Consider the following 72,089-nt stretch of genomic DNA (forward strand, 5'->3'; position numbering starts at 1 on the left):
GGGGTACAGAGTTAAACAAAGAATTCTCACCTGAGGAACTTCGGATGGCGGAGAACCATCTTAAAAAATGCTCAACTTCATTAGTCATTAGGGAAATGCAAATCAAAACAACCCTGAGATTTCATCTTACACCAGTCAGAATGGCTAAGATTAAAAATTCAGGAGAAAGCAGGTGTTGGAGAGGGTGTGGAGAAAGAGGAACACTCCTCCACTGCTGGTGGGGTTGCAAATTGGTACAACCACTGTGGAAATCAGTCTGGTGGTTCCTCTGAAAACTGGGCACCTCACTTCCAGAAGATCCTGATATACCACTCCTGGGCATATACCCAGAGGATTCCCCACCATGTAATAAGGATACATGCTCTACTATGTTCATAGCAGCCCTATTTATAATTGCCAGATGCTGGAAAGAACCCAGGTATCCCTCAACAGAAGAGTGGATGCAAAAAATGTGGTATATCTACACAATGGAGTACTATTCAGCCATTAGAAACAATGAATTCATGAAATTCATAGGCAAATGGATGGAGCTAGAGAACATCATACTAAGTGAGGTAACCCAGACTCAAAAGGTGACTCATGGTATGCACTCACTAATAAGTGGATATTAACCTAGAAAACTGGAATACCCAAAACATAATCCACACATCAAATGAGGTACAAGAAGAAAAGAGGAGTGGGCCCTGGTTCTGGGAAGACTCGGTGAAGCAGTATTCGACAAAACCAGAACGGGGAAGTGGGAAGGGGTGGGTGGGTGGACCGGGGAAGAGAAGGGGGCTTATGGGGCTTTCAGGGAGTGGGGGGCTAGAAAAGGGGAAATCATTTGAAATGTAAATAAATTATATAGAATAAAAATATTAAAAAAATAAGCATTTGTTGCATTTTATCAGGAGTCATCTAGGCAATGCTAAAGCAAACAGTTGCCCTTACTGGATGTGGCCCATTGTTTTTGCATGGTCTATGATAGGTGAGCTCTATGAAGCATGGTCCTATTGAGACTTCATCTCAAGATTGCTTTTGTAGCTGGTATGCCTTTCCTGTCATTATTAAATTAATATAATCATGCTTGAGCATAAGCCCATCCTATTGATCAGATTTCCTGTAGATCCATATAAAGTTGAACTGTCATGAATTAATGCTATTTAGATGAATTAATAATTTTGTAGAATTCCTGATTTCATTCAAATAATTTCAGGAAAAACGTTTTAAGAGAGGGTCTTAGTTATTTTGCTTGAAAGTTTTAATAAAGTTAGAATCAAGAATAGAATGCATCCACTCATCATAATAGTAACTAAAGGCTTCATAACAAGAAATAAAATGAGCTCTCATAATTATTATTGTTTTAGTTTTTATTAGATATTTTCTTTGTTTACATTTCAAATATTATCCACTTTCCCCTTTTCTCCTCCGAAAACCCCCTATCCCATGCCCCCTCCCCCTGCTCACCAGCCCTCCTACTCCTTCTTCCCTGTCCTGGCATTCTCCTTCACTGGGGCACTGAGCCTTCACAGGACCAAGGGCTTCTCCTCTCACTGATATGCAACAAGGCCATGCTCTACTACATATGGAGCTGGAGCCATGGGTATCTGCATGGTACTCTTTGGTTGGTGGTTTAGTCCCTGGGAAATCTCTGGGTACTGGTTGGTTCATATTGTTGTTCCTCCTATCTAACAGGACTCTAAATGGAACATTCTTTGGTAGCTCTGAATAGCACCAGCAAGCCGAGGCTTCCAAGAATAGAGGCTGCCTACTAATCCCATTATCTACACAGCACTATGCTGTTTTCTGGATACAAATATATCAATAAACTACATGTGATATTAAAAAAATGATTCTTTCTTTCTTGATGGAATAATTATGTACATTTTCTAGTAAAATTGCTGTTTACTTGGGAAGTATTTCTGATAAACTTCAGGAATATGAAGAAAAGCATGTTAAATTTGACTATATCATAGAAAAGTATACAGATATATTGATAGGCATAAACTATTGCCAAATTGATTAAAACTGAAATTACAAACATTTCTGATATAGATAGCTGTCTCTGAATATGGATAATCTATCATATAGCCTCTCTGTGATCCTGGGAGCCCTGTTCTCTCCGTGTAGACAGGTATGTGCATACTCTTGCTAGACCAGTTCTGTTGTTGTTCTATTTGCCTATGTAGTTCTATGGCCCTATCAGGTCTGAGTATAGATGGAAATGGGAAGTCTCCTGTCCCAGGCTGCACCATGAATCTATGACCTCAGGCATTCATGCTGTTTCACTGAGTACTATGTGTAGTAACACATGTTTTATCTGGCCTCTCTGCACTCCTGAGTGGTTAGTTACCTCTGTGCACCATTTGGATATGGCCAACTCTAGAATAGGATATTAATAAGCCAGAGAGAGAAAGAAGCAATTATTCTGGGTTTAAATGATTTCAATTTGCCAGCTCCAATATAAATTTTCATGCCTCCATACACTGAATTAATATCTTAACATGCAACTATTTACTCTGTTAAACACCATTTAATTTCGGTCTAATATGTCCCTCCCAATTTCATGTCATCTTTCATATGTGATAATTCCCTAAGTTCAATTACTGCTGCCCATGTGAACTTGGATATGAGTCTATCCACTGGAACACAGAAAAGCTGCTCATTAGTTAGAACACACCTGCAAACAGCTTCCAACGGCCACTTTATCATCTTAAGAGGAGAAGTATGGAGAACACATCCCATTAAGAATTTGTCAAATTCGGGCTGACTGGTCTTATATGAATATCTATATAATCACAGTTGCTGTGAGTTCATGAACTAAGTGCTCATATTCCTGTATGGAAGTAAGCATTTCACAACATTGCTCATTTAGCATCCCTTATATTGTGCTTCCCTTGTCCTCTTTTGTGCATATCTCTGTGATTTGGACAGTGCGAAAAGTGGCATTGTGGTTTCCTTTGGGATTTCAATTATAGTAGGCTCTATGCTATAACATGTGAGCTTCCTATCCACAAGCCTTTAGGTCTAATTTTAGTACCAGATGTTAAAATCCCTCATGTTAACCAGGCCTCAAACCAACTAAGAGAGTGGATGTTTACATCATAGTGGCTGTATAACCATGGCAACATTGGAGTAGCTCTTGACTGTAAAGGCATTGTCAGAGCATGCTATTTTCATGACAGCGTAAGAACATGGGTAAGATTTTTTTCCTATAAAAAACAGAAGTACTCTCCTCTGACTTTGGAAAATCTAGCCAGGTGGAACAATTTTTTTTTTTATTAAATTTTGGATAGAGGTATTTTTTTGTCTTTAGTTAAAGGGTGTGGTGCTTTTATCATTAGTGTTTTCCATCTGGGTGACAGATAAACTGGTAGGAATAAAAATGTTTCTCTCTTTCTTGATGGAAGAATTATATACATTTTCTAATAAAATTGATGTTTACTTGGGAAGTATTTCTGATAAACTTCAGGAATATGGAGAAAAGCATGATAAATTTGACTATATCATAGAAAAGTATACAGATATATTGATAGGCAGAAACAATTGCCAAATTGATTAAAAGTGTAATTACAAACATTTCTGATATAGATAGCTGTCTCTGAATATGGATAATCAATCATATAGCCTCTCTGTGATCCTGGGAGCCCTGTCCACTCCGTGTAGACAGGTATGTGCATACTCTTGCTAGACCAGCTCTGTTGTTGTTCTATTTGCCTATGTAGTTCTATGGCCCTATCAGGTCTGAGTATAGAAGGAAATGGGAAGTCTCCTGTCCCAGGCTGCTCCAAGAATCTTATGACCTCAGGCATTCATGCTGTTTCACTGAGTAGTATGGGAGGTAACACATGTTTTATCTGGCCTCTCTGCACTCCTGAGTGGTTAGTTACCTCTGTGCACCATTTGGATATGGCCAACTCTGGAAGAGGGTATTAACAAGACAGAGAGAGAAAGAAAAGCAATGATTCTGGGTATAAAAGATTTCAATTTGCCAACTCCCATATAAATTTTCATGTCTCCATACACTAAAATAATATCTTAACATGCAACTATTTACTCTGTTAAACACCATTTAATTTCGGTCTAATATGTCCCTCCCAATTCATGTCATCTTTCATATGTGATAATTCCCTAAGTTCAATCACTGCTGCCCATGTGAACTTGGATATGAGTCTATCCACTGTAACACAGAAACGCTGCTCATTAGTTAGACCACACTGCAAACAGCTTCCAACATCCACTTTATCCTCTTAAGAGGAGAAGGATGGAGAACACATCCCATTAAATATTTGGAAATTTGGGCTGTCTGGTCGTATATGAATATCTATATAATCACAGTTGCTGTGAGTTCATGAACTAAGTGCTCAGATTCCTGTATGGAAGTAAGCATTTCACAACATTGCTCATTTAGCATCCCTTATATTGTGCTTCCCTTGTCCTCTTTTGTGCATATCTCTGTGATTTGGACAATGTGAAAAGTGGCATTGTGGTTTCCTTTGGGATTTCACTTCCACTGTCATTCAATCTCTAAACACTTGAAAGTTGATGGTCTTTACTAAAATTGATGTACCCTTCAAAACAGGCCTTTTGTAATAAGGTTCCTAAAATTCTTTGTCTATATAAATATTGAAGAAAATGTTACTCCATCACCATGAGAAAAATTATAGTGGGTTCAGTCCGATAACATATTATTACCATATCCATGTGACTTTAACAACAATGTCAGTATGAGACATTAAAAATCCTCATGTTAATCAGGTCTCAAACCCACTTGGAGTGTGCATGTTTACCTCATAATAGTTGTATAACCATGGCAACAGCAGAGAAGCTCTTGACTGTAAAGGCAGTGTCATAGAATGCTGTTTCCATCATAGAATGCATGTTTTCCATGTAAGAAAATGGATATGGTTTTTATTCTATTCTGACTATGTAAAGCTATCCAGATGAAACATAATTCCTAGAAACTTTGAGATTGAGTTTTCTGTGTCTTTAATTAAATGGTTTGGTGCCATTAACATTTCAATGAGGTTGAGTTTGTTAAACAAGGACAATGACCAAGTTGTGTTATTTTTGGAAAACACTTGGAAATTCAAAGTGTGGTGTCATATTCTGGTGACAATCATATTCTGGTGACAATCGTGTCTGTGTTCAGATGGAAATGGGAATTCTCCTGTCCCAGGCTTTTCCTAGCCCCTTATACCCTCAGTGCTTCAGTCTATTTTCTCTGATTAGTGCAAGTGGTCCTGCCTGTGTTATATGTCTTCTCTGCCCTCATGAGTGGTTTGATACCTCTTTGTACCATTTGATATGACCCACTTTGGGAAAGGATGTTTCAAAACCAGAGACAGAAAAAAGAAGCGATGGATATTCTTTTAAAGGTCTGAAATTATTAACAACCAAATAAATTCTCGTACTTCCAGACACTGAAAAACAATCTTAACTTGCTTCTGTTTACTATATTAAACACCGTTTATTTTCCCTCAAATTTACCCCACCTTATTTCATGTCGTATTTCATAGTTGGTAATTCACTAAGGTAAATTCGTGCTGCCCATGTGAACTTGGATATGAGTCTGTGCTCTAGAATATAGAAAAGCTGCTAATTTGTTAGAAGAGCCCTCCAAAGAGCTTCCACCTGAAACTTTATCCTCCTAAGAGGTAGAGTATGAGGAACACATCCGCTTAATTATTTGCATACTTCTGGGTGTCATGTCTTATATGGATAAATAGATAAACACAGTTGGTATGTGTTCATGAACTTAGTGCCCATATTTCTGTACTGAAGTGTGCATTTCAGAGCATTGCTCATTTTGTATCCCTTACACTGTTCTTCCCTTGTCCATTTTTTTTGCTGATCACTGAGATTTGCATGGAGGAAAGGTGTCATTGTGGTATCCATTTATATTACACTTTCACTGTCACTTAATCTCTAAACACTCAAAAGTTATATACTTCAAAAGAAACTTTTTGGACTAAGGTTCCTAGCAATCTATGTGTATAAACATAAGCATAAAAGGAAATGCTACACCATCCCCATGAGCAAAATTATACTAGGCTCTATGCTATAACCTGTGAACTTCCTATCCACAAGGCTTTACCTCCAATATCAGTACCAGATGTTAAAATCCCTCATGTTAACCAGGACTCAAACCAACTAAGGGTGTGGATGTTTACATCATAATGGCTGTATAACCATGGAAACATTGGAGTAGCTCTTGACTGTAAAGGCATTGTCAGAGCATGCTATTTTCATCACACTGTAAGAACATGGGTAAGATTTCATTCCTATAATGCCCAGAAGTACTCTCCTCTGACTTTGGAAAACCTAGCCCGGTGGAACAAATTATTTTTTTAATTAACTTTTAGATAGAGGTATTTTTTTTTCTTTAGTTAAAGGATGTGGTGCTTTTATCGTTAGTGTTTTCCGTCTGGGTGAGTTGGTAAACCAAGGACAATGGCCAAATTGTTTTCTTTTAGAATCTACCTGGAACATCAAGGTGTAGTATCTTCTTCTTAGCTTTGTAATTTTCATTATATAGCGATGGTTCTGTGGGTTCAAGTATTTATTCCTTCCTGCTAATTCAGAACAGACTTTAAACATTGTGAGTTTTCTTTTTCTTTATACAAAGGAAGTAAAGACATTTTATGGTAAAATTGAAGATTTACATTGAAAATATTTCCGATAAAATTGAAGAAATATATAGAAAAACATGTCCATTGTGAAAATATTTTTCGACTATTATTGAGAAAAATGGTAGACAAAAAATCGTTGCTTACTTGTTTTTAAAAGGAAGTAGCAATATGTTATGACAAGACTGAAAATTTACATGATAAATATATTTAATACAATTGTAGAAAAATACAGAATAACATTATAAACTTGAAGATTATCATGGAAAATTTTACAGATAATCTGGTAGGCATGAAAATGTTTCTCTTTCTTGATGGAAGAATTATATACATTTTCTAATAAAATTGATGTTTACTTGTGAAGTATTTCTGATAAACTTCAGGAATATGAAGAAAAGCATGTTAAATTTGATTATATCATAGAAAAGTATACAGATATATTGATAGGCATAAAATATTGCCAAATGGATTAAAAGTGAAATTACAAACATTTCTGATATAGATAGCTGTCTCTGAATATGGATAATCTATCATATAGCCTCTCTGTGATCCTGGGAGCCCTTTTCTCTCCATGTAGACAGGTATGTGCATACTCTTGCTAGACCAGCTTTGTTGTTGTTCAATTTCCTATGTAGTTCTATGGCCCTATCAGTCTGAGTATAGATGGAAAGGGGAAGTCTCCTGTCCCAGGCTGCTCCAAGAATCTTCTGACCTCAGGCATTCATGCTGTTTCACTGAGTAGTATGGGTGGTAACACATGTTTTATCTGGCCACTCTGCACTCCTGAGTGGTTAGTTACCTCTGTGCACCATTTGGATATGGCCAACTCTGGAAGAGGATATTAACAAGCCAGAGAGAGAAAGAAGAAGCAATGTTTCTGGGTTTAAATGATTACAACTTGCCAGCTCCCATATAAATTTTCTCACCTCCATACACTGAAATAATATCTTAACATGCAACTATTTACTCTGTTAAACACCATTTAATTTCGATCTAATATGTCCCTCCCAATTTCATGTCATCTTTCATATGTGATAATTCCCTAAGTTCAATTACTGCTGCCCATGTGAACTTGGATATGAGTCTATCCACTGGAACACAGAAAAGCTGCTCATTATTTAGAACACACCTGAAAACAGCTTCCAACGGCCAGTTAATCCTCTTAAGAGGAGAAGGATGGAGAACACATCCCATTAAGTATTTGTAAAATTCGGGCTGTCTGGTCTTATATGAATATCCATATAATCACAGTTGCTGTGAGTTCATGAACTAAGTGCTCAGATTCCTGTATGGAAGTAAGCATTTCACAACATTTCTCATTTAGCATCCCTTATATTCTGCTTCCCTTGTCCTCTTTTGTACATATCTCTGTGATTTGGACAATGTGAGAAGTGGCATTGTGGTTTCCTTTGGGATTTCACTTCCACTGTCATTCAATCTCTAAACACTTGAAAGTTGATGGTCTTTACTAAAATTGATGTACCCTTCAAAACAGGCCTTTTGTAATAAGGTTCCTAAAATTCTTTGTCTATATAAATATTGAAGAAAATGTTACTCCATCACCATGAGCAAAATTATAGTGGGTTCTGTCCGATAACATATTATTACCATATCCATGTGACTTTAACAACAATTTCAGTATTAGACATTAAAAATCCTCATGTTAATCAGGTCTCAAACCCACTAGGAGTGTGCATGTTTACCTCATAATAGTTGTATAACCATGGCAACAGCAGAGAAGCTCTTGACTGTAAAGGCAGTGTCATAGAATGCTGTTTCCATCATAGGATGCATGTTTTCCATGTAAGAAAATGGATATGGTTTTTATTCTATTCTGACTATGTAAAGCTATCCAGATGAAACATAATTCCTAGAAACTTTGAGATTGAGTTTTCTGTGTCTTTAATTAAATGGTTTGGTGCCATTAACATTAGGGCTTTCAATGAGGTTGAGTTTGTTAAACAAGGACAATGACCAAGTTGTGTTATTTTTGGAAAACACTTGGAAATTCAAAGTGTGGTGTCATATTCTGGTGACAATCATATTCTGGTGACAATCGTGTCTGTGTTCAGATGGAAATGGGAATTCTCCTGTCCTAGGCTTTTCCTAGCCCCTTATACCCTCAGTGCTTCAGTCTATTTTCTCTGATTAGTGCAAGTGGTCCTACCTGTGTTATATGTCCTCTCTGCCCTCATGAGTGGTTTGATACCTCTTTGTACCATTTGGATATGACCCACTTTGGTAAAGGATGTTTCAAACCAGAGACAGAAAAAAGAAGCAATGGATCTTCTTTTAAAGGTCTGAAATTATTAACAACCAAATAAATTCTCATACTTCCAAACACTGAAAAACAATCTTAACTTGCTTCTGTTTACTATATTAAACACCCTTTATTTTCCGTCAAATTTACCCCACCCTATTTCATGTCATATTTCATAGTTGGTAATTCACTAAGGTCAATTCGTGCTGCCCATGTGAACTTGGATATGAGTCTATGCTCTAGAATATAGAAAAGCTGCTAATTTGTTAGAAGAGCCCTCCAAAGAGATTCCACCTGAAACTTTATCCTCCTAAGAGGTACAGTATGAGGAACACATCTGCTTAATTATTTGCATACTTCTGGGTGTCTTGTCTTATATGGATAAATAGATAAACACAGTTGGTATGTGTTCATGAACTTAGTGCCCATATTTCTGTACTGAAGTGTGCATTTCAGAGCATTGCTCATTTTGTATCCCTTACACTGTTCTTCCCTTGTACATTTTTTTTTTTTTGCTGATCACTGAGATTTGTTGGAGGAAACGTGTCATTGTGGTATCCTTTTGTATTTCACTTTCACTGTCACTTAATCTCTAAACACTGAAAAGTTATACACTTCAAAAGAAACTTTTTGGACAAAGGTTCCTAGCAATCTATGTGTATAAACATAAGCATAAAAGGAAATGCTACACCATCGCCATGAGCAAAATTATAGTAGGCTCTATGCTATAACCTGTGAACTTCCTATCCACAAGCCTTTACCTCCAATATCAGTACCAGATGTTAAAATCCCTCATGTTAACCAGGCCTCAAACCAACTAAGAGAGTGGATGTTTACATCATAATGGTTGTATACTCATGGCAAAATTGGAGTAGCTCTTGACTGTAAAGGCATTGTCATAGCAGGCTATTTTCATCACACTGTAAGAACATGGGTAAGATTTCATTCTTATAATGCCCAGAAGTACTCAACTCTGACTTTGCAAAACCTAGCCAGGGGGAACAATTTTTTTTTAAATTAACTTTTAGATAGAGGTATATTTTTTTCTTTAGTTAACGGATGTGGTGCTTTTACCCTTAGTGTTTTCCATCTGGGTGAGTTAGTAAACCAAGGACAATGGCCAAGTTGTTTTCTTTTAGAATCTACCTGGAACTTCAAGGTGTAGTATCTTCTTCATAGCTTTGTAATTTTCATTATATAGCGATGGTTCTGTGGGTTCAAGTATTTATTCCTTCCTGCTAATTCAGAACAGACTTTAAACATTGTGTGTTTTCTTTTTCTTTATACAAAGGAAGTAAAAACATTTTATGGTAAAATTGAAGAATTACATTGAAAATATTTCTGATAATATTGAAGAAATATATAGAAAAACATGTCCATTGTGAAAATATTTTTAGAATATTATTGAGAAAAATGGTAGACAAAAAATCGTTGCTTACTTGTTTTTAAAAGGAAGTAGCAATATGTTATGACAAGACTGAAAATTTACATGATAAATATATTTAATACAATTGTAGAAAAATACAGAATAACATGTTAAACTTGAAGATTATCATGGAAAATTTTACAGATAATCTGGTAGGCATGAAAATGTTTCTCTCTTTCTTGATGGAAGAATTATATACATTTTCTAATAAAATTGATGTTTACTTGTGAAGTATTTCTGATAAACTTCAGGAATATGAAGAAAAGCATGTTAAATTTGACTATATCATAGAAAAGTATACAGATATATTGATAGGCATAAACTATTGCCAAATTGAATAAAAGTGAAATTACAAACATTTCTGATATAGATAGCTGTCTCTGAATATTGATAATCTATCATATAGCCTCTCTGTGATCCTGGGAGCCCTGTTCTCTCCGTGTAGACAGATATGTGGATACTCTTGCTAGACCAGCTCTGTTGTTGTTCTATTTGCCTATGTAGTTCTATGGCCCTATCAGTCTGAGTATAGATATAAATGGGAAGGCTCCTGTCCCAGGCTGCTCTAAGAATCTTATGACCTCAGGCATTCATGCTGTTTCACTGAGTAGTATGGGTGGTAACACATGTTTTGTCTGGCCACTCTGCACTCCTGAGTGGTTAGTTACCTCTGTGCACCATTTGGATATGGCCAACTCTGGAAGAGGATATTAACCAGCCAGAGAGAGAAAGAAGAAGCCATGTTTCTGGGTTTAAATGATTACAATTTGCCAGATCCCATATAAATTTTCTCGCCTCCATACACTGAAATAATATCTTAACATGCAACTATTTACTCTGTTAAACACCATTTAATTTCGATCTAATATGTCCCTCCCAATTTCATGTCATCTTTCATATGTGATAATTCCCTAAGTTCAATTACTGCTGCCCATGTGAACTTGGATATGAGTCTATCCACTGGAACACAGACAAGCTGCTCATTAGTTAGAACACACCTGCAAAGAGCTTCCAACGGTCACTTTATCCTCTTAAGAGGAGAAGGATGGAGAACACATCCCATTAAGTATTTTTAAAATTCGGACTGTCTGGTCTTATATGAATATCCATATAATCACAGTTGCTGTGAGTTCATGAACTAAGTGCTCAGATTCCTGTATGGAAGTAAGCATTTCACAACATTGCTCATTTAGCATCCCTTATATTCTGCTTCCCTTGTCCTCTTTTGTGCATATCTCTGTGATTTGGACAATGTGAAAAGTGGCATTGTGGTTTCCTTTGGGATTTCACTTCCACTGTCATTCAATCTCTAAACACTTGAAAGTTGATGGTCTTTACTAAAATTGATGTACCCTTCAAAACAGGCCTTTTGTAATAAGGTTCCTAAAATTCTTTGTCTATATAAATATTGAAGAAAATGTTACTCCATCACCATGAGCAAAATTATAGTGGGTTCAGTCCGATAACATATTATCACCATATCCACGTGACATTAACAACAATGTCAGTATCAGATTTTAAAAATCCTCATGTTAATCAGGTCTCAAACCCAGTAGGAGTGTGCATGTTTACCTCATAATAGTTGTATAACCATGGCAACAGCAGAGAAGCTCTTGACTGTAAAGGCAGTGTCATAGAATGCGGTTTCCATCATAGAATGCATGTTTTCCATGTAAGAAAATGGATATGGTTTTTATTCTATTCTGACTGTGTAAAGCTCTCCAGATGAAACATAATTCCTAGAAACTTTTGAGTGTTCTTTTTTTTTAATTTTTTTTATTCGATATAATTTATTTACATTTCAAATGATTTCCCCTTTTCTAGCCCCCCCACTCCCCGAAAGTCCTGTAAGCCCCCTTCTCTTCCCCTGTCCTCCCACCCACCCCTTCCCTCTTCCCCGTTCTGGTTTTTCTGAATACTGTTTCACTGAGTCTTTCCAGAACCAGGGGCCACTCCTCCTTTCTTCTTGTACCTCATTTGATGTGTGGATTATGTTTTGGGTATTCCAGTTTTCTAGGTTAATATCCACTTATTAGTGAGTGCATACCATGATTCACCTTTTGAGTCTGGGTTACCTCACTGAGTATGATATTCTCTAGCTCCATCCATTTGCCTAAGAATTTCATGAATTCGTTGTTTCTAATGGCTGAATAGTACTCCATTGTGTAGATATACCACATTTTTTGCATCCACTCTTCTGTTGAGGGATACCTGGGTTCTTTCCAGCATCTGGCAATTATAAATAGGGCTGCTATGAACATAGTAGAACATGTATCCTTATTACATGGTGGGGAGTCTTCTGGGTATATGCCCAGGAGTGGTATAGCAGGATCTTCTGGAAGTGAGGTGCCCAGTTTTCGGAGGAAACGCCAGACTGCTTTCCAGAGTGGTTGTACCAATTTGCAACCCCACCAGCAGTGGAGGAGTGTTCCTCTTTCTCCACACCCTCTCCAACACCTGCTGTCTCCTGAATTTTTAATCTTAGCCATTCTGACTGGTGTAAGATGAAATCTTAGGGTTGTTTTGATTTGCATTTCCCTAATGACTAATGAAGTTGAGCATTTTTTAAGATGGTTCTCCGCCATCCTAAGTTCTTCTGGTGAGAATTTTTTGTTTAACTCTGTACCCCATTTTTTAATAGGGTTGTTTGGTTTTCTGGAGTCTAACTTCTTGAGTTCTTTATATATATTGGATATTAGCCCTCTATCTGATGTAGGATTGGTGAAGATCTTTTCCCAATTTGTTGGTTGCCGATTTGTCCTCTTGATGGTGTCCTTTGCCTTACAGAAACTTTGTAATTTTATGAGGTCCCATTTGTCAATTCTTGCTCTTAGAGCATACACTATTGGTGTTCTGTTCAGAAACTTTCTCCCTGTACCGATGTCCTCAAGGGTCTTCCCCAGTTTCTTTTCTATTAGCTTCAGAGTGTCTGGCTTTATGTGGAGGTCCTTGATCCATTTGGATTTGAGCTTAGTACAATGAGACAAGGATGGATCAATTCGCATTCTTCTGCATGCTGACCTCCAGTTGAACCAGCACCATTTGTTGAAAAGGCTATCTTTTTTCCATTGGATGTTTTCAGCCTCTTTGTCGAGGATCAAGTGGCCATAGGTGTGTGGGTTCATTTCTGGATCTTCAATCCTGTTCCATTGATCCTCCTGTCTGTCAGTGTACCAATACCATGCAGTTTTTAACACTATTGCTCTGTAGTATTGCTTGAGGTCAGGGATACTGATTCCCCCAGATTTTCTTTTGTTGCTGAGAATAGTTTTAGCTATCCTGGGTTTTTTGTTGTTCCAGATGAATTTGATAATTGCTCTTTCTAACTCTGTGAAGAATTGAGTTGGGATTTTGATGGGTATTGCATTGAATCTGTATAGTGCTTTAGGCAAAAGGGCCATTTTAACTATATTGATTCTACCGATCCATGAGCATGGGAGGTTTTCCCATTTTTTGAGGTCTTCTTCCATTTCCTTCTTCAGAGTCTTGAAGTTCTTGTCATACAGATCTTTCACATGTTTGGTAAGAGTCACCCCAAGATACTTTATACTGTTTGAGGCTATTGTGAAGGGGGTCATTTCCCTAATTTCTTTCTCAGCCTGCTTATCCTTTGAGTATAGGAAGGCCACTGATTTGCTTGAGTTGATTTTATAACCTGCCACTTTGCTGAAGTTGTTTATCAGCTGTAGGAGCTCTCTAGTAGAGTTCTTTGGGTCACTTAGGTAGACGATCATGTCGTCTGCAAATAATGATAGTTTGACTTCTTCCTTTCCAATTTGTATCCCTTTGACCTCCTTATGTTGTCGAATTGCCCGAGCTAGTACCTCAAGTACAATATTGAAAAGATAAGGAGAAAGGGGGCAGCCTTGTCTGGTCCCTGATTTCAGTGGGATTGCTTCAAGTTTCTCTCCATTTAGTTTGATGCTGGCTACCGGTTTGCTGTATATTGCTTTTACTATGTTTAGGTATGGGCCTTGAATTCCTGTTCTCTCCAAGACTTTAAGCATGAAGGGATGCTGAATTTTGTCAAATGCTTTTTCAGCATCCAATGAAATGACCATGTGGTTTTGTTCTTTGAGTTTGTTTATGTAGTGGATTGTATTGATGGATTTCCGTATATTGAACCAACCCTGCATTCCCGGGATAAAGCCTACTTGATCATGGTGGATGATCGTTTTGATGTGTTCTTGGATTCGGTGGGCAAGAATTTTATTGAGTATTTTTGCATCGATGTTCATAAGGGAAATTGTTCTGAAGTTCTCTTTCTTTGTTGGATCTTTTTGTGGCTTTGGTATCAGCGTAATTGTGGTTTCATAGAAGGAATTGGGTAGTGTTCCTTCTGTTTCTATTTTGTGGAATAGTTTGAAGAGTATTGGTATTAACTCTTCTTTGAAGGTCTGGTAGAATTCTGCACTGAAGCCATCAGGTCCTGTGCTTTTTTTGGTTGGAAGACTTTCTATGACTTCTTCTATTTCTTTAGGCATTATGGGACTGTTTAGATGGTCTAGTTGGTCCTGATTTAATTTTGGTATCTGGTATCTGTCAAGGAAATTGTCCATTTCCTCCAGATTCTCCAGTTGTGTTGAGTACAGGCTCTTGTAGTAGGATCTGATGATTTTTTGGATTTCCTCAGTTTCCGTTGTTATATCTCCCTTTTCATTTCTAAGTTTGTTAATTTGGATACTTTCTCTGTGCCCTTTGGTCAGTCTGGCTAAGGGTTTATCTATCTTGTTCATTTTCTCAAAGAACTAGCTCCTGGTTTTGTTGATTTTTTGTATGGTTCTCTTTGTTTCTACTTGATTGATTTCGGCCCTGAGTTTGATGATTTCCTGCCTTCTACTCCTCCTGGGCGAAGTAGCTTCTTTTTGTTCTAGGGCTTTCAGGTGTGTCATTAAGCTGGTAATGTATGCTCTCTCCATTTTCTTTTTGGAGGCACTCAGGGCTATGAGTTTTCCTCTTAGCACTGCTTTCATTGTGTCCCATAGATTTGGGTATGTTGTGTTTTCATTTTCATTGTGTTCTAAAAAGTCTTTAATTTCTTTCTTTATTTCTTCCTTGACCAAGGTATCATTGAGTAGAGTATTCTTAAGTTTCCACGTGTATGTGGGTTTTCTGTTGTTTCTGTTGCTATTGAAGACCACTTTTACTCCATAGTGATCAGATAGGAGGCATGGGATTAGTTCTATCTTCTTATATTTGTTGAGGTCTGTCTTGTGACCAATTATATGGTCGATTTTGGAGAAGGTACCATGAGGTGCTGAGAAAAAGGTATATTCTTTTGTTTTAGGATAGAATGTTCTATACATATCTGTTAAATCTAATTGGTCCAAAGCTTCAATTAGTTTCATTGTGTCCCTGTTTAGTTTCTGTTTTCCTGATCGGTCCATTGAGGAAAGTGCAGTGTTGAAGTCACCCACAATTATTGTGTTAGGTGCAATGTGTGCTTTTAGTTTTAATAAAGTATCTTTTACGAAAGAGGGTGCCCTTGCATTTGGGGCATAGATGTTCAGGATTGACAGTTCTTCTTTTTGTATTATTCCTTTGACCAGCAAGAAGTGTCCCTCAGGGTCTCTTTTGATGACTTTGGGTTGAAAGTCAATTTTATCTGATATTAAAATGGCTACTCCAGCTTGTTTCCTGAGACCATTTGCTTGTAAAATTGTCTTCCAGCCTTTTACTCTAAGGTAGTGTTTGTCTTTGACCCTGAGGTGTGTTTCCTGTAAGCAGCAAAATGTAGGGTTCTGTTCACGTATCCATTCAGTTAGTCTGTGTCTTTTTATTGGGGCATCAAGTCCATTGATGTTAAGAGATATTAAGGAATAGTGATTGTTACTTCCTATCATTTTTGACGTTATTTTTTAAATTTGAATGCTTAACTTCTTTTGGGTTTGATGAAAGGTTACTATCTTGCTTTTTCCAGGGTGAAGTTTCCCTCCTTGTATTGGTGTTGTCCTCCTATTATCCTTTTTAGGGCCGGGTTTGTGGATAGATATTGGGTAAACTTGGTTTTGTCATGAAATATCTTAGTTTCTCCATCTATGGTGATTGAGAGTTTTGCTGGATATAGTAGTTTTGGTTGGCATTTGTGTTCTCTTAGAGTCTGCATGAGATCTGCCCAGGACCTTCTAGCCTTCATAGTCTCAGGTGAAAAGTCTGCTGTGATTCTGATAGGTCTTCCTTTATATGTTACTTGGCCTTTTTCTCTTACTGCCTTTAGTATTCTTTCTTTGTTTAGAACATTTGGTGTTTTGATTATTATGTGACGGGAAGTATTTCTGTTCTGGTCCAGTCTGTTTGGAGTTCGGTAGGCTTCTTGTATATTCATGGGCATCTCTCTCTTTAGGTTAGGGAAGTTTTCTTCCATAATTTTATTGAAGATATTTGCTGGCCCTTTAAGTTGTAAATCTTCACTCTCATCTATGCCTATAATCCTTAGGTTTGGTCTTCTCATTGTGTCCTGGATTTCCTGGATATTTTGGGTTACAAGCTTTTTGCATTTTGCATTTTCTTTAATTGTTGAGTCCATGGTTTCTATGGAATCTTCAGCATCTGAGATTCTTTCTTCTATATCTTGTATTCTGTTGTTGATATTTGTATCTCTGTCCCCTGATTTCTTCCCAAGGCTTTCTATCTCCAAAGTTGTCTCCCTTTGAGTTTTCTTAGTTGTTTCTACTTCTGATTTTAGATCCTGGATGGTTTTGCTTAGCTCCTTCACTTGCATGTTTGTGTTTTCCTGTAATTCTTTAAGAGATTTTTGTGTTTCCTCTTTCATGAGCTCAGCCTGTTGACCAAAGTTCTCCTGTATTTCTTTAAGAGATTTTTGTGTTTCGTCTTTCATGACCTCAGCCTGTTGAGCAAAGTTCTCCTGTATTTCTTTAAGTGTTTTTTGCATTTCCTCCTTGTTGGCTTTTGTATTCTCCTGGATTTCCTTCAATGATTTTTGTGTTTCCCTTGCAAGGGCTTTAACTTTTGATCCATTTTTTCCTGATTTTCTTTAAGTGTGTCCTTCATGTGTTCCTGTACCAGCATCATGACCAGTGATTTTAAATCCAAATCTTGTTTTACTGGTGTGATGGGGTATCCAGGACATGTTGGTAGAGGAGAATTGGGTTCAGATGTTGCCATATTGCCTTGATTTCTCTTAGTGACGTTCCTGCGTTTGCCTTTTGCCATCTAGTTCTCACTGGTGTTAGTTTTTCTTGTCAGTGCTGGACTCACCAGTGCAAGCTGCCCCTTCCCAGTTGGCCTCTGGTGCACAGCTTACCTCCTGCGCTGCTTGTAGACAGGGTGCTGCTGCCCAGGCTGTTCAGATCCCAAAGCAGGCACTCAAAGGCTCCCGCTGGGGCCTGCTTGATTCACTGGAGCACACTGACTTCTCCCAGCTGGCCGCCCGGAAACCCAGCTAGCCACTTGCAGGACTTGGAGATGTGGTGCTGCCGCCCAGGCAGATCTGGGCAGCAGAACTCCCAACCGGGTTGGTGCACACAAGGCTAGCCTAGCTGCTCAGGCCCTGAGTCTAGGCAAAAGCCTGGCAGGCCAATGTTGGTGCAAAGCTCCCCTCAGCTGTGGGTGTTAATTGGGTGTGTCAGGTGGCTAGGATGGTGGCATGCGCGAGTTCCCTGAGAGTGCTGGGAGAGTCTGCTGGGCTAACAACCTTCTGGCTGGGTCAGCACACAGATGGCCCAACGAGCAGCCCAGGGCCTGGGGGCAGTCCAGGGCCTGACCGTCTGAGACCCCTGCTATGTCCTCCTTGGGCTATGCCTGTTAGCTGGTTTGGTTTTGCCTGCTAGGTCTCTCTGGCTTCCCGTAGTCAAAATGGCGGTGGTGCGCAAACTGGCCCGGATAAACAACCTCCTGGCCGGGTTGGCACACAGATGGCCCACCGAGCAGCCCAGGGCCTGGGGGCAGTCCAGGGCCTGACCGTCTGAGACCCCTGCTATGTCCGCCTTGGGCTATGCCTGTTAGCTGGTTTGGTTTTGTCTGCTAGTCTCTCTGGCTTCCCATAGGCAAAATGGCGGCGGTGCGCGCAGGCCCGGGCAAACAAGCTCCTGGCTGGGTCGGCACACAGATGGCCCATCGAGCAGCCCAGGACCTGGGGGCAGTCCAGGGCCTGACCGTATGAGACCCCTGCTATGTCCGCCTCGGGCTATGCCTGTTAGCTGGTTTGGTTTTGCCTGCTAGGTCTCTCTGGCTTCCCGTAGGCAAAATGGCGGTGGTACGCAAACAGCCCCGATAAACAACCTCCTGGCTGGGTCAGCACACAGATGGCCCACCGAGCAGTCCTGGGCCTGGGGGCAGTCCAGGGCCTGACCGTCTGAGACCCCTGCTATGTCCGCCTTGGGCTATGCCTGTTAGCTGGTTTGGTTTTGCCTGCTAGGTCTCTCTGGCTTCCCGTAGGCAAAATGGCGGTGGTGCGCGCCGGCCCAGGCAAACAAGCTCCTGGCTGGGTCAGCACACAGATGGCCTGCCGAGCAGCCCAGGACCTGGGGGCAGTCCGGGGCCTGGCCGTCTGAGACCCCTGCTATGTCCGCCTCGGGCTATGCCTGTTAGCTGGTTTGGTTTTGCCTGCTAGGTCTCCCTGGCTTCCCTTAGGCAAAATGGCGGTGGTGCGCGCACTGGCCCGGGAGGAAAAAAACCTCCTGGCCGGGTTTGCACCCCGGTGGACCTCCGATCAGCCCAGGGCCTGGGTGCAGGCCAACGCCCGTCGGGCTTAGACCCCCGTGATGTTGGTCTCGGGTTATATTTGCGTACCTCAGTCTGATTTCTCTGGCGACTGAGAACCAATATGGAGCCCTGGTAACTGACTGGCGGGAGGCAGAGTTCTGATGTGGCTTCTGTGTGGTGAAAGGCACCTTAAATCCGCCGCTGCTTGCAGCCTGGCTGGCCAGCGATGGCCAGTGGTCATGGGCGCCGGGTCTGCCTGGACCCTGTCCGCTTGGTTCTACTGCTGATGGCCCTTCCTCTGGACCAGCCGCTGCTGCTGCTGCTGCTGCTGCCGCCGCTGCCCCCAATTCCTACAAACTTTGAGACTGAGTTTTCTGTGTCTTTAGTTAAAGGGTGTGGTGCCATTAACATTAGGGCTTTCAATGAGGTTGAGTTTGTTAAACAAGGACAATGACCAAGTTGTGTTATTTTTGGAAAACACTTGGAAATTCAAAGTGTGCTGTCATATTCTGGTGACAATCATATTCTGGTGACAATCATGTCTGTGTTCAGATGGAAATGGGAATTCTCCTGTCTCAGGCTTTTCCTGGCCTCTTATACCTTCAGTGTTTCAGTCTATTTTCTCTGATTAGTGCAAGTGGTCCTGCCTGTGTTATATGTCCTCTCTGCCCTCATGAGTGGTTTGATGCCTCTTTGTACCATTTGGATATGACCCACTTTGGCAAAGGATGTTTCAAAACCAGAGACAGAAAAAAGAAGCGATGGATCTTCTTTTAAAGGTCTGAAATTATTAACAACCAAATAAATTCTCGTACTTCCAAACACTGAAAAACAATCTTAACTTGCTTCTGTTTACTATATTAAACACCCTTTATTTTCCCGCAAATTTACCCCACCCTATTTCATGTCGTATTTCATAGTTGGTAATTCACTAAGGTCAATTCGTGCTTCCCATGTGAACTTGGATATGAGTCTATCCTCTAGAATATAGAAAAGCTGCTAATTTGTTGGAAGAGCCCTCCAAAGAGCTTCCACCTGAAGCGTTATCCTCCTAAGAAGTAGAGTATGAGGAACATATCCGCTTAATTATCTGAATACTTCTGGGTGTCTTGTCTTATATGGATAAATAGATAAACACAGTTGGTATGTGTTCATGAACTTAGTGCCCATAATTCTGTACTGAAGTGTGCATTTCAGAGCATTACTCCTTTTGTATCCCTTACACTGTTCTTCCCTTGTAAATTTTTTTTTGCTGATCACTGAGATTTGGTGGAGGAAAGGTGTCATTGTGGTATCCTTTTGTATTTCACTTTCACTAACACTTAATCTCTAAACACTGAAAAGTTATACACTTCAAAAGAAACTTTTTGGACTAAGGTTCCTAGCAATCTATGTGTATAAACATAAGCATAAAAGGAAATGCTACACCATCCCCATGAGCAAAATTATAGTAGGCTCTATGCTATAACCTGTGAACTTCCTATCCACAAGCCTTTACCTCCAATATCAGTACCAGATGTTAAAATCCATCATGTTACCAGGCCTCAAACAAACTAAGAGTGTGGATGTTTACATCATAATTGCTGTATAACCATGACAACATTGGAGTAGCTCTTGACTGTAAAGGCATTGTCAGAGCATGCTATTTTCATCACACTGTAAGAACATGGGTAAGATTTCATTCCTATAATGCCCAGAAGTACTCTCCTCTGACTTTGGAAAACCTAGCCACGTGGAACAATTTTTTTTATTTAATTAACTTTTAGATAGAGGTATTTTTTTTCTTTAGTTAAAGGATGTGGTGCTTTTATCCTTAGTTTTTTCCATCTGGGTGAGTTAGTAAACCAAGGACAATGGCCAAGTTGTTTTCTTTTAGAATCTACCTGGAACATCAAGGTGTAGTATCTTCTTCTTAGCTTTGTAATTTTCATTATATAGCGATGGTTATGTGGGTTCAAGTATTTATTCCTTCCTGCTAATTCAGACAGACTTTAAACATTGTGTGTTTTCTTTTTCTTTATACAAAGAAAGTAAAAACATTTTATGGTAAAATTGAAGAATTACATTGAAAATATTTCTGATAATATTGAAGAAATATTTAGAAAAACATGTCCATTGTGAAAATATTTTTCGACTATTATTGAAAAAAATGGTAGACAAAAAATCGTTGCTTACTTGTTTTTAAAAGGAAGTAGCAATATGTTATGACATGATAAATACATTTAATACAATTGTAGAAAAATACAGAATAACATGATAAACTTGAAGATTATCATGGAAAATTTTACAGATAATCTGGTAGGCATGAAAATGTTTCTCTCTTTCTTGATGGAAGAATTATATACATTTTCTAATAAAATTGATGTTTACTTGTGAAGTATTTCTGATAAACTTCAGGAATATGAAGAAAAGCATGTTAATTTTGACTGTATCATAGAAAAGTATACAGATGTATTGATAGGCATAAACTATTGCCAAATTGATCAAAAGTGAATTTACAAACATTTCTGATATAGATAGCTGTCTCTGAATATGGATAATCTATCATATAGCCTCTCTGTGATCCTGGGAGCCCTGTTCTCTCCGTGTAGACAGGTATGTGCATACTCTTGCTAGACCAGCTCTCTTGTTGTTCTATTTGCCTATGTAGTTCTATGGCCCTATCTGTCTGAGTATAGATGGAAATGGGAAGGCTCCTGTCCCAGGCTGCTCCAAGAATCTTATGACCTCAGGCATTCATGTTGTTTCACTGAGTAGTATGGGTGGTAACACATGTTTTATCTGGCCATTCTGCACTCCTGAGTGGTTAGTTACCTCTGTGCACCATTTGGATATGGCCAACTCTGGAAGAGGATATTAACAAGCCAGAGAGAGAAAGAAGAAGCAATGATTCTGGGTTTAAATGATTACAATTTGCCATCTCCCATATAAATTTTCTCGCCTCCATACACTGAAATAATATCTTAATATGCAACTATTTACTCTGTTAAACACCATTTAATTTCGGTCTAATATGTCCCTCCCAATTTCATGTCATCTTTCATATGTGATAATTCCCTAAGTTCAATTACTGCTGCTCATGTGAACTTGGATATGAGTCTATCCACTGGAACACAGAAAAGCTGCTCATTAGTTAGAACACACCTGCAAACAGCTTCCAAGGTCCACTTTATCCTCTTAAGAGGAGAAGGATGGAGAACACATCCCATTAAGTATTTGTAAAATTCGGGCTGTCTGGTTTTATATGAACATACATATAATCACAGTTGCTGTGAGTTCATGAACTAAGTGCTCATATTCCTGTATGGAAGTAAGCATTTCACAACATTGCTCATTTAGCATCCCTTATATTGTGCTTCCCTTGTCCTCTTTTGTTCATATCTCTGTGATTTGGACAATGTGAAAAGTGGCATTGTGGTTTCCTTTGGGATTTCACTTCCACTGTCATTCAATCTCTAAACACTTGAAAGTTGATGGTCTTTACTAAAATTGATGTACCCTTCAAAAACGCCTTTTGAAATAAGATTCCTAAAATTCTTTGTGTATATAAATATAGAAGAAAATGTTACTCCATCACCATGAGCAAAACTATAGTGGGTTCTGTCCTATAACTTATTATCACCATATCCATGTGACTTTAACAACAATTTCAGTATCAAACAATAAAAATCCTCATGTTAATGAGGTCTCAACCACAACAGGAGTGTGCACGTTTACCTCATAATAGTTGTATAACCATGGCAACAGCAGGGAAGCTCTTGACTGTAAAGGCAGTGTCATAGAATGCCGTTTCCATCATAGAATGCATGTTTTCCATGTAAGAAAATGGATAAGGTTTTTATTCTATTCTGACTATGTAAAGCTACCCAGATAAAACATAATTCCTAGAATATTTGAGATTGAGTTTTCTGTGTCTTTAGTTAAAGGGTGTGGTGCCATTAACATTAGGGCTTTCAATGAGGTTGAGTTTGTTAAACAAGGACAATGACCAGGTTGTGTTATTTTGGAAAATACTTGGAAATTCAAAGTATGGTATCATATTCTGGTGACAATCATATTCTGGTGACAATCATGTCTGTGTTCAGATGGAAATGGGAATTCTCCTGTCCCAGGCATTTCCTAGCCTCTTAAACCCTCAGTGCTTCAGTCTATTTTCTCTGATTAGTGCAAGTGGTCCTGCCTGTGTTATATGTCCTCTCTGCCCTCATGAGTGGTTTGATACCTCTTTGTACCACTTGGATATGACCCACTTTGGCAAAGGATGTTTCCAACCAGAGACAGAAAAAAGAAGTGATGGATCTTGTTTTAAAAGTCTGAAATTATTAACAACCAAATAAATTCTCGTACTTCCAAACACTGAAAAACAATCTTAACTTGCTTCTGTTTACTATATTAAACACCCTTTATTTTCCCTCAAATTTACCCCAACCTATTTCATGTCGTATTTCATAGTTGGTAATTCACTAAGGTCAATTCGTGATGCCCATGTGAACTTGGATATGAGTCTATAATCTATAATATAGAAAAGCTGCTAATTTGTTAGAACAGCCCTCCAAAGAGCTTCCACCTGAAACTTTATCCTCCTAAGAGGTAGAGTATGAGGAACACATCCGCTTAATCATTTGCATAGTGCTGGGTGTCTTGTCTTATATGGATAAATAGATAAACACAGTTGGTATGTGTTCATGAACTAAGTGCCCATATTTCTGTACTGAAGTGTGCATTTCAGAGCATTGCTCATTTTGTATCCCTTACACTGTTCTTCCCTTGTCCATTTTTTTTTTTTTTTTTTTTTTGCTGATCAATGAGACTTGGATGGAGGAAAGGTGTCATTGTGGTATCCTTTTGTATTTCACTTTCACTGTCACTTAATCTCTAAACACTGAAAAGTTATACACTTCAAAAGAAACTTTTTGGACTAAGGTTGCTAGCTATCTATGTGTATAATCATAAGCATAAAAGGAAATGCTACACCATCCCCATGAGCAAAATTATAGTAGGCTCTATGCTATAACCTGTGAACTTCCTATCCACAAGCCTTTAGGTCCAATTTTAGTACCAGATGTTAAAATCCCTCATGTTAACCAGGCCTCAAACCAACTAAGAGTATGGATGTTTACATCATAATGGCTGTATAACCATGGCAACATTGGAGTAGCTCTTGACTGTAAAGGCATTGTCAGAGCATGCTATTTTCCTCACACTGTAAGAACATGGGTAAAATTTCGTTCCTATAATGCCCAGAAATACTCTTCTCTGATTTGGAAAACCTAGCCAGGTGGAACAATTTTTTTTTTAAATAAATTTTAGATAGAGGTATTTTTTTTTCTTTAGTTAATGGATGTGATGCTTTTACCATTAGTGTTTTCCATCTGGGTGAGTTAGTAAACCAAGGACAATGGCCAAGTTGTTTTCGTTTAGAATCTACCTGGAACATCAAGGTGTAGTATCTTCTTCTTAGCTTTGTAATTTTCATTATACAGCGATGGTTCTGTGGGTTCAAGTATTTATTCCTTCCTGCTAATTCAGAACAGACTTTAAACATTGTGTGTTTTCTTTTTCTTTATACAAAGAGGTAAAAACATTTTATGGTAAAATTGAAGATTTACATTGAAAATATTTCCGATAATATTGAAGAAATATATAGAAAAACATGTCCATTGTGAAAATATTTTAGAATATTGTTGAGAAAAATGGTAGACAAAAAATCATTGCTTACATGTTTTTAAAAGGAAGTACCAATATATTATGACAAGACTGAAAATTTACATTATAAATACAGTTAATACAATTGTAGAAAAGTACAGAATAACATGATAAACTTGAAGATTATCATGGAAAATTTTACAGATAATCTGGTAGGCATGAAAATGTTTCTCTTTTCTTGATGGAAGAATTATATACATTTTCCAATAAAATTGATGTTTACTTGGGAAGTATTTCTGATAAACTTCAGGAATATGAAGAAAAGCATGTTAAATTTGACTATATCATAGAAAAGTATGCAGATATATCGATAGGCATAAACTATTGCCAAATTGATTAAAAGTGAAATTACAAACATTTCTGATATAGATAGCTGTCTCTGAAAATGGATAATCTATCATATAGCCTCTCTGTGATCCTGGGAGCCCTGTTTTCTCCGTATAGACAGGTATGTGCATACTCTTGCTAGACCAGCTCTGTTGTTGTTCTATTTGCCTATGTAGTTCTCTGGCCCTATCAGGTCTGAGTATAGATGGAAATGGGAAGGCTCCTGTCCCAGGCTGCTCCAAGAATCTTATGACCTCAGGCATTCATGCTGTTTCACTGAGTAGTATGGGCGGTAACACATGTTTTATATGGACACTCTGCACTCCTGAGTGGTTAGTTACCTCTGTGCACCATTTGGATATGGCCAACTCTGGAAGAGGATATTAACAAGCCAGAGAGAGAAAGAAGAAGCAATGATTCTGGGTTTAAATGATTACAATTTGAAAGCTCCCATATAAATTTTCATGCCTCCATACACTGAAAAAAAATCTTAACATGCAACTATTTACTCTGTTAAACACCATTTAATTTCGGTCTAATATGTCCCTCCCAATTTCATGTCATCTTTCATATGTGATAATTCCCTAAGTTCAATTACTGCTGTCCATGTTAACGTGGATATGAGTCTATCCACTGGAACACAGAAAAGCTGCTCATTAGTTACAACACACCTGCAAACAGCTTCCAACGGCCACTTTATCCTCTTAAGAGGAGAAGGATGGAGAACACATCCCATTAAGTATTTGTAAAATTAGGGCTGTCTGGTCTTATATGAATATCCATATTATCACAGTTGCTGTGAGTTCATGAACTAAGTGCTCATATTCCTGTATGGAAGTAAGCATTTCACAACATTGCTCATTTAGCATCCCTTATATTATGCTTCCCTTGTCCTCTTTTGTGCATATCTCTGTGATTTGGACAATGTGAAAAGTGGCATTGTGGTTTCCTATGGGATTTCACTTCCACTGTCATTCAATCTCTAAACACTTGAAAGTTGATGGTCTTTACTAAAATTGATGTACCCTTTCAAAACAGGCCTTTTGTAATAAGGTTCCTAAAATTCTTTGTGTATATAAATATTGAAGAAAATGTTACTCCATCACCATGAGCAAAATTATAGTGGGTTCTGTCCTATAACCTATTATCACAATATGCACGTGACTTTAACAACAATGTCAGTATCAGACATTAAAAATCCTCATGTTAATCAGGTCTCAAACCCACTAGGAGTGTGCATGTTTACCTCATAATAGTAGTATAACCATGGCAACAGCAGAGAAGCTCTTCACTGTAAAGGCAGTGTCATAGAATGCTGTTTCCATCATAGAATGCATGTTTTCCATGTAAGAAAATGGATATGGTTTTTATTCTATTCTGACTATGTAAAGCTACCCAGATGAAACATAAGTCCTAGAAACTTTGAGATTGAGGTTTCTGTGTCTTTAATTAAAGGGTGTGGTGCCATTAACATTAGGGCTTTCAATGAGGTTGAGTTTGTTAAACAAGGACAATGACCAAGTTGTGTTATTTTGGAAAATACTTGGGAATTCAAAGTGTGGTATCACATTCTGGTGACAATCATATTCTGGTGACAACCGTGTCTGTGTTCAGATGGAAATGGGAATTCTCCTGTCCCAGGCATTTCCTAGCCTCTTATACCCTCAGTGCTTCAGTCTATTTTCTCTGATTAGTGCAAGTGGTCCTGCCTGTGTTATATGTCCTCTCTGCCCTCATGAGTGGTTTGATACCTCTTTGTACCACTTGGATATGACCCACTTTGGCAAAGGATGTTTCAAAACCAGATACAGAAAAAAGAAGCGATGGTTCTTGTTTTAAAGGTCCGAAATTATTAACAACCAAATAAATTGTTGTCCTTCAAAACACTGAAAAACAATCTTAACTTGCTTTTGTTTACTATATTAAAGACCCTTTATTTTCCCTCTAATTTACCCCACCCTACTTCATGTCGTATTTCATAGTTGGTAATTCACTAAGGTCAATTCGTGCTGCTCATGTGAACTTGGATATGAGTCTATACTCTAGAATATAGAAAAGCTGCTAATTTGTTAGAACAGCCCTCCAAAGAGCTTCCACCTGAAACTTTATCCTCCAAAGAAGTAGAGTATGAGGAAGACATCCGCTTAATTATTTGCATAGTTCTGGGAGTCTTGTCTTATATGGATAAATAGATAAACACAGTTGGTATGTGTTCATGAACTAAGTGCCCATATTTCTGTACTGAAGTGTGCATTTCAGAGTATTGCTCATTTTGTATCCCTTACACTGTTCTTCCCTTGTCCATTTTTTTTTTTTTTTTTTTGCTGATCCCTGAGATTTGGATGGAGGAAAGGTGTCATTGTGGTCTCCTTTTGTATTTCACTTTCACTGTCACTTAATCTCTAAAAACTGAAAAGATATACACCTCAAAATAAACTTTTTGGACTAAGGTTCCTAGCAATCTATGTGTATAAACATAAGCATAAAAGGAAATGCTACACCATCCCCATGAGCAAAATTATGGTAGGCTCTATGCTATAACCTGTGAACTTCCTATTCACAAGCCTTTACCTCCAATATCAGTACCAGATGTTAAAATCCCTCATGTTAACCAGGCCTCAAACCAACTAAGAGTGTGGATGTTTACATCATAATGGCTGTATAACCATGGCAACATTGGAGTAGCTCTTGACTGCAAAGGCATTGTCAGAGCATGCTATTTTCATCACACTCTAAGAACATGGGTAAAATTTCATTCCTATAATGCCCAGAAATACTCTCCTCTGACTTTGGAAAACCTAGCCAGGTGGAACAATTTTTTTTTTAATTAACTTTTAGATAGAGGTATTTTTTTTCTTTAGTTAAAGGATGTGGTGCTTTTATTGTTAGTGTTTTCCATCTGGGTGAGTTAGTAAACCAAGGACAATGGCCAAGTTGTTTTCTTTTAGAATCTCCCTGGAACATCAAGGTGTAGTATCTTCTTCTTAGCTTTGTAATTTTCATTATATTGCGATGGTTCTGTGGGTTCAAGTATTTATTCCTTCCTGCTAATTCAGAACAGACTTTAAACATTGTATGATTTCTTTTTCTTTATACAAAGGAAGTAAAAACATTTTATGGTAAAATTGAAGAGTTACCTTGAAAATATTTCCGATAATATTGAAGAAATATATAGAAAAACATGTCCATTGTGAAAATATTTTTAGAATATTATTGAGAAAAATGGTAGACAAAAAATCATTGCTTACTTGTTTTTAAAAGGAAGTAGCAATATGTTATGACAAGACTGAAAATTTACATGATAAATACATTTGATACAATTGTAGAATAATACAGAATAACATGATAAACTTGAAGATTATTATGGAAAATTTTACAGATAATCTGGTAGGCATGAAAATGTTTCTCACTTTCTTGATGGAAGAATTATATACATTTTCTAATAAAATTGATGTTTACTTGGGAAGTATTTCTGATAAACTTCAGGAATATGAAGAAAAGCATGTTAAATTTGACTATATCATAGAAAAGTATACAGATATATTGATAGGCATAAACTATTGCCAAATTGATTAAAAGTGAAATTACAAACATTTCTGATATAGATAGCTGTCTCTGAATATGGAAAATCTATCATATAGCCTCTCTGTGATCCTGGGAGCCCTGTTCTCTCCATGTAGACAGGTATGTGCATACTCTTCCTACACCAGCTCTGTTGTTTTTCTATTTGCCTATGTAGTTCTATGGCCCTATCAGGTCTGAGTATAGATGGAAATGTGAAGGCTTCTGTCCCAGGCTGCTCCAAGAATCTTATGTCCTCAGGCATTCATGCTGTTTCACTGAGTAGTATGGGTGGTAACACATATTTTATCTGGACTCTCTGCACTCCTGAGGGGTTAGTTCCCTCTGCGCACCATTTGGATATGGCCAACTCTGGAAGAGGATATTAACACGCCAGAGAGAGAAAGAAAAAGCACTGGTTCTGGGTTTAAATGATTACAATTTGTCATCCCCCATATAAATTTTCACGCCTCTATACACTGAAATAATATCTTAACATGCAACTATTTACTCTGTTAAACACCATTTAATTTCGGTCTAATATGTCCCTCCCAATTTCATGTCATCTTTCATATGTGATAATTCCCTAAGTTCAATTACTGCTGCCCATGTGAACTTCGATATGAGTCTATCCACTGGAACACAGAAAAGCTGCTCTTTAGTTAGAAAACACCTGCAAACAAATTCCAACGTCCACTTTATCCTCTTAAGAGGAGAAAAATGGAGAACATATCCCATTAAGTATTTGTAAAATTCGGGCTGTCTGGTCTTATATGAATATCCATATAATCACAGTTGCTGTGAGTTCATGAACTAAGTGCTCATATTTCTGTATGGAAGTAAGCATTTCACAACATTGCTCATTTAGCATCCCTTATATTGTGCTTCCCTTGTCCTCTTTTGTGCATATCTCTGTGAATTGGACAATGTGAAAAGTGGCATTGTGGTTTCCTTTGGGATTAAACTTCCACTGTCATTCAATCTCTAAACACTTGAAAGTTGATGGTCTTTACTAAAATTGATGTACCCTTCAAAACAGGCCTTTCGTAATAAGGTTCCTAAAATTCTTTGTGTATATAAATATTGAAGAAAATGTTACTCCATCACCATGAGCAAAATTATAGTGTGTTCTGTCCTATAACCTATTATCACCATATCCACGTGATTTAACAACAATGTCATTATCAGACATTAAAAATCCTCATGTTAATCAGGTCTCAAACCCACTAGGAGTGTGCATGTTTACCTTATAATAGTTGTATAACCAGGGCAACAGCAGAGAAGCGCTTGACTCTAAAGGCAGTGTCATAGATTGCGGTTTCCATCATAGAATGCATGTTTTCCATGTAAGAAATTGGATATGGTTTTTATTCTATTCTGACTATGCAAAGCTATCCAGATGAAACATAATTCCTAGAAACTTTGAGATTGAGTTTTCTGTGTCTTTAATTAAAGGGTGTGGTGCCATTAACATTAGGGCTTTCAATAAGGTTGACTTTGTTAAAAAAGGACAAAGATCAAGTTGTGTTATTTTGGAAAATACTTGGAAATTAAAAGGGTGGTGTCATATTCTGGTGACAATCATATTCTGGGGACAATCGTGTCTGTGTTCAGATGGAAATGGGAATTCTCCTGTCCCAGGCTTTTCCTAGCCTCTTATACCCTCAGTGTTTCAGTCTATTTTCTCTGATCAGTGCAAGTGGTCCTGCCTGTGTTATATGTCCTCTCTGCCCTCATGAGTGGTTTGATACCTCTTTGTACCACTTGGATATGACCCACTTTGGCAAAGGATGTTTCAAAACCAGAGACAGAAAAAAGAAGCAACGGTTCTTGTTTTAAAGGTCTGAAATTATTAACAACCAAATAAATTCTCGTACTTCCAAACACTGAAAAACAATCTTAACTTGCTTCTCTTTACTATATTAAACACCCTTTACTTTCCCTCAAATTTACCCCACCCTATTTCATGTCGTATTTCATAGTTGGTAATTCACTAAGGTCAATTCGTGCTGTACATGTGATCTTGGATATGAGTCTATACTCTAGAATATAGAAAAGCTGCCAATTTGTTAGAACAGCCCTCCAAAGTGCTTCCACGTGAAACTTTATCCTCCTAAGAGGTAGAGTATGAGGAACACATCCGCTTAATTATTTGCATACTTCTGGGTGTCTTGTCTTATATGGGTAAATAGATAAACACAGTTGGTATGTGTTCATGAACTTAGTGCCCATATTTCTGTACTGAAGTGTGCATTTCAGAGCATTGCTCATTTTGTATCCTTACACTGTTCTTCCCTTGTCCATTTTTTTGCTGATCCCTGAGATTTGGATGGAGGAAAGGTGTCATTGTGGTCTCCTTTTGTATTTCACTTTCACTGTCACTTAATCTCTAAACACTGAAAAGTTATTCACTTCAAAAGAAACTTTTTCGACTAAGGTTCCTAGCAATCTATGTGTATAAACATAAGCATAAAAGGAAATGCTACACCATCCCCAGGAGCAAAATTATAGTAGGCTCTATGTTATAACCTGTGAACTACCTATCCACAAGCCTTTACCTCCAATATCAATACCAGATGTTAAAATCACTCATGTTAACCAGGTCTCAAACCAACAAAGAGTGTGGATGTTTACATCATAATGGCTGTATAACCATGACAACATTGGAGTAGCTCTTGACTGTAAAGGCATTGTCAGAGCATGCTATTTTCATCACACTGTAAGAACATGGGTAAGATTTCTTTCCTATAATGCCCAGAAGTACTCTCCTCTGACTTTGAAAACCTAGCCAGGCAGAACAAATTTTTTTTAATTAACTTTTAGATAGAGGTATTTTTTTTCTTTAGTTAAAGGATGTGGTGCTTTTATCGTTAGTGTTTTCCATCTGGGTGAATTAGTAAACCAAGGACAATGGCCAAGTTGTTTTCTTTTAGAATCTACCTGGAACATCAAGGTGTACTATCATCTTCTTAGCTTTGTAATTTTCATTATATAGTGATGGTTCTGTGGTTCAAGTATTTATTCCTTCCTGCTAATTCAGAACAGACTTAAACTTTGAGTGTTTTCTTTTTCTTTATACAAAGGAAGTAAAAACATTTTATGGTAAAATTGAAGATTTACATTGAAAATATTACCGATAATATTGATGAAATATATAGAAAAACATGTCCGTTGTGAAAATATTTTTAGAATATTATTGAGAAAAATGGTAGACAAAAAATCGTTGCTTACTTGTTTTTAAAAGGAAGTAGCAATATGTTATGACAAGACTGAAAATTTACCTGATAAATACATTTAATACAATTGTATAAAAATACAGAATAACATGATAAACTTGAAGATTATCATGGAAAATTTTACAGATAATCTGGTAGGCATGAAAATGTTTCTCTCTTTCTTGATGGAAGAATTATATACATTTTCTAATAAAATTGATGTTTCCTTGGGAAGTATTTCTGATAAACTTCAGGAATATGAAGAAAAGCATGTTAAACTTGACTATATCATAGAAAAGTATACAGATATATTGATAGGCATAAACTATTGCCAAATTGATTAAAAGTGAAATTACAAACATTTCTGATATAGATAGTTGTCTATGAATATGGATAATCTATCATATAGCCTCTCTGTGATCCTGGAAGCCCTGTTCTCTCCGTGTAGACAGGTATGTGCATACTCTTGCTAGACCAGCTCTATTGTTGTTCTATTTGCCTATGTAGTTCTATGACCCTATCAGGTCTGAGTATAGATGGAAATGGGAAGGCTCCTGTCCCAGGCTGCTCCAAGAATCTTATGACCTCAGGCATTCCTGCTGTTTCACTGAGTAGTATGGGTGGTAACACATGTTTTATCTGGCCACTCTGCACTCCTGAGTGGTTAGCTACCTCTGTGCACCATTTGGATATGGCCAACTCTGGAAGAGGATATTAACAAGCCAGAGAGAGAAAGAAGAAGCACTGGTTCTGGGTTTAAATGATTACAATTTGTCAGCCCCCATATAAATTTTCACGCCTCTATACACTGAAATACTATCTTAACATGCAACGATTTACTCTGTTAAACACCATTTAATTTCGGTCTAATATGTCCCTCCCAATTTCATGTCATCTTTCATATGTGATAATTCCCTAAGTTCAATTACTGCTGCCCATGTGAACTTGGATATGAGTCTATCCACTGGAACACAGAAAAGCTGCTCATTAGTTAGAACACACCTGCAAACAGCTTCCAACGTCCACTTTATGTTATGACAAGACTGAAAATTTTCATGATAAATACATTTAATACAATTGTAGAAAAATACAGAATAACATGATAAACTTGAAGATTATCATGGAAAATTTACAGTTAATATGGTAGTCATAAAAATGTTTCTCTCAGGCAGTTCCGCAGTGGCTCGTCCAGCCGAACGGCCATCAGCAGTGGAACCAAGGCGACACAGGGTCCTGTAGGGCCCTGTGCCCAAGACCACTGACCTTCGCTGACCAGCCGGGCTACAAGCAGCTGCGGTTTTGTGGAGCCTTTTGCTACAAGGAAGCCACTTCAGAACTCGGCCTCCTGCCAGACAGGAGATGCTCACCTCCCTCTTGGTTTCAGACTCCAGACAGATCAGACAGACTGAGGTACACAAACATAATCCAAGGCCAACACCGCAGGGGTCTGAGATTGACGGGCGTTGGCCTGCACCCAGGCCTTGGGCTGTTCGGGGGGCCATCTTGGTGCCAACCCAGTCAGGAGGTTTTTTTGCACAGGCTGGCGTGCGCGCCGCCATTTTGCCTACAGGACCCAGAGTGCTCAGGAGGGCAGAGACGGCTAACAAGCATAGCCTGAGGCTAACAACACGGTGGTCTGGACCCCAACAGGCCCTGGACTGACCCCAAGAATTGGGCGGCTTGGTGGGCCATCTGTGTGTCAACCCGCCCAGGAGGTTGTTAGCACAGCAGACTCTCCCGGCACTTTCCTGGAGCGCGAGCAAGCATGCCCCCCCATCCTGGTCACCTGGCAGACACAATTAACAGTCATAGCCCTAGGGGAACTTTGCTCGGACCTTGGATTCCCATGCTTTTGCCTGGACTCAGGGCCTGGGAGGCCAGGCTAATCTTGTGTGCGCCAGCCTGGTTGGGGGATCAGAACACAGGGGAGGTCCCAGCAGCATACAATGTCTGGGCTCCCTGGGGGTGCACACGGGCTCCATCTGGTCCACAGACACAATTTGGGACAAGGCCTCATGCGGGAGCCCTCAGCTCAACTCTCTCCGCTTCTGGATCCAGATCAGCCTGGGCAGCGGCCCCACATCCACAGGTCCTGCAAGAGGCTAGAGGGGCTTCCGGGCAGCCAGCAGGGAGAAGTTGGTGTGCTCAGGTGAATCCAGCAGGCCCCAGAGGAAGCCTTCGGGTGCATGCTTCGGGATCTGAACAGCCTGAGCAGCACCACCCTGTCTACAGGCAGTGGAGGAGGTAAGCTGTGCACCAGAGGCCAACTGGGAAGGGTTAGCTTGCTCTGGTGAGTCCAGCACTGACAAGACAAACTAACACCAGTGATAACTAGAGGGCAAAAGGCAAATGCAGGAACGTCACTAACAGAAATCAAGGCAATATGGCAACATCTGAACCCAATTCTCCTCTACCAACATGTCCCGGATACCCAATCACACCAGTAAAACAAGATTTGGATTTAAAATCACTGGTCATAATGCTGGTACAGGAACGCATGAAGGACATACTTAAAGAAATTCAGGAGAAAATGGATCAAAAGTTAGAAGCCCTTGCAAAGGAAACAGAAAAATCCTTGAAAGAAATCCAGGACAATACAAAAGCCAACAATGAGGAAACGCAAAAAACACTTAAAGAAATACAGGAGAACTTTGGTCAACATGCTGAGGTCATGAAAGAGGAAACACAAAAATCTCTTAAAGAATTACAAGAAAGCACAAACAAGCAAGTGAAGGAGCTAAGCAAAACCATCCAGGATCTAAAATCAGAAGTAGAAACAACTAAGAAAACTCAAAGGGAGATAACTTTGGAGATACAAAGCCTTGGGGAGAAATCAAGGGACAGAGATGCAAATATCAACAACAGAATACAAGAGATAGAAGAAAGAATCTCAGATGCTGAAGATTCCATAGAAACCATGGACCCAACAGTTAAAGAAAATGCAAAATACAAAAAGCTTGTAACTCAAAATGTCCAGGAAATCCAGGACACAATGAGAAGACCAAACCTAAGGATTATAGGCATAGATGAGAGTGAAGATTTACAACTTAAAGGGCCAGCAAATATCTTCAATAAAATTATGGAAGAAAACGTCCCTAACCTAAAGAGAGAGATGCCCATGAATATACAAGAAGCCTACAGATCTCCAAACAGACTGGACCAGAAGAGAAATACTTCCCATCACATAATAATCAAAACACCAAATGTTCTAAACAAAGAAAGAATATTAAAGGCAGTAAGAGAAAAAGGCCAAGTAACATATAAAGGAAGACCTATCAGAATCACAGCAGACTTTTCACCTGAGACTATGAAGGCTAGAAGGTCCTGGGCAGATCTCATGCAGACTCTAAGAGAACACAAATGCCAGCCAAAACTACTATATCCAGCAAAATTCTCAATCACCGTAGATGGAGAAACTAAGATATTTCATGACAAAACCAAGTTTACCCAATATCTATCCACAAACCCAGCCATACAAATGATAATAGGAGGACAACACCAATACAAGGAGGGAAACTTCACCCTGAAAAAAGCAAGATAGTAACCTTTCATCAAACCCAAAAGAAGTTAAGCAATCAAATTTTAAAAATAACGTCAAAAATGATAGGAAGTAACAATCACTATTCCTTAATATCTCTTAACATCAATGGACTTAATGCCCCAATAAAAAGACACATACTAACTGACTGGATACATAAACAGGACCCTACATTTGGCTGCTTACAGGAAACACATCTCAGGGTCAAAGATATACACTACCTTAGAGTAAAACGCTGGAAGACAATTTTACAAGCAAATGGTCTCAGGAAACAAGCTGGAGTAGCCATTTAATATCAGATAAAATTGACTTTCAACCCAAAGTCATCAAAAGAGACTCTGAGGGACACTTCTTGCTGGTCAAAGGAAAAATACAAGAAGAACTCTCAATCCTGAACATCTATGCTCCAAATGCAAGGGCACCCTCTTTCGTAAAAGAAACTTTACTAAAACTCAAAGCACACATTGCAACTAACACAATAATTGTGGGTGACTTCAACACTGCACTTTCCTCACTGGACCGATCAGGAAAACAGAAACTAAACAGGGACACAATGAAACTAATTGAGGCTTTGGACCAATTAGATTTAACAGATATATATATAACATTCTATCCTAAAACAAAAGAATATACCTTTTTCTCAGCACCTCATGGCACCTTCTCCAAAATCGACCATATAATTGGTCAAAAGACAGACCTCAACAAATATAAGAAGATCGAACTAATCCCATGCCTCCTATCAGATCACTATGGAGTAAAAGTGGTCTTCAATAGCAACAAAAACAACAGAAAACCCACATACACGTGGAAACTGAACAATATTCTACTCAATGATACCTTGGTCAAGGAAGAAATAAAGAAAGAAATTAAAGACTTTTTAGAACACAATGAAAATGAAAACACAACATACCCAAATCTATGGGACACAATGAAAGCAGTGCTAAGAGGAAAACTCATAGCCCTGATTGCCTCCAAAAAGAAAATGGAGAGAGCATACATTACCATCTTAATGACACACCTGAAAGCCCTGGAACAAAAAGAAGCTATTTCACCAGGAGTAGTAGAAGGCAGGAAATCATCAAACTCGGGGCCAAAATCAATCAAGTAGAAACAAAGAGAACCATACAAAAAGTCAACAAAACCAGGAGCTGTTTCTTTGAGAAAATCAACAAGATAGATAAACCCTTAGCCAGACTGACCAAAGGGCACAGAGAAAGTATCCAAATTAACAAACTTAGAAATGAAAAGGGAGATATAACAACGGAAACTGAGGAAATCCAAAAAATCATCAGAACCTATAACAAGAGACTGTACTCAACACAACTGGAGAATCTGGAGGAAATGAACAATTTTCTTGACAGATACCAAATACCAAAATTAAATCAGGACCAACTAGACCATCTAAACAGTCCCATAACGCCCAAAGAAATAGAAGGAGTCATAGAAAGTCTTCCAACCAAAAAAAAAGCACAGGACCAGATGGTTTCAGTGCAGAATTCTATCACACCTTCAAACAAGATTTAACACCAATACTCTTCAAACTTTTCCACAAAATAGAACACAGAAGGAACACTACCCAATTCCTTCTATGAAGCCACAATTACACTGATACCAAAGCCACACAAAGATCAAACAAAGAAAGAGAACTTCAGACCAAATTCCCTTATGAACATCGATGCAAAAATACTCAATAAAATTCTTGCCCACCGAATCCAAGAACACATCAAAACGATCATCCACCATGATCAAGTAGACTTTATCCTGGGAATGCAGGGTTGGTTCAATATAAGGAAATCCATCAATGCAATCCACTACATAAACAAACTCAAAGAACAAAACCACATGGTCATTTCATTGGATGCTGAAAAAGCATTTGACAAAATTCAGCATCCTTTCATGCTTAAAGTCTTGGAGAGAACAGGAATTTAAAGCCCATACATAAACATAGTAATAGCAATATACAGCAAACCGGTAGCCAGCATCAAACTAAATGGAGAGAAACTTGAAGCAATCCCACTGAAATCAGGGACCAGACAAGGCTGCCCCCTTTCTCCTTACATTTTCAATATTGTACTTGAGGTACTAGCTCGGGCAATTCGACAACATAAGGAGGTCAAAGGGATACAAATTGGAAAGGAAGAAGTCAAACTATCATTATTTGCAGACGACATGATCGTCTACCTAAGTGACCCAAAAAACTCCACTAGAGAGCTCCTACAGCTGATAAACAACTTCAGCAAAGTGGCAGGTTATAAAATCAACACAAGCAAATCAGTGGCCTTCCTTTATTCAAAGGATAAGCAGGCTGAGAAAAAATTGGGGAAATGACCCCCTTCACAATAGCCACAAACAGTATAAAGTATTTTGGGGTGACTCTTACCAAACATGTGAAAGATCTGTATGACAAGAACTTCAAGACTCCGAAGAAGGAAGTAGAAGAAGATCTCAAAAAATGGGAAAATCTCCCATGCTCATGGATCGGTAGAATCAATATAGTTAAAATGGCCATTTTGCCAAAAGCAATATACAGATTCAATGCAAGACCCATGAAAATCCCAACTCAATTCTTCACAGAGTTAGAAAGAGCAATTATCAAATTCATCTGGAACAACAAAAAACCCAGGATAGCTAAAACTATTCTCAGCAACAAAAGAAAATCTGGGGGAATCAGTATCCCTGACCTCAAGCAATACTACAGATTAATAGTGTTAAAAACTGCATGGTATAGTTACAGTGACAGGCAGGAGGATCAATGGAACAGGATTGAAGATCCAGAAATGAACCCACACACCTATGGCCACTTGATCCTTGACAAAGAGGCTGAAAACATCCAATGGAAAAAAGATAGCCTTTTCACCAAATGGTGCTGGTTCAACTGGAGGTCAGCATGCAGAAGAATGCGAATTGATCCATCCTTGTCTCCTTGTACTAAGCTCAAATCCAAATGGATCAAGGACCTCCACATAAAGCCAGACACTCTGAAGCTAATAGAAAAGAAACTGGGGTGGACCCTTGAGGACATCGGTACAGGGAGAAAGTTTCTGAACAGAACACCAATAGCTTATGCTCTAAGAGCAAGAATTGACAAATGGGACTTCATAAAATTACAAAGTTTCTGTAAGGCGAAGGACACCATCACGAGGACAAATCGGCAACCAACAAATTGGGAAAAGATCTTCACTAATCCTACATCAGATAGAGGGCTAATATCCAATATATATAAAGAACTCAAGAAGTTAGACTCCAGAAAACCGAACAACCCTATTAAAAAATGGGGTACAGAGTTAAACAAAGAATTCTCACCAGAAGAACTTAGGATGGCGGAGAATCATCTTAAAAAATGCTCAACTTCATTAGTCATTAGGGAAATGCAAATCAAAAGAACCCTGAGATTTCACCTTACACCAGTCAGAATGGCTAAGATTAAAAATTCAGGAGACAGCAGGTGTTGGAGAGGGTGTGGAGAAAGAGGAACACTCCTCCACTGCTGGTGGGGTTGCAAATTGGTACAACCACTCTGGAAATCAGTCTGGCGGTTCCTCTGAAAACTGGGCACCTCACTTCCAGAAGATCCTGCTATACCACTCCTGGGCATATACCCAGAGGATTCCCCACCATGTAATAAGGATACATGCTCTACTATGTTCATAGCAGCCCTATTTATAATTTCCAGATGTTGGAAAGAACCCAGGTATCCCTCAACAGAAGAGTGGATGCAAAAAATGTGGTATATCTACACAATGGAGTACTATTCAGCCATTAGAAACAATGAATTCGTGAAATTCTTAGGCAAATGGATAGAGCTAGAGAACATCATACTAGGTAAGGTAACCCAGACTCAAAAGGTGAATCATGGTATGCACTCACTAATAAGTGGATATTAACCTAGAAAACTGAAATACCCAAAATATAATCCACACATCAAATGAGGTACAAGAAGAAAGGAGGAGTGGCCCCTGGTTCTGGGAAGACTCAGTGAAGCAGTATTCGGCAAAACCAGAACGGGGAAGTGGGAAGGGTTGGGTGGGGGGACAGGGGAAGAGAAGGGGACTTACGGGACTTTCGGGGAGTGGGGGGCTAGAAAAGGGGAAATCATTTGAAATGTAAATAAATTATATCGAATAAAAAATTAAAAAAAAATAAAAGCATTTGTTGCATTTTGTCAGGAGTCATCTAGGCAAGGCTAAAGCAAACAGGTGCCCTTACTGGATGTGGCCCATTGTTTTTGCATGGTCTATGATAGGTGAGCTCTGTGAAGCATGGTCCCATTGAGACTTCATCTCAAGATTGCTTTTGTAGCTGGTATGCTTTTCCTGTCATTATTAAATTTATATAATAATTCTTGAGCATAAGCCCACCTTATTGATCAGATTTCCTATAGATCCATATAAAATTGAACTGTCATGAATTAATGCTGTTTAGATGAATTAATAATTTTGTAGAATTTCTGATTTCATTCAAATAATTTTAGGAAAAATGTTTTAAGAGAGGGTCTTAGTTATTTTGCTAGAAAGTTTTAATAAAGTTTGAATCAAGAATAGAATGCATCCACTCATCATAATAGTAACTAAAGGCTACATAACAAGAAATCAAATGAGCTTTCATAATTATTATTGTTTTAGTTTTTATGAAATATTTTCTTTGTTTTCATTTCAAATATTATCCCCTTTCCTCATTTCTCCTCCGAAAACCCCCTATCCTATTACCCCTCCCCCTGCTCACCAGCCCTCCTACTCCTTCTTCCCTGTCCTGGCATTCCCCTTCACTGGGGCACTGAGCCTTCACAGGACCAAGGGCTTCTCCTCTCACTGATATGCAACAAGGCCATGCTCTACTACATATGCAGCTGGAGCCATGGGTTTCTGCATGTGTACTCTTTGGTTGGTGATTTAGTCCCTGGGAACACTGTGGGTACTGGTTGGTTCATATTGTTATTCCTCCTATCTAACAGGACTCTAAATGGAAATTTCATTGGTAGCTCTGAATAGTACCAGCAAGCCGAGGCTTCCAAGAATACAGGCTGCCTACTAATCCCGTTATCTACAGTGCAATATGCTGTTTTCAGGATAGAAATATTTCAATAAACTACCAGTGATATTAAAAAAAAAGTTTCTCTCTTTCTTGATGGAAGAATTATATACATTTTCTAATAAAATTGATGTTTACTTAGGAAGTAATTCTGATAAAGTTCAAGAATATGAAGAAAAGCATGTTAAATTTGACTATATCATAGAAAATTATACAGATATATTGATAGGCATAAACTATTGCCAAATTGATTAAAAGTGTACTTACAAATATTTCTGATATAGATAGCTGTCTCTGAATATGGATAATCTATCATATAGCCTCTCTGTGATCCTGGGAGCCCTGTTCTCTCTGTGTAGACAGGTATGTGCATACTCTTGCTAGACCAGCTCTGTTGTTGTTCTATTTGCCTATGTAGTTCTATGGCCCTGTCAGGTCTGAGTATAGATGGAAATGGGAAGTATCCTGTCCAAGGCTGCTCCAAGAATCTTATGACCTCAGGCATTCATGCTGTTTCACTGAGTAGTATGGGTGGTAACATGTTTTATCTGGCCTTTCTGCACTCCTGAGTGGTTAGATACCTCTGTGCACCATTTGGATATGGCCAACTCTGGAAGAGGATATTAACAAACCAGAGAGAGAAAGAAGAAGGAATGATGCTGGGTTTAAATGATTTCAATTTGAAAGCTCGCATATAAATTTTCATGCCTCCATACACTGAAATCATATCTTAACATGCAACTATTTACTCTGTTAAACACCATTTAATTTCGGTCTAATATGTCCCTCCCAATTTCATGTCATCTTTCATATGTGATAATTCCCTAAGTTCAATTACTTCTGCCCATGTGAACTCAGATATGAGTCTATCCACTGGAACACCGAAATGCTGCTCATTAGTTAGAACACACCTGCAAACAGCTTCCAATGCCCACTTTATCCTCTTAAGAGGAGAAGAATGGAGAACACATCCCATTAAGTATTTGTAAAATTCGGGCTGTTTGGTCATATATGAATATCTATATGATCACAGTTGCTGTGAGTTCATGAACTAAGTGCTCAGATTCCTGTATGAAAGTAAGCATTTCACAACATTGCTCATTTAGCATCCCTTATATTGTGCTTCCCTTGTCCTCTTTTGTGCATATCTCTGTGATTTGGACAGTGTGAAAAGTGGCATTGTGGTTTCCTTTGGGATTTCACTTCCACTGTCATTCAATCTCTAAACACTTGAAAGTTGATGGTCTTTACTAAAATAGATGTACCCTTCAAAACAGGCCTTTTGTAATAAGGTTCCTAAAATTCTTTGTGTATATAAATATAGAAGAAAATGTTACTCTATCACCATGACAAAATTATAGTGGGTTCTGTCCTATAGCCTATTATCACAATATCCATGTGACTTTAACAACAATGTCAGTATCAGACATTAAAAATCCTCATGTTAATCAGGTCTCAAACCCATTAGGAATGTGCATGTTTACATCATAATAGTTGTATAACCATGGCATCAGCAGAGAAGCTCTTGACTGTAAAGGCAGTGTCATAGAATGCTGTTTCCCTCATAGAATGCATGTTTTCCATGTAAGAGAATAGATAAGGTTTTTATTCTATTCTGACTATGTAAAGCTATCCAGATGAAATATAATTCCTAAAAACTTTTAGATTGCGTTTTCTGTGTCTTTAGTTAAAGGGTGTGGTGCCATTAACATTAGGGCTTTCAATGAGGTTGAGTTTGTTAAACAAGGACAATGACCAAGTTGTGTTATTTTGGAAAAATACTTGGAAATTCAAAGTGTGGTATCATATTCTGGTGGCAATCATATTCTGGTGACAATCGTGTCTGTGTTCAGATGGAAATAAGAATTCAACTGTCCCAGGCTTTTCCTAGCCTCTTATATCCTCAGTGCTTCAGTCTATTTTCTCTGATTAGAGCAAGTGATCCTGCCTGTGTTATGTGTCCTCTATGCCCTCATGAGTGGTTTGATACCTCTATGTACCACTTGGATATGACCCACATTGGCAAAGGATGTTTCAAAACCAGATTCAGAAAGAAGAAGTGATGGTTCTTGTTTTAAAGGTCTGAAATTATTAACAACCAAATAAATTCTCGTACTTCCAAACACTGAAAAACAATCTTAACTTGCTTCTCTTTACTATTTTAAACACCCTTGATTTTCCCTCAAATTTATCCCACCCTATTTCATGTCATATTTCATAGTTGGTAATTCACTAAGGTCAATTCGTGCCGCCCATGTGAACTTGGATATGAGTCTATACTCTAGAATATAGAAAAGCTGCTAATTTGTTAGAACAGCCCTCAAAACAGCTTCCACCTGAAACTTTATCCTCCTAAGAGGTAGAGTATGAGGAACACATCCGCTTAATTATTTGCATAGTTCTGGGTGTCTTGTCTTATATGGATAAATAGATAAACACAGTTGGTATGTGTTCATGTACTAAGTGCCGATATTTCTGTACTGAATTGTCATTTCAGAGCATTGCTCATTTTGTATCCCTTACACTGTTCTTCCCTTGTCCATTTTTTTTTTTTTTTTTTGCTGATCCCTGAGATTTGGATGGAGGAAAGGTGGCATTGTGATATCCTTTTGTATTTCACTTTCACTGTCACTTAATTTCTAAACACTGAAAAGTTATACACTTCGAATGTAACTTTTTGGACTAAGGTTCCTAGCAATCTATGTGTATAAACATAAGCATAAAAGGAAATGCTACACCATCCCCATGAGCTAAATTATAGTAGGCTCTATGCCATAACCTGTGAACTTCCTATCCACAAGACTTTACCTCAAATATCAGTACCAGATGTTAAAATCCCTCATGTTAACCAGGCCTCAAACCAACTAAGAGTGTGGATGTTTACATCATAAGGGCTGTATAACCATGGCAACATTGGAGTAGCTCTTGACTGTAAAGGCATTGTCAGAGCATGCTATTTTCATCACACTGTAAGAACATGGGTAAGATTTCATTCCTACAATGCCCAGAAGTACTCTCCTCTGACATTTGAAAACCTAGTCAGGTGGAACAATTTTTTTAAATTAACTTTTAGATAGAGATATTTTTTTTTCTTTAGTTTAAGGATGTGGTGCTTTTATCGTTAGGGTTTTCCATCTGGGTGTGTTAGTAAACTAAGGACAATCGCCAAGTTGTTTTCTTTTAGAATCAACCTGGAACATCAAGGTGTAGTATCTTCCTCTCAGCTTTGTAATTTTCATTATATAGCAATGATTCTGTGGGTTCAAGTATTTATTCCTTCCTGCTAATTCAGAACAGACTTTAAACATTGTGTGTTTTCTTTTTCTTTATACAAAGGAGGTAAAAACATTTTATGGTAAAATTGAAGATTTACATTGAAAATATTTCCTATAATATTGAAGAAATATATAGAAAAACATGTCCATTGTGAAAATATTTTTAGAATATTATTGAGAAAAATGTTAGACAAAAAATCGTTGCTTACTTGTTTTTAAAAGGAAGTAGCAATATGTTATGACAAGACTGAAAATTTACATGATAAATACATTTAATACAATTGTAGAAAAATACAGAATAACATGATAAACTTGAAGATTATCATGGAAAATTTTACAGATAATCTGGTAGGCATGAAAATGTTTCTCTCTTTCTTGATGGAAGAATTATATACATGTTCTATTAAAATTGATGTTTACTTGGGAAGTATTTCTGATAAACTTCAGGAATATGAAGAAAAGCATGTTAAATTAACTATATTATAGAAAAGTATACAGATATATTGATAGGCATAAACTATTGCCAAATTGATTAAAAGTGTAAATACAAACATTTCTGATAGAGATAGCTATCTCTGAATATGGATAATCTATCATATAGCCTCTCTGTGATCCTGGGAGCCCTGTTCTCTCCTTGTAGACAGGTATATGCAAACTCTTGCTGGACCAGCTCTGTTGTTGTTCTATTTGCCTATGTAGTTCTATGGCCCTATCAGGTCTGAGTATAGATGGAAATGGGAAGGCTCCTGTCCCAGGCTGCTCCAAGAATCTTATGACCTCAGGCATTCATGCTGTTTCACTGAGTAGTATGGGTGGTAACACATGTTTTATCTGGCCACTGGCACTCCTGAGTGGTTAGTTACCTCTGTGCACCATTTGGATATGGCCAACTCTGGAAGACGATATTAACAAGCCAGAGAGAGAAAGAAGAAGCAATGATTCTAGGTTTAAATGATTACAATTTGCCATCTCCCATATAAATTTTCATGCCTCCATACACTGAAATAATATCTTAACATGCAACTATTTACTCTGTTAAACACCATTTAATTTCGGTCTAATATGTCCCTCCCAATTTCATGTCATCTTTAATATGTGATAATTCCCTAAGTTCAATTACTGCTGCCCATGTGAACTTGGATATGAGTCTATACACTGGAACACAGAAAAGCTGCTCATTATTTAGAACACACCTGCAAACAGCTTCCAACATCCACTTTATCCTCTTAAGAGGAGAAGGATGGAGATCACATCCCATTAAGTATTTGTAAAATTCCGGCTGTCTGGTCTTATATGAATATACATATAATCACAGTTGCAGTGAGTTCATGAAATAAGTGCTCATATTCCTGTATGGAAGTAAGCATTTCACAACATTGCTCATTTAGCATCCCTTATATTGTGCTTCCCTTGTCCTCTTTTGTGCATATCTCTGTGATTTGGACAATGTGAAAAGTGGCATTGTGGTTTCCTTTGGGATTTCACTTCCACTGTCATTCAATCTCTAAACACTTGAACGTTGATGGTCTTTACTAAAATTGATGTACCCTTCAAAACAGGCCTTTTGTAATAAGGTTCCTAAAATTCTTTGTGTATATAAATATAGAAGAAAATTTTACTCCATCACCATGAACAAAATTATAGTGTGTTCTGTCCTATAACTTATTATCACCATATCCACGTGACTTTAACAACAATTTCAGTATCAGACATTAAAAATCCTCATGTTAATGTGGTCTCAAACCCACCAGGAGTGTGCATGTTTACCTCATAATAGTTGTATAACCATGGCAACAGCAGAGAAGCTCTTGACTGTAAAGGCAGTGTCATAGAATGCTGTTTACATCATAGAATGCATGTTTTCCATGTAAGAAAATGGATATGGTTTTTATTCTATTCTGACTATATAAAGCTATCCTGATGAAACATAATTCCTAGAAACTTTGAGATTGAGTTTTCTGTGTCTTTATTAAAAGGTGTGGTGCCATTAACATTAGGGCTTTCAATGAGGTTGAGTTTGTTAAACAAGGACAAAGACCAAGTTGTGTTATTTTGGAAAATACTTGGAAATTCAAATTGTGGTGTCATATTCTGGTGACACTCATATTCTGCGGACATCATGTCTGTATTCAGATAGAAATGGGAATTCTCCTGTCCCGGGCTTTCCTAGCCTCTTATACCCTCATTGTTTCAGTCTATTTTCTCTGATTAGTGCAAGTGGTCCTGCCTGTGTTATATGTCCTCTCTGCCCTCATGAGTGGTTTGATACCTCTTTGTACCACTTGTATAAGCCCCACTTTGGCAAAGGATATTTCAAAACAAGAGACAGAAAAAAAGAAGCGATGGATCTTGTTTTAAATTATTAACAACCAAATAAATTCTCATACTTCCAAACACTGAAAAACAATCTTAACTTGCTTCTGTTTACTATATTAAACACCCTTTATTTTCCCTCAAATTTACCCCACCCTATTTCATGTCGTATTTCATAGGTGGTAATTCACTAAGGTCAATTTGTGCTGCCCATGTGAACTTGGATATGAGTCTATACTCTAGAATATAGAAAAGCTGCTAATTTGTTAGAACAGCCCTCCAAAGAGCTTCCACCTGAAACTTTGTCCTCCTAAGAGGTAGAGTATGAGGAACATATTCGCTTAATTATTTGCATAGTTCTGGGTGTCTTGTCTTATATGGATTAATAGATAAACACAGTTGGTATGTGTTCATGAACTTAGTGCCCACATTTCTGTACTGAAGTGTGCATTTCAGAGCATTGCTCATTGTGTATCCCTTACACTGTTCTTCCCTTGTCCATTTTTTTTGCTGATCACTAAGATTTGGATGGAGGAAAGGTGTCATTGTGGTATACTTTTGTATTTCACTTTCACTGTCACTAAATCTCTGAAGACTGAAAAGTTATACACTTCAAAAGAAACTTTTTATACTAAGGTTCCTAGCAATCTATGTGTATAAACATAAGCATAAAAGGAAATGCTACACCATCCCCATGAGCAAAATTATAGTAGACGCTATGTTATAACCTGTGAACTTCCTATCCACAAGCCTTTACCTCCAATATCAGTACCAGATGTTAAAATCCCTCATGTTAACCAGGCCTCAAACCAACTAAGAGTGTGGATGTTTACATCATAATGGCTGTATAACCATGGCAATATTGGAGTAGCTCTTGACTGTAAAGGCATTGTCAGAGCATGCTATTTTCATCACACTGTAAGAACATGGGTAAGATGTCATTCCTTTAATGCCCAGAAGTACTCTCCTCTGACTTTGGAAACCTATCGAGGTGGAACAATTTTTTTTTAATTAACTTTTAGATAGAGGTATTTTTTTTATTTAGTTAAAGGATGTGGTGCTTTTATCGTTAGTGTTTTCCATCTGGGTGAGTTAGTAAACCAAGGACAATGGCCAAGTTGTTTTCTTTTAGAATCTACCTGGAACATCAAGGTGTAGTATCTTCTTCTTAGCTTTGTAATTATCATTATATAGTGATGGTTCTGTGGGTTCAAGTATTTATTCCTTCCTGCTAATTCAGAACAGACTTTAAACATTGTGTGTTTTCTTTTTCTTTATACAAAGAAAGTAAAAACATTTTATGGTAAAATTGAAGATTTTCATTGAAAATATATCCGATAATATTGAAGAAATATATACAAAAAAATGTCCATTGTGAAAATATTTTTAGAATATTATTGAGAAAAATGGTAGACAAAAAATCGTTGCTTACTTGTTTTTAAAAGGAAGTAGCAATATGTTATGACAAGACTGAAAATTTACATGATAAATACATTTAATACAATTGTAGAAAAATACAGAATAACATGATCAACTTGAAGATTATCATGGAAAATTTTACAGATAATCTGGTAGGCAGGAAAATGTTTCTCTCTTTCTTGATGGAAGAATTATATACATAATCTAATAAAATTGATATTTACTTGGGAAGTATTTCTGATAAACCTTCAGGAATATGAAGAAAAGCATGTTAAATTTGACTATATCATAGAAATGTATACAGATATATTGATAGGCATAAACTATTGCCAATTTGATTAAAAGTGAAATTACAAACATTTCTGATATAGATAGCTGTCTCTGAATATGGATAATCTATCATATAGCCTCTCTGTGATCCTGGGAGCCCTGTTCTCTCTGTGTAGACAGGAATGTGCATACTCTTGCTAGACCAGCTCTGTTGTTGTTCTATTTGCCTATGTAGTACTTTGGCCCTATCAGGTCTGAGTATAGAGGGAAATGGGAAGGCTCCTGTCCCAGACTGCTCCAAGAATCTTATGACCTCAGGCATTCATGCTGTTTCACTGAGTAGTATGGGTGGTAACACATGTTTTATCTGGCCACTCTGCACTCCTGAGTGGTTAGTTACCTCTGTGCACCATTTGGATATGGCCAACTCTGCAGGAGGATATTAACAAGCCAGAGAGAGAAAGAAGAAGCAATGATTCTGGGTTTAAATGATTACAATTTGCAAGCTCCCATATAAATTTTCTCCCCTCCATACACTGAAATAATATCTTAACATGCAACTATTTACTCTTTTATACACCATTTAATTTCAGTCTAATATGTCCCTCCCAATTTCATGTCATCTTTCATATGTGATAATTTTCTAAGTTCAATTACTGCTGCCCATGTGAACGTGGATATGAGTCTATCCACTGGAACACAGAAAAGCTGGTTATTAGTTAGAACACACCTGCAAACAGCTACCAACGGCCACTTTATCCTCTTAAGAGGAGAAGGATGAAGAACACATCCCATTAAGTATTTGTAAATTTCGGGCTGTCTGGTCTTATATGAATATCCATATAATCACAGTTGCTGTGAGTTCATGAACTAAGTGCTCATATTCCTGTATGGAAGTAAGCATTTCACAACATTGCTCATTTAGCATCCCTTATATTGTACTTCCCTTGTCCTCTTTTGTGCATATCTCTGTGATTTGGACAATGTGAAAAGTGGCATTGTGGTTTCTTTTGGGATTTCACTTCCACTGTCATTCAATCTCTAAACACTTGAAAGTTGATGGTCTTTACTAAAATTGATGTACCCTTCAAAACAGGCCTTTTGTAATAAGGTTCCTAAAATTCTTTGTGTATATAAATATTGAAGATAATGTTACTCCATCACCATGAGCAAAATTATAGTGGGTTCTGTCCGATAACCTATTATCACCATATCCACGTGACTTTAACAACAATGTCAGTATCAGATATTAAAAATCCTCATGTTAATCAGGTCTCAAACCCACTAGGAGTGTGCATGTTTGCGTCATAATAGTTGTATAACCATGGCAACAACAGAGAAGCTCTTGACTGTAAAGGCAGTGTCATACAATGCTGTTTACATCATAGAATGCATGTTATCCATGTAAGAAAATGGATATGGTTTTTATTCTATTCTGACTATGTAAAGATATCCAGATGAAACATAATTCCTAGAAACTTTGAGATTGAGTTTTATGTGTCTTTAATTAAAGGGTGTTGTGCCATTAACATTAGGGTTTTCAATGAGGTTGAGTTTGTTAAACAAGGACAATGACCAAGTTGTGTTATTTTTGGAAAACACTTGGAAATTCAATGTGTCGTGTCATATTCTGGTGACAATCATATTCTGGTGACAATCGTGTCTGTGTTCAGATGGAAATGGGAATTCTCCTGTCCCAGGCTTTTCCTAGCCTCTTATACCCTCAGTGATTCAGTCTATTTTCTCTGATTAGTGCAAGTGGTCCTGCCTGTGTTATATGTCCTCTATGCACTCATGAGTGGTTTTATACCTCTTTGTACCATTTGGATATGACCCACTTTGGCAAAGGATGTTTCAAAACCAGAGACAGAAAAAGAAGCGATGGTTCTTCTTTTAAAGGTCTGAAATTATTAACAACCAAATAAATTCTCGTACTTCCAAACACTGAAAAACAATCTTAACTTGCTTCTGTTTACTATATTAAACACCCTTTATTTTCCCTCAAATTTACCCCACCCTATTTCATGTCGTATTTCATAGTTGGTAATTCACTAAGGTCAATTCGTGTTGCCCATGTAAGCTTGGATATGAGTCTATGCTCTAGAATATAGAAAAGCTGCTAATTTGTTAGAAGAGCCATCCAAAGAGCTTCCACCTGAAACTTTATCCTCCTAAGAGGTGGAGTATGAGGAACACATCTGCTTAATTATATGCATACTTCTGTGTGTCATGTCTTATATGGATAAATAGATAAACACAGTTGGTATGTGTTCATGAACTTAGTGCCCATTTTTCTGTACTGAAGTGTGCATTTCAGAGCATTCTTCATTTTGTATCCCTTACACTGTTCTTCCCTTGTCCATTTTTTTTGCTGATCACTGAGATCTGGATGGAGGAAAGGTGTCATTGTGGTATCCTTTTGTAGTTCACTTTCACTGTCACTTAATCTCTAAACACTGAAAAGTTATACACTTCAAAAGAAACTTTTTGGACTAAGGTTCCTAGCAATCTATGTGTATAAACATAAGCATAAAAGGAAATGCTACACCATCCCCATGAGCAAAATTATACTAGGCTCTATGCTATAACCTGTGAACTTCCTATCCACAAGACTTTACCTCCAATATCAGTACCAGAGGTTAAATCCCTCATGTTAACCAGGCCTCAAACCAACTAAGAGTGTGGATGTTTACATCATAATGGCTGTATAAGCATGGCAACATTGGAGTAGCTCTTGACTGTAAAGGCATTGTCAGAGCATGCTATTTTCATCACACTGTAAGAACATGAGTAAGATTTCATTCCTATAATGCCCTGAAGTACTCTGCTCTGACTTTGGAAAACCTAGCCAGGTGGAACAATTTTTGTTTTAATTAACTTTTAGATAGAGGTATTTTTTTTTCTTTAGTTAAAGGATGTGGTGCTTTTATCGTTAGTGTTTTCCATCTGGGTGAGTTAGTAAACCAAGGACAATGGCCAAGTTGTTTTCTTTTAGAATCTACCTGGAACATCAAGGTGTAGTATCTTCTTCTTAGCTTTGTAATTTTCATTATATAGCGATGGTTCTGTGGGTTCAAGTATTTATTCCTTCCTGCTAATTCAGAACAGACTTTAAACATTGTGTGTTTTCTTTTTCTTTATACAAAGGAAGTAAAACCATTTTATGGTAAAATTGAAGACTTACATTGAGTATATTTCCGATAATATTGAAGAAATATATAGAAAAACATGTCCATTGTGAAAATATTTTTAGAATATTATTGAGAAAAATGGTAGACAAAAAATCATTGCTTACTTGTTTTTAAAAGGAAGTAGCAATATGTTATGACAAGACTGAAAATTTACATAATAAATATATTTAATACATTGTAGAAAAATACAGAATAACACGATAAACTTGAAGATTATCATGGAAAATTTTACAGATAATCTGGTAGGCATGATGATGTTTCTCTCTTTCTTGATGAAAGAATTATATACATTTTCTAATAAAATTGATGTTTACTTGGGAAGTTTTTCTGATAAATTTCAGGAATATGAAGAAAAGCATGTTAAATTTGACTATATCATAGAAAAGTATACAGATATATTGATAGGCATAAACTATTGCCAAATTGATTAAAAGTGAAATTACAAATATTTCTGATAGAGATATCTGTCTCTGAATATGGATAATCTATCATATAGCCTCTCTGTGATCCTGGGAGCCCTGTTCTCTCCGTGTAGACAGGAATGTGCATACTCTTGCTAGACCAGCTCTGTTGTTGTTCTATTTGCCTATGTAGTTCTATGGCCCTATCAGTCTGAGTATATATGGAAATGGGAAGGCCCCTGTCCCAGGCTGCTCCAAGTATCTTATGACCTCAGGCATTCATGCTGTTTCACTGAGTAGTATGGGTGGTAACACATGTTTTATCTGGCCACTCTGCACTCCTGAGTGGTTAGTTACCTCTGTGCACCATTTGGATATGGCCAACTCTGGAAGAGGATATTAACAAGCCAGAGAGAGAAAGAAGAAGCAATGTTTCTGGGTTTAAATGATTACAATTTGCCAGCTCCCATTTAAATTTTCTCGCCTCCATACACTGAAATAATATCTTAACATGCAACTATTTACTCTGTTAAACACCATTTAATTTCGGTCTAATATGTCCCTCCCAATTTCATGTCATCTTTCATATGTGATGATTCCCTAAGTTCAATTACTGCTGCCCATGTGAACTTGGATATGAGTCTATCCACTGGAACACAGAAAAGCTGCTCATTAGTTAGAACACACCTGCAAACAGCTTCCAACGACCACTTTATCATCTTAAGAGGAGAAGGATGGAGAACACATCCCATTAAGTATTTGTAAAATTCTGGCTGTCTGGTCTTATATGAATATCTATATAATCACAGTTGCTGTGAGTTCATGAACTAAGTGCTCATATTCCTGTATGGAAGTAAGCAGTTCACAACATTGCTCATTTAGCATCCCTTATATTGTGCTTCCCTTGTCCTCTTTTGTGCATATCTCTGTGATTTGGACAATGTGAAATTGTCATTGTAGTTTCCTTTGGGATTTCACTTCCACTGTCATTCAATCTCTAAACACTTGAAAGTTGATGGTCTTTACTAAAATTGATGTACCCTTCAAAACAGGCCTTTTGTAATCAGGTTCCTAAAATTCTTTGTGTATATAAATATAGAAGAAAATGTTACTCCATCACCATGAGCAAAATTATAGTGGGTTCTGTCCTATAACCTATTATCACCATATCCACGTGACTTTAACAACAATGTAAGTATCAGACATTAAAAATCCTCATGTGAATCTGGTCTCAAACCCACTAGGAGTGTGCATGTTTACATCATAATAGTAGTATAACCATGGCAACAACAGAGAAGCTCTTGACTATTAAGGCAGTGTCATAGAATGCTGTTTCCATCATAGAATGCATGTTTTCCATGTAAGAAAATGGATATAGTTTTTATTCTATTCTGAATATGTAAAGTTATCCAGATGAAAGATAATTCCTAGAAACTTTGAGATTGAGTTTTCTGTGTCTTTAAATAAAGGGTGTGGTGCCATTAACATTAGGGCTTTCAATGAGGTTGAGTTTGTTAAACAAGGACAATGACCAAGTTGTGTTATTTTGGAAAATACTTAGAAATTCAAAGTGTGGTATCATATTCTGGTGACAATCATATTCTGGTGACAATCATGTGTGTGTTCAGATGGAAATGGGAATTCTCCTGTCCCATGCATTTCCTAGGCTCTTATACCCTCAGTGCTTCAGTCTATTTTCTCTTATTAGTGCAAGTGGTCCTGCCTGTGTTATATGTTCTCTCTGCCCTCATGAGTGGTTTGATACCAATTTGTACCACTTGGATATGACCCACTTTGGCAAAGGATGTTTCAAACCAGAGACAGAAAAAAGAAGCGATGGTTCTTGTTTTAAAGGTCTGAAATTATTAACAACCAAATAAATTCTCTTACTTCCAAACACTGAAAAACAATCTTAACTTGCTTCTGTATACTATATTAAACACCCATTATTTTCCCTCTTATTTACCCCACCCTATTTCATGTCGTATTTCATAGTTGGTAATTCACTAAGGTCAATTCGTGCTGCCCATGTGAACTTGGATATGAGTCTATACTCTAGAATATAGAAAAGCTGCTAATTTGTTAGAACAGCCCTCCAAAGAGCTTCCACCTGAAACTTTATCCTCCTAAGAGGTAGAGTATGAGGAACACATCCGCTTAATTATTTGCATAGTTGTGTGTGTCTTGTCTTATATCTATAAATAGATAAACACAGTTGGTATGTGTTCATGAACTAAGTGCCCATAATTCTGTACTGAAGTGTGCATTTCAGAGCATTGCTCATTTTGTATCCCTTACACTGTTCTTCCCTTGTCCATTTTTTTGCTGATCACTGAGATTTGGATGGAGGAAAGGTGTCATTGTTGTATCCTTTTGTATTTCACTTTCACTGTCACCTAATCTCTAAACACTGAAACGTTATACACTTCAAAAGAAACTTTTTGGACTAAGGTTCCTAGCAATCTATGTGTATAATCACAAGCATAAAAGGAAATGCTACACCATCCCCATGAGCAAAATTATAGTAGGCTGTATCCTATAACCTGTGAACTTCCTATCCACAAGCCTTTACCTCCAATATCAGTACCAGATGTTAAAAATCCCTCATGTTAACCAGGCCTCAAACCATCTAAGAGGGTGGATGTTTACATCATAATGGCTGTATAACCGTGGCAACATTGGAGTAGCTCTTGACTGTAAAGGCATTGTCAGAGCATGCTATTTTCATCACACTGTAAGAACATGGGTAAGATTTCATTCCTATAATGCCCAGAAGTACTCTCCTCTGACTTTGGAAAACCTAGCCAGGAGGAACAATTTTTTTTTTTAATTAACTTTTAGATAGAGGTATTTTTTTTCTTTAGTTAAATGATGTGGTGCTTTTACCAATAAAGTTTTCCATCTGGGTGAGTTAGTAAACCAAGGACAATGGCCAAGTTGTTTTCTTTTGAAATCTACCTGGAACATCAAGGTGTAGTATCTTCTTCTTAGCTTTGTAATTTTCATTATACAGCAATGGTTCTGTGGGTTCAAGTATTTAATCCTTCCTGCTAATTCAGAACAGACTTTAAACATTGTGTGTTTTCTTTTTCTTTATACAAAGGAGGTAAAAACTTTTTATGGTAAAATAGAAGATTTACATTGAAAATATTTCCGATAATATTGAAGAAATATATAGAAAAACATGTCCGTTGTGAATATTTTTTTAGAATATTATTGAGAAAAATGATAGACAAAAAATCGTTGCTTACTTGTTTTTAAAAGGAAGTAGCAATATGTTATGACAAGACTGAAAATTTACATTATAAATACATTTAATAAAATTGTAGAAAAGTACAGAATAACATGATAAACTTGAAGATTATCTTGGAAAATTTTACAGATAATCTGATAGGCATGAAAATGTTTCTCTTTTCTTGATGGAAGAATTATATACATTTTCCAATAAAATTGATGTTTACTTGGGAAGTATTTCTGATAAACTTCAGGAATATGAAGAAAAGCATGTTAAATTTGATTATATCATAGAAAAGTATGCAGATATATCGATATGCATAAACTATTGCAAAATTGTTTAAAAGTGAAATTACAAATATTTCTGATATAGAATGCTGTGTCTGAAAATGGATAATCTATCATATAGCCTCTCTGTCATCCTGGGAGCCCAGTTCTCTCTGTATAGACAGGTATGTGCATACTCTTCCTAGACCAGCACTCTTGTTGTTCTATTTGCCTATATAGTTCTATGGCCCTATCAGGTCTGAGTATAGATGGAATTGGGAAGGCTCCTGTCCCAGGCTGCTCCAAGAATCTTATGACCTCAGGCATTCATGCTGTTTCACTGAGTAGTATGGGCGGTAACACATGCTTTATCTGGCCACTCTGCACTCCTGAGTGGTTAGTTACCTCTGTGCACCATTTGGATATGGCCAACTCTGGAAGAGGATATTAACAAGCCAGAGAGAGAAAGAAGAAGCAATGATTCTGGGTTTAAATGATTACAATTTGCCAGCTCCCATATAAATTTTCTCGCCTCCATACACTGAAATAATATCTTAACATGCAACTATTTACTCTGTTAAACACCATTTAATTTCGGTCTAATATGTCCCTCCCAATTTCATGTCATCTTTCATATGTTACAATTCCCTAAGTTCAATTACTGCTGTCCATTAGAACGTGGATATGATTCTATCCACTGGAACACAGAAAAGCTGCTCATTAGTTAAAACACACCTGCAAACAGCTTCCAACGGCCACTTTATCCTCTTAAGAGGAGAAGGATGGAGAACACATCCCATTAAGTATTTGAAAAATTCGGGCTGTCTGGTCTTATATGAATATCCATATAATCACAGTTGCTGTGAGTTCATGAACTAAGTGCTCATATTCCTGTATGGAAGTAAGCATTTCACAACATTGCTCATTTAGCATCCCTTATATTCTGCTTCCCTTGTCCTCTTTTGTGCATATCTCTGTGATTTGGACAATGTGAAAAGTGGCATTGTGGTTTCTATGGGATTTTACTTCCACTGTCATTCAATCTCTAAACACTTGAAAGTTGATGGTCTTTACTAAAATTGATGTACCCTTCAAAACAGGCCTTGTGTAATGAGATTCCTAAAATTCTTTGTGTATATAAATATTGAAGAAAATGTTACTCCATCACCATGAGCAAAATTATAGTGGGTTCTGTCCTATAACCTATTATCACCATATCCACATGACTTTAACAACAATGTCAGTCTCAGACATTAAAAATCCTCATGTTAATCAGGTCTTAAACCCACTAGGAGTGTGCATGTTTACCTCATAATAGTAGTATAAACATGGCAACAGCAGAGAAGCTCTTGACTGTAAAGGCAGTGTCATAGAATGCTTTTTCCATCATAGAATGCATGTTTTCCATGTAAGAAAATGGACATGGTGTTTATTCTATTCTGACTATGTAAAGCTATCCAGATGAAAGATAATTCCTAGAAACTTTGAGATTGAGTTTTCTGTGTCTTTAATTAAATGGTGTGGTGCCATTAACATTAGGGCTTTCAATGAGGTTGAGTTTGTTAAACAAGGACAATGACCAAGTTGTGTTATTTTGGAAAATACTTGGAAATTCAAAGTGTGGTATCATATTCTGGTGACAATCATATTCTGGTGACAATCGTGTCTGTGTTCAGATGGAAATGGGAATTCTCCTCTCCCAGGCATTTCCTAGGCTCTTATACCCTCAGTGCTTCAGTCTATTTTCTCTGATTAGTGCAAGTGGTCCTGCCTGTGTTATATGTCCTCTCTGCCTTCATGAGTGGTTTGATACCTCTTTGTTCCACTTGGATAGGACCCACTTTGGCAAAGGATGTTTCAAAACCAGAGACAGAAAGAAGCGATGGATCTTCTTTTAAAGGTCTGAAATTATTAACAACCAAATAAATTCTCGTACTTCCAAAAACTGAAAAAGAATCTTAACTTGCTTCTGTTTACTATATTAAACACCCTTTATTTTCCCTCAAATTTACCCCACCCTATTTCATGTCGTATTTCATAGTTGGTAATTCACTAAGGTCAATTCGTGCTGCCCATGTGAACTTGGATATGAGTCTATACTCTAGAATATAGAAAAGCTGCTAATTTGTTAGAAGAGCCCTCCAAAGAGCTTACACCTGAAACTTTATCCTCCTAAGAGGTAGAGTAAGAGGAACACATCCGCTTAATTATTTGCATAGTTCTGGGTGTCTTGTCTTATATCTATAAATAGATAAACACAGTTGGTATGTGTTCATAAACTAAGTGCCCATATTTCTGTAATGAAGTGTGCATTTCAGAGCATTGCTCATTTTGTATCCCTTACACTGTTCTTCCCTTGTCCATTTATTTTGCTGATCACTGAGATTTGGATGGAGGAAAGGTGTCATTGCGGTATCCTTTTGTATTTCACTTTCACTGTCACTTAATCTCTAAACAATGAAAAGTTATACACATCAAAAGAAACTGTTTGGACTAAGGTTCCTTGCTATCTATGTGTATAAACATAAGCATAAAAGGAAATGCTACACGATCCCCAAGAGCTAAATTATACTAGGTTCTATGCTATAACCTGTGAACTTCCTATCCACAAGCCTTTACCTCCAATATCAGTACCAGATGTTAAAATCCCTCATGTTAACCAGGCCTCAAACCAGCTAAGAGTGTGGATGTTTACATCATAATGGCTGTATAACCATGGCAACATTGGAGTAGCTCTTGACTGTAAAGGCATTGTCAGAGCATGCAATTTTGATCACACTGTAAGAACATGGGTAAGATTTGATTCCTATAATGCCCAGAAGTACTCTCCTCTGACTTTGGAAAACCTAGTCAGGTGGAACGATTTTTTTTTAATTAACTTTTAGATAGAGGTAATTTTTTTCTTTAGTTAAAGGATGTGGTGCTTTTATCGTTAGTGTTTTCCATCTGGGTGAGTTAGTAAACCAAGGAAAATGGCCAAGTTGTTTTCTTTTAGAATCTACCTGGAACATCAAGGTATAGTATCTTCTTCTCAGCTTTGTAATTTTCATTATATAGCGATGGTTCTGTGAGTTCAAGTATATATTCCTTCCTGCTAATTCAGAACAGACTTTAAACATTGTGTGTTTTCTTTTTCTTTATACAAAGGAAGTAAAAACATTTTATGTTAAAAATGAAGATTTACATTGAAAATATTTCCCATAATATTGAAGAAATATATAGAAAAACATATCCGTCATGAAAATATTTTTAGAATATTATTGAGAAAAATGGTAGACAAAAAATCGTTGCTTACTTGTTTTTAAAAGGAAGTAGCAATATGTTATGACAAGACTGAAAATTTACATGATAAATACATTTAATACAATTGTAGAAAAATACAGCATAACATGATAAACTTGAAGATTATCATGGAAAATTTTACAGATAATCTGGTAGGCATGAAAATGTTTCTCTCTTTCTTGATGGAAGAATTATATACATTTTCTAATAAAATTGCTGTTTACTTGGGAAGTATTTCTGATAAACTTCAGGAATATGGAGAAAAGCATGTTAATTTTGACTATATCATAGAAAAGTATACAGATATATTGATAGGCATAAACTATTGCCAAATTGATTAAAAGTGAAATTACAAACATTTCTGATATAGATAGCTGTCTCTGAATATGGATAATCTATCATATAGTCTCTCTGTGATACTGGGAGCCCTGTTCTCTCCGTGTAGACAGGAATGTGCATACTCTTGCTAGACCAGCTCTGTTGTTGTTCTATTTGCCTATGTAGTTCTATGGCCCTATCAGGTCTGAATATAGATGGAAATGGGAAGGCTCCTGTCCCAGGCTGCTCCAAGAATCTTATGACCTCAGGCATTCATGCTGTTTCACTGAGTAGTATGGGTGGTAACACATGTTTTATCTGGCCACTCTGCACTCCTGAGTGGTTAGTTACCTCTGTGCACCATTTGGATATGGCCAACTCTGGAAGACGATATTAACACGCCAGAGAGAGAAAGAAGAAGCAATGATTCTGGGTTTAAATGATATCAATTTGCCAGCTCCCATATAAATTTTCATGCCTCTATACACTGAAATAATATCTTAACATGCAACTATTTACTCTGTTAAACAACATTTAATTTCGGTCTAATATGTCCCTCCCAATTACATGTCATCTTTCATATGTGATAATTCCCTAAGTTCAATTACTGCTGCCGATGTGAACTTGGATATGAGTCTATCCACTGGAACACAGAAAAGCTGCTCATTAGTTAGAACACACCTGCAAAAAGCTTCCAATGGCCACTTTATCCTCTTAAGAGGAGAAGGATGGAGAACACATCCCATTAAGTATTTGTAAAATTCGGTCTGTCTGGTCTTATATGAATATCCATATATACACAGTTGCTGTGAGTTCATGAAATAAGTGTTCATATTCCTGTATGGAAGTAAGCATTTCACAACATTGCTCATTTAGCATCCCTTATATTGTGCTTCCCTTGTCCTCTTTTGTGCATATCTCTGTGATTTGGACAATGTGAAAAGTGGCATTGTGGTTTCCTTTGGGATTTCACTTTCACTGTCATTCAATCGCTAAACACTTGAAAGTTGATGGTCTTTACTAAAATTGATGTACCCTTCAAAACAGGCCTTTTGTAATAAGGTTCCTAAAATTCTTTGTGTATATACAAATTGAAGAAAATATTACTCCATCACCATGAGCAAAATTATAGTGGCTTCTGTCCTATAACCTATTATCACCATATCCACGTGATTTTAACAACAATATCAGTATCAGACATTAAAAATCCTCATGTTAATCTGGTCTCAAACCCACTAGGAGTGTGCATGTTTACCTCATAATAGTTGTATAACCATGGCAACAGCAGAGAAGCTCTTGACTGTAAAGGCAGTGTCATAGAATGCTGTTTACATCATAGAATGCATGTTTTCCATGTAAGAAAATGGATATGGTTTTTATTCTATTCTGACTATGTAAAGCGATCCAGATGAAACATAATTCCTAGAAACTTTGAGATTGAGTTTTCTGTGTCTTTAATTAAAAGGTGTGGTGCCATTAACATTAGGGCTTTCAATGAGGTTGAGTTTGTTAAACAAGGACAAAGACCAAGTTGTGTTATTTTGGAAAATACTTGGAAATTCAAAGTGTGGTGTCATATTGTGGTGACAATCATATTCTGGTGACAATCGTGTCTGTATTCAGATGAAATGGGAATTTTCCTGTCCCAGGCTTTTCCTAGCCTCTTATACCCTCAGTGTTTCAGTCTATTTTCTCTGATTAGTGCAAGTGGTCCTGCCTGTGTTAAATGTCCTCTCTGCCCTCATGAGTGGTTTGAAACCTCTTTGTAACACTTGGATATGACCCACTTTGGCAAAGGATGATTCAAAACCAGAGACAGAAAAAAGAAGTGACGGTTCTTGTTTTAAAGGTCTGAAATTATTAACAACCAAATAAATTCTCATACTTCTAAACACTGAAAAACAATCTTAACTTGCTTCTCTTTACTATATTAAACACCCTTTATATTCCCTCAAATTTACCCCACCCTATTTCATGTCGTATTTCATAGTTAGTAATTTACTAAGGTCAATTCCTGCTGCCCTTGTGAACTTGGATATGAGTCTATACTCTAGAATATAGAAAAGCTGCTGATTTGTTAGAACAGCCCTCCAAAGAGCTTCCACATGAAACTTTATCCTCCTAAGAGGTAGAGTATGAAGAACACATCCGCTTAATTATTTGCATAGTTCTGGGTGTCTTGTCTTATGTGGATAAATAGATAAACATAGTTGGTTTGTGTTCATGAACTAAGTGCCCATATTTCTGTACTGAAGTGTGCATTTCAGAGCATTGCTCATTTTGTATCCCTTACACTGTTCTTCCCTTGTCCATTTTTTTTGCTGAAAACTGAGATTTGGATGGTGGAAAGGTGTCATTGTGGTATCCTTTTGTATTTCACTTTCACTGTCACTAAATCTCTAAACACTGAAAAGTTATACACTTCAAAAGAAACTTTTTGGACTAAGGTTCCTAGCAATCTATGGGTATAAACATAATCATAAATGGAAATGCTACACCAACTCCAGGAGCAAAATTATACTAGGCTCTATGCTATAACCTGTGAACTTCCTATCCACAAGCCTTTACCTCCAATATCAGTACCAGATGTTAAAATCCCTCATGTTAACCAGGCCTCAAACCAACTAAGAGTGTGGATGTTTACATCATAATGGTTATATAACCATGGCAACATTGGAGTAGCTCTTGACTGTAAAGACATTGTCTGAGCATGCTATTTTCATCACACTGTAAGAACATGGGTAAGATTTCATTCCTATAATGCCCAGAAGTACTCTCCTCTGACTTTGGAAAACCTAGCCAGGTGGAACAATTTTTTTTAATTAACTTTTAGATAGAGGTATTTTTTTTCTTTAGATAAAGGATGTGGTGCTTTTATCGTTAGTGTTTTCCATCTGGGTGAGTTAGTAAACCAAGGACAATGGCCAAGTTGTTTTCTTTTAGAATCTACCTGGAACATCAAGGTATAGTATCTTCTTCTCAGCTTTGTAATTTTCATTATATAGCTATGATTCTGTGGGTTCAAGTATTTATTCCTTCCTGCTAATTCAGAACAGACTTTAAACATTGTGTGTTTTCTTTTTCTTTATACAAAGGAGGTAAAAACATTTTATGGTAAAATTGAAGATTTACATTGAAAATATATCCGATAATATTGAAGAAATATATAGAAAAACATGTCCATTGTGAAAATATTTTTAGAATATTATTGAGAAAAATGTTAGACAAAAAATCGTTGCTTACTTGTTTTTAAAAAGAAGTAGCAATATGTTATGACAAGACTGAAAATTTACATGACAAATACATTTAATACAATTGTAGAAAAATACAGAATAACATGATCAACTTGAAGATTATCATGGAAAATTTTACAGATAATAAATAGGCATGAAAATGTTTCTCTCTTTCTTGTTGGAAGAATTATATACATTTTCTAATAAAATTGATGTTTACTCTGAACTATTTTTGATAAACTTCAGGAATATGAAGTAAAGCATGTTAAATTTGACTATATCATAGAAAAGTATACAGATATATTGATAGGCATAAACTATTGCCAAATTGATTAAAAGTGAAATTACAAACATTTCTGATATAGATAGCTGTCTGTGAATATGGATAATCTATCATATAGACTCTATGTGATCCTGGGAGCCCTGTTCTCTCCGTGTAGACAGGTATGTGCATACTCTTGCTAGACCAGCTCTATTGTTGTTCTATTTGCCTATGTAGTTCTATGGCCCTATCAGGTCTGAGTATAGATGGAAATGGTAAGGCTCCTGTCCCAGGCTGCTCCAAGAATCTTATGACCTCAGGCATTCATGCTGTTTCACTGAGTAGTATGGGTGGTAACACATGTTTTATCTGGCCACTCTGCACTCCTGAGTGGTTAGTTACCTCTGTGCACCATTTGGATATGGCCAACTCTGGAAGAGGATATTAACAAGCCAGAGAGAGAAAGAAGAAGCAATGAATCTGGGTTTAAATGATTACAATTTGCCAGCTCCCATATAAATTTTCATGCCTCTATACACTGAAATAATATCTTAACATGCAACTATTTAAAACTTTAAACACCATTTAATTTCGGTCTAATATGTCCCTCCCAATTTCATGTCATCTTTCATATGTGATAATTCCCTAAGTTCAATTACTGCTGCCCATGTGAACTTGGATATGAGTCTATCCACTGGAACACAGAAAAGCTGCTCATTAGTTGGAACACACCTGCAAACAGCTTCCAGCGGCCACTTTATCCTCTTTAGAGGAGAAGAATGGAGAACACATCCCATTAAGTATTTGTAAAATTCGGGCTGTCTGGTCTTATATGAATATCCATATAATCACAGTTGCTGTGAGTTCATGAACTAAGTGCTCATATTCCTGTATGGAAGTTAGCATTTCACAACATTGCTCATTTAGCATCCCTTATATTGTGCTTCCCTTGTCCTCTTTTGCGCATATCTCTGTGATTTGGACTATGTGAAAAGTGGCATTGTGGTTTCCTTTGGGATTTCACTTCCACTGTCATTCAGTCTCTAAACACTTGAAAGTTGATGGTCTTTACTAAAATTGATGTACCCTTCAAAACAGGCCTTTTGTAATAAGGTTCCTAAAATTCTTTGTGTATATAAATATTGAAGAAAATGTTACTCCATCACCATGAGCAAAATTATAGTGGGTTCTGTCCTATAACCTATTATCACCATATCCACATGATTTAACAACAATATCAGTATCAGACATTAAAAATCCTCATGTTAATCAGGTCTCAAACCCACTAGGAGTGTGCATGTTTTCCTCATAATAGTTGTATAACCATGGCAACAGCAGAGAGGCTCTTGACTGTAAAAGCAGTGTCATAGGATGCTGTTTACATCATAGAATGCATGTTTTCCATGTAAGAAAATGGATAAGATTTTTATTCTATTCTGACTATGTAAAGCTATCCAGATGAAACATAATTCCTAGAAACTTTGAGATTGAGTTTTCTGTGTCTTTTATTAAAGGGTGTGGTGCCATTAACATTAGGGCTTTAAATGAGGTTGAGTTTGTTAAACAAGGACAATGACCAAGTTGTGTTATTTTGGAAAATACTTGGAAATTCAAAGTGAGGTGTCATATTCTGGTGACAATCATATTCTGGTGACAATCGTGTCTGTGTTCAGATGGAAATGGGAATTCTCCTGTCCCAGGCTTTTCCTAGCCTCTTATACCCTCAGTGCTTCCGTCTATTTTCTCTGATTAGTGCAAGTGGTCCTGCCTCTGTTATATGTCCTCTCTGCCCTCATGAGTGGTTTGATACCTCTTTATACCACTTGGATATGACCAACTTTTGCAAAGGATGATTCAAAAGCAGAGACAGAAAGAAGAAGCGATGGTTCTTGTTTTAAAGGTCTGAAATTATTAACAACCAAATAAATTCTCGTACTTCCAAACACTGAAAAACAATCTTAACTTGCTTCTGTTTACTACATTAAACACCCTTAATTTTCCCTCAAATTTACCCCACCCTATTTCATGTCGTATTTCATAGTTGGTAATTCACTAAGGTCAATTCGTGCTGCCCATGTGAACTTGGATATGAGTCTATACTCTAGAATTTAGAAAAGCTGCTAATTTGTTAGAACAGTCCTCCAAAGAGCTTCCACCTGAAACTTTATCCTGCTAAAAGGTAGAGAATGAGGAACACATCCGCTTAATTATTTGCATAGTTCTATGTGTCTTGTCTTATATGGATAAATAGATAAACACAGTTGGTATGTGTTCATGAACTAAGTGCCCATATTTCTGTACTGAAGTGTGCATTTCAGAGCATTGCTCATTTTGTATCCCTTACACTGTTCTTCCCTTGTCCATTTTTTTTGCTGATCCCTGAGATTTGGATGGAGGAAAGGTGTCATTGTGGTCTCCTTTTGTATTTCACTTTCACTGTCACTTAATGTCTAAACACTGAAAAGTTATACACCTCAAAATAAACTTTTTGGACTAAGGTTCCTAGCAATCTATGTGTATAAACATAAGAATAAAAGGAAATGCTACACCATCCCCATGAGCTTAATTATAGTAGGCTCTATGCCATAACCTGTGAACTTCCTATCCACAAGCCTTTACCTCCAATTTCAGTACCAGATGTTAATATCCCTCATGTTAACCAGGCCTCAAACCCACTAAGAGAGTGGATGTTTACATCATAATGTCTGTATAACCATGGCAACATTGGAGTAGCTCTTGACAGTAAAGGCATTGTCAGAGCATGCTATTTTCATCACAGTGTAAGAATATGGGTAAGATTTCATTCCTATAATGTCCAGAAGTACTCTCCTCTGACTTTGGAAAACTTAGCCACATGGAACAATTTTTTTTTTTTATTAACTTTTAGATAGAGGTATTTTTTTTGTCTTTAATTAAAGGGTGTGGTGCTTTTATCATTAGTGTTTTCCTGCTGGGTTACTTAGTAAACCAAGGACAATGGCCAAGTTGTTTTCTTTTTGAATCTACCTGGAACATCAAGGTGTAGTATCTTCTTCTTAGCTTTGTAATTTTCATTATATAGCGACGGTTCTGTGGGTTCAAGTATTTATTCCTTCCTGCTAATTCAGAACAGATTTCAAACATTGTGTGTTTTCTTTTTCTTTATACAAAGGAAGTAAAAACAGGTTATGGTAAAATTGCAGATTTACATTGAAAATGTTTGCGATAATATTGAAGAAATATATAGAATAACATGACCATTGTGAAAATATTTTTAGAATATTAGTGAGAAAAATGGTAGACAAAAGAATCGCTACTTACTTGTTTTTAAAAGGAAGTAGCAATATGTTATGACATGACTGAAAATTGACATGATAAATACATTTAATACAATTGTAGAAAAATACAGAATAACATGATAAACTTGAAGAATATCATGGAAAATTTTACAGATAATCTGGTAGGCATGAAAATGTTTCTCTCTTTCTTGATGGAAGAATTATATATATTTTCTAATAAAATTGATGTTTCCTTGGGAAGTATTTCTGATAAACTTCAGGAATATGAAGAAAAGCATGTTAAATTTGACTATATCATAGAAAAGTATACAGATATATTGATAGGCATAAACTATTGCCAAATTGATTAAAAGTGTAATTACAAACATTTCTGATATATATATAGCTGTCTCTGAATATGGATAATCTATCATATAGCCTCTCTGTGATTCTGGGAGCCCTGTTCTCTCAGTGTAGACAGGTATGTGCATACTCTTGCTAGACCAGCTCTGTTGTAGTTCTAATTGCCTATGTAGTTCTATGGCCCTATCAGGTCTGAGTAAAGATGGAAATGGGAAGTCTCCTGTCCAAGGCTGCTCCAAGAATCTTATGACCTCAGGCATTCATGCTGTTTCACTGAGTAGTATGGGTGGTAACACATGTTTTATCTGGCCTCTCTGCACTCCTGAGTGGTTAGTTACTTCTGTACACCATTTGATTATGGCCAACTCTGGAAGACGATATTAACAAGCCAGAGAGAGAAAGAAGAAGCAATGATTCTGGGTTTAAATGATATCAATTTGCCACTTCCCATATAAATTTTCTCGCCTCCATACACTGAAATAATATCTTAACAAGCACTATTTACTCTGTTAAAGACCATTTAATTTCGGTCTAATATGTCCCTCCCAATTTCATGTCATCTTTAATATGTGATAATTCCCTAAGTTCAATTACTGCTGCCCATGTGAACTTGGATATGAGTCTATCCACTGGAACACAGAAATGCTGCTCATTAGTTAGAACATACCTGCACACAGCTTCCAACGGCCACTTTATCCTCTTAAGAGGAGAAGGATGGAGAAAACATCCCATTAAGTATTTGTAAAATTCTGGCTGTCTGGTTTTATATGAATATCTATATAATCACAGTTGCTGTGAGTTCATGAACTAAGTGCTCATATTCCTGTATGGAAGTAAGCATTTCACAACAATGCTCATTTAGCATCCCTTATATCGTGCTTCCCTTGTCCTCTTTTGTGCATTTCTCTGTGATTTGGACAGTGTGAAAAGTGGCATTGTGGTTTCATTTGGGATTTCACTTCCACTGTCATTCAATCTCTAAACACTTGAAAGTTGATGGTCTTTACTAAAATTGATGCACCCTTCAAAACAGGCCTTTTGTAATAAGGTTCCTAAAATTCTTTGTGTATATAAATATAGAAGATAATGATACTCCATCACCATGAGCAAAATTATAGTGGGTTCTGTCCTATAACTTATTATCACCATATCCACGTGACTTTAACAACAATTTCAGTATCAGACATTAAAAGTCCTCATGTTAATGAGTTCTCAAACCCACTAGGAGTGTGCATGTTTACCTCATAATGGTTGTATAACCACGGCAACAGCAGAGAAGCTCTTGACTCTACAGGTAGTGTCATAGAATGCTGTTTCCATCATAGAATGCATGTTTTCCAGGTAAGAAAATGGATAAGGTTTTTATTCTATTCTGACTATGTAAAGCTATCCAGATGAAACATAATTCCTAGAAACTTTGAGATTGAGTTTTCTGTGTCTTTAGTTAAAGGGTGTGGTGCCATTAACATTAGGGCTTTCAATGAGGTTTTATTTGTTAAACAAGGACAATGACCAAGTTGTGTTATTTTGGAAAATACTTGGAAATTCAAAGTTTGGTATCATATTCTGGTGACAATCATATTCTGGTGAAAATCGTGTCTGTGTTCAGATGGAAATGGGAATTCTCCTGTCCCAGGCTTTTCCTAGCCTCTTATACACAAAGTGATTCAGTCTATTTTCTCTGATTAGTGCAAGTGGTCCTGCCTGTGTTATATGTCCTCTCTGCCCTCATGAGTGGTTTGATACCTCCTTGTACCAGGTGCATATGACCCACTTTGGCAAAGGATGTTTCAAAACCAGAGACAGAAAGAAGAATCGATGGTTCTTGTTTTAAAGGTCTGAAATTATTAACAACCAAATAAATTCTCATACTTCCAAACACTGAAACACAATCTTAATTTGCTTCTGTTTACTATATTAAACACCCTTTATTTTCCCTCAAATTTACCCCACCCTATTTCATGTCATATTTCATAGTCGGTAATTCACTAAGGTCAATTCGTGCTGCCCATGTGAACTTGGATATGAGTCTATACTCTAGAATATAGAAAAGCTGCTAATTTGTTAGAACAGCCCTCCAAAGAGCTTCCACCTGAAATTTTATCCTCCTAAGTGGTAGAGTATGAGGAACACATCCACTTAATTATTTGCATAGTTCTGTGTGTCTTGTCTTATATGGATAAATAGATAAACACAGTTGGTATGTGTTCATGAACTAAGTGCCCATATTTCTGTACTGAAGAGAGCATTTCAGAGCATTGCTCATTATGTATCCCTTACGCTGTTCTTCCCTTGTACATTTTTTTTTTGCTGATCCCTGAGATTTGGATGGAGGAAAGGTGTCATTGTGGTATCCTTTTGTATTTCACTTTCACTGTCACTTAATCTCTAAACACTGAAAAGTTATACACTTCAAAAGAAACTTTTGGACTAAGGTTCCTAGCAATCTATGTGTATAAACATAAGCATAAAAGGAAATGCTACACCATCCCCATGAGCAAAATTATAGTAGACTCTATGCTATAACCTGTGAACTTCCTATCCACAAGCCTTTACCTCCAATTTCAGTACCAGATGTTAAAATCCCTCATGTTAACCAGGCCTCAAACCAACTAAGAGAGTGGATGTTTACATCATAATGGCTGTATAAACATGGCAACATTGGAGTAGCTCTTGACTGTAAAGGCATTGTCAGAGCATGCAATTTCATCACAGTGTAAGAACATGGGTAAGATTTATTTTCCTATAATGCCCAGAAGTACTCTCCTCTGTGTTTGGAAAACCTAGCCAGGGGGAACCATTTTTTTTTAAACTTTTAGATAGAGGTATTTTTTTGTCTTTAGTTAAAGGGTATGGTCCTTTTATCATGAGTGTTTTCCATCTGAGTGACTTAGTTAAACAAGGACAATGGCCAAGCTGTTTCCTTTTAGAATCTAACTGGAACATCAAGGTGTAGTATCTTCTTCTTAGCTTTGTAATTTTCATTATATAGTGATGGTTCTGTGGGTTCAAGTATTTATTCCTTCCTGCTAATTCAGAACAGACTTTAAACATTGTGTGTTTTCTTTTTCTTTATACAAAGGAAGTAAAAAACATTTTATGGTAAAATTGAAGATTTACATTGAAAATATATCCGATAATATTGAAGAAATATATAGAAAAATATGTCCACTGTGAAAATATTTTTAGAATATTAGTGAGAAAAATGGTACACAAAAAATCGTTGCTTACTTGTTTTTAAAAGGAAGTAGCAGTATGTTATGACAAGACTGAAAATTTTCATGATAAATACATTTAATACAAATGTAAAAAAAATACAGAATAACAGGATAAACTTGAAGATTATCATGGAAAATTTTACAGATAATCTGGTAGTCATAAAAATGTTTCTCTCGGGCAGTTCAGCAGTGGCTAGTCCAGCCGAAGGGCCATCAGCAGTGGAACCAAGGCGACACAGGGTCCTGTTAGGCCCTGTGCCCAAGACCACTGACATTCGCTGACCAGCCGGGCTACAAGCAGCTGCGGTTTTGCGGAGCCTTTTGCTACAAGGACGCCACTTCAGAACTCGGCCTCCTGCCAGACAGGAGATGCTCACCTCCCTCTTGGTTTCGGACTCCAGACAGATCGGACAGACTGAGGTACACAAACATAATCCGAGGCCAACACCGCAGGGGTCTGAGCCCGACGGGCGTTGGCCTGCACCCAGGCCTTGGGCTGTTCGGGGTGCCATCGGGGTGCCAACACAGCCAGGAGGTTTTTTTGCACAGGCTGGTGTGCACGCCGCCATTTTGCCTACAGGACCCAGAGTGCTCAGGAGGGCAGAGACGGCTAACAAGCATAGCCTGAGGCTAACAACGCGTGGTCTGGACCCCAACAGGCCCTGGACTGACCCCAAGAACTGGGCGGCTTGGTGGGCCATCTGTGTGTCAACCCGCCCAGGAGGTTGTTAGCACAGCAGACTCTCCCGGCACTTTCCTGGAGCGCGAGCAAGCACGCCCCCCATCCTGGTCACCTGGCAGACCCAATTAACAGTCATAGGCCTAGGGGAACTTTGCTCGGACCTTGGACTCCCAGGCTTTTGCCTGGACTCAGGGCCTGGGAGGCCAGGCTAATCTTGTGTGCACCAGCCCAGTTGGGGGATCGGCTGGCCAGCTGAGTGGTCAGAACACAGGGGAGGTCCCGGCAGCATACAATGTCTGCGCACCCTGGGGGTGCACACGGGCTCCATCTGGTCCACAGACACAATCTGGGGCAAGGCCTCAGGCGGGAGCCCTCAGCTCAACTCTCCCCATTTCCGGATCCAGATCAGCCTGGGCGGCGGCCCCACATCCACAGGTCCTGCAAGAGGCTAGAGGGGCTTCCGGGCAGCCAGCTGGGAGAAGTTGGTGTGCTCAGGTGAATCCAGCAGGCCCCAGCGGAAGCCTTCGGGTGCCTGCTTCGGGATCTGAACAGCCTGAGCAGCAGCACCCTGTCTACAGGCAGTGGAGGAGGTAAGCTGTGCACCAGAGGCCAACTGGGAAGGGGCAGCTTGCACTGGTGAGTCCAGCACTGACAAGACAAACTAACACCAGTGAGAACTAGATGGCAAAAGGCAAATGCAGGAACGTCACTAACAGAAATCAAGGCAATAAGGCAACATCTGAACCCAATTCTCCTCTACCAACATGTCCTGGATACCCAATCAACCAGTAAAACAAGATTTGGATCTAAAATCTCTGGTCATGATGCTGGTACAGGAACGCATGAAGGACATACTTAAAGAAATTCAGGAGAAAATGGATCAAAAGTTAGAAGCCCTTGCAAAGGAAACACAAAAATCATTGAAAGAAATCCAGGACAATACAAAAGCCAACAATGAGGAAACGCAAAAAACACTTAAAGAAATACAGGAGAACTTTGGTCAACATACTGAGGTCATGAAAGAGGAAACACAAAAATCTCTTAAAGAATTACAAGAAAGCACAAACAAGCAAGTGAAGGAGCTAAGCAAAACCATCCAGGATCTAAAATCAAAAGTAGAAACAACTACGAAATCTCAAAGGGAGATAACTTTGGAGATAGGAAGCCTTGGGGAGAAACCAGGGGACAGATATGCAAATATCAACAACAGAATACAAGAGATAAAAGAAAGAATCTCAGATGCTGAAGATTCCATAGAAACCATGGACTCAACAGTTAAAGAAAATGCAAAATGCAAAAAGTTTGTAACTCATAATATCCAGGAAATCCAGGACACAATGAGAAGACCAAACCTAAGGATTATAGGCATAGATGAGAGTGAAGATTTACAACTTAAAGGGCCAGCAAATATCTTCAATAAAATTATGGAAGAAAACGTCCCTAACCTAAAGAGAGAGATGCCCATGAATATACAAGAAGCCTACAGAACTCCAAACAGACTGGACCAGAACAGAAATACTTCCCGTCACATAATAATCAAAACACCAAATGTTCTAAACAAAGAAAGAATACTAAAGGCAGTAAGAGAAAAAGGCCAAGTAACATATAAAGGAAGACCTATCAGAATCACAGCAGACTTTTCACCTGAGACTATGAAGGCTAGAAGGTCCTGGGCAGATCTCATGCAGACTCTAAGAGAACACAAATGCCAACCAAAACTACTATATCCAGTAAAACTCTCAATCACCGTAGATGGAGAAACTAAGATATTTCATGACAAAACCAAGTTTACCCAATATCTATCCACAAACCCAGCCCTACAAAGGATAATAGGAGGACAACACCAATACAAGGAGGGAAACTTCACCCTGGAAAAAGCAAGATAGTAACCTTTCATCAAACCCAAAAAAAGTTAAGCAATCAAATTTAAAAAATAACGTCAAAAATGATAGGAAGTAACAATCACTATTCCTTAATATCTCTTAACATCAATGGACTTAATGCCCCAATAAAAAGACACAGACTAACTGACTGGATACGTAAACAGGACCCTACATTTTGCTGCTTACAGGAAACACACCTCAGGGTCAAAGACAAACAGTACCTTAGAGTAAAACGCTGGAAGACAATTTTACAAGCAAATGGTCTCAGGAAACAAGCTGGAGTAGCCATTTTAATATCAGATAAAATTGACTTTCAACCCAAAGTGATCAAAAGAGACTCTGAAGGAAACTTCTTGCTGGTCAAAGGAAAAATACAACAAGAAGAACTCTCAATCCTGAACATCTATGCTCCAAATGCAAGGGCATCCTCTTTCGTAAAAGAAACTTTACTAAAACTCAAAGCACACATTGCACCTAACACAATAATTGTGGGTGACTTCAACACTGCACTTTCCTCACTGGACTGATCAGGAAAACAGAAACTAAACAGGGACACAATGAAACTAATTGAGGCTTTGGACCAATTAGATTTAACAGATATATATATAACATTCTATCCTAAAACAAAAGAATATACCTTTTTCTCAGCACCTCATGGCACCTTCTCCAAAATCGACCATATAATTGGTCAAAAGACAGACCTCAACAAATATAAGAAGATCGAACTAATCCCATGCCTCCTATCAGATCACTATGGAGTAAAAGTGGTCTTCAATAGCAACAAAAACAACAGAAAACCCACATACACGTGGAAACTGAACAATATTCTACTCAATGATACCTTGGTCAAGGAAGAAATAAAGAAAGAAATTAAAGACTTTTTAGAAC

Source organism: Apodemus sylvaticus, chromosome X (genome assembly GCF_947179515.1).
Source record: "Apodemus sylvaticus chromosome X, mApoSyl1.1, whole genome shotgun sequence".
Lineage (NCBI taxonomy): Eukaryota > Metazoa > Chordata > Mammalia > Rodentia > Muridae > Apodemus > Apodemus sylvaticus.